The following is a 72,089-nucleotide window of genomic DNA, read 5'->3' on the forward strand; positions in this document are numbered from 1 at the left end:
AATTACCTGATTATCAGCAGGAACTAATGAGAAGCTATTAAAGGGGGGCTTTCATTAGGGTGAATGCAGAGATCAATGTAACCATGATAGCTATGCTAATGGCTCTTCCACTGAACAACACTTCATAGCATGAGACTCAGATTATTGAAGTCAGATCACGTCAACATGTCCCCCCTTTCTCCCTCCCTCCCTCCCTCCCTCCCTCCCTCCCTCCCTCCCTCCCTCCCTCCCTCCCTCCCTCCCTCCCTCCCTCCCTCCCTCCCTCCCTCCCTCCCTCCCTCCCTCCCTCCCTCCCTCCCTCTCTCCCTCCCTCCCTCCCTCCCTCCGTCCGTCTCTCTCTCTCTCTCTCTCTCTCTCTCTCTCTCTCTCTCTCTCTCTCTCTCTCTCTCTCTCTCTCACACACACACACACACACACACACACACGCACACAAAGACTCACACATTTATCTTCTATATAGAACATCATTGTTCCTTCAACTTTATCAGGCTTTGGCTTAGTTATTTAGCAGAGGAAGTGCATTGTTTCTCATATTTGTCAAGGAAAAACACGTCAAAAACACCCTAAAAACTGTATTATGGATAGATGATCAACAAATGTGGGAAATGTTTTGTCTGACCCATTTGGTCGAGATGGAACGTTGCAACGTCCCTTCGCACCAAAAAATGGAGGCCTTGATTGAATATTAAAACTGAAACATTTGTTCTGAGATTTGCTTCAATAAATGTTGTTCCTCTCTATAGGTTTAGGAAAAAAAGAATATGGTGTTTATTACGTAACACAATGGCAGCCTGTGAGTGGAACATCTGAACCCATACATTATTCATCTCACTATAAAAATTGTTATAATCATAGTAACTAAATATGTTTCTCAGTGTCATGTAGCTCAAGAATATTCCGTGTGTGTTGGAATGACTTGGTTGTGTGCTAATAGAGTTTCTCCTTAGTGTATCCTGCATCCTGTCTTAAGGTATTCTGCATGAATATGTGACCAGTTTGTTCCTTTGATACCACTTTTGCCTGATACGTGTCAGGGGCATGTCAGCATTAGACTGGACCTCTTGTTGTGACCGGTTATCTGCTGACCTTTAACATCATGGCACAGTAGGTAACATAAAAGGATGTGTGTGCAATGAGAACGACTGCAGTGGCTTCTTATCGGGGGAAACCTGCACCCTTTCCTCACACACTCTCTCTCTCTCTCTCTCTCTCACTCTCTCTCTCTCTCTCTCTCTCTCTCTCTCTCTCTCTCTCTCTCTCTCTCTCTCTCTCTCTCTCTCTCTCTCACACACACACTCAAACACACAATTATTTGCCATGTACACATGCATGTTGGGGAAATGATCCATCAGAGACTCAAACTGAGTCTCACGTGATCTATTTACATGAAAGATGAATGACATGTTAAATGGAGTAAGGTGATAAGTTGCTTGGTTTAACCCAGGGACGCACATTTGTAGCTTGATACAACCTCCGGCAACAAGGGGACTTGGAGAAGGTCCACAAAGTCCCACTATGTTGATCATCAGAATGCTCTATTGACGTAACAGTAGATGCTTTGAGCTTCGTTCAAGAACGACATCAGTGGTGGATACCTGCTGGACACTGCAAAGTTATGATAATTAGGTACTGATTTAGAGAGCTAACAGGGGGTTATCAACAATTGCAGTCCTCAAGGTCTTGAAAACGACACAGAATTGTGTTCTTTGTGTAACCGTAAAAGTCTTGTTAACACTAACCCACCACCTTCCGTCCTGGCAGAGCGATCGGTGCGTTGCACACGTGATCCAAAGCGAGTTTGCTAGGCATGGTTTTCTCATGCTGCTCACACAATGGCAAGTATGGGAGCTGCCTGGTGGCATTGCTTAATTAGGCGAAGAGTTGATTCATTTGCACTAATTGACAGCTAATTAAAGGGCTGAGGGCACATCAAATTGACGTTGGTCTGAGCTTCGAAGCCTTGACAGTAGGGGGTGGGGATGTTGTCGGGGTCGTAGAAGGGTGTGTGTGTATGTATTTTGGAAGTCTGTAGGGTTACCACCTGCCTTTGAAGAGTACCTCAAATATATGTAACAAGTCTGGTGGAAGACAAAACAAATCTGCCTTAGTGGCAATGGTGTGTGTGTCACGTGTGTGTGACTGCAAGAAATGTGCACACTTGTTGATATGGTCCACTTGTAGTGAAATGCAACCTGTAGAGCTGAACAACTTGCTATGCCAGTACTTGAGCTGCACACAATTGAATTGAGTCTGACTGCAACAAATAACAAAAACAACAATGATAATATTAATGTGTTCATGTAGGAGATGTTTTTTTTCCAAATTGATGCTCAAGTGGAGATTTGAACCTGCAACCTCAAGATCTGCAGGCAAATGTCTGATAAGAAGAAGGCTGGACCGTACACTATGAAATTAATCTCAAACCATCAACATGATTCTTTTTGTCCGCCTTTTTTAGCTACAGTATCAGTCAGTCAGGGCTGCTAGTGTTTTACTGTGGTCGGACGAGGAACATGGACGTTTTTCAGCTCAATATGTCTCGGAAACACTTCGGATAGGGACGCTATCACAGGATGTTTTCCTGAGACATCTGGAGTTGGGGGCTGAAAACAAAAAAAAGGTCTCGAACCAGTCAGCGCACATTTCTCCCTTTCTGCACGCAGAGGGCCCAGGTCACGGCAGGAGACCAGGAACGGGTCGTCTTAGCGTCTGCTGGCTCTGTCCATGTGAATCGAAAAAGACAATTAGGGGCTTATTAGGGCTCCGGGGAGCAGCGTACCTCACGGGTCGGCCGCTTGCCTAGCCAGCCCCCGGATTCAGTCACGGCCACAGCCGAGGAACAGTCAGGGGCATTGTCTCACCTAATTATGCTGAAACTAGGGGCCCCCTTTTTGTGTTGCCATCGCCATGCCTGTCCGATTCCCTTCCCCGGCCGAAGCGCAAGCCCCTGTCCACTCTGGAAGTGTGCTAATTAGACAAGAAATGGGCCCGAGTAATTATGTCAGCTCTCGTTACCAGCTATAACAATGAGGAATATGTTTTTTTTCTCTCTCAAATGTTTTGTGAGGGGTTCTAGGGGGGCCCTCCTGTGCTGCTTTTTCCACTTTCTCATTATGCACCAAACACATCTGCACATGCAATGGCGGAATGCAGCGAAGGCGGCGGGGTCCCACCAAACTTCCAGACCAATCGAGAGACGCTCACACACACACACAGAGAGAGAGAGACAGAGACAGAGAGACAGAGAGAGAGGGGAGTCTATGGAACGACACTAGCATGAAGTTATTGCCCTAATTAATGCTTTGTGCTTTCAGCACAAACTGTTGAATCACTACTGCCGCATTGTCAGACTATAGGCCTTTGTTTTTCCCCCCTGTAAGATGTTTTGATCAACAGTTGTTTCGTGACCCGTCTCCTTCGTTAGTTCAGCGTTGGGAAATAGCAATTAGCTAGATTAGAGAAGGTTTTTTTGTGACTGAATAGGACATAACCTCAAACAAACAAAAGACAGCCAGGACTGAGATGTGGCAGTTGAAAATTGTTTTTTTGGAACATCCTGTAAACAAATTGTATTTTGTGTGTTTTTGTTCCGGATGTCTTTTCCCAAACATTGTTTGTAGAAAGCTATCAGGACTCAACAAATCTTAGCCTAGTGTCAAAATGTTGATGAACATCTCTTTACCATTTTTTGAATATTCGTTTCTAGAGCATTTATGATCTGTAATATTTAATTTGCATGTTTATGACTAGTTTTACCAATATTGTTCACAGTTCTGCGTACTCAACAACGATCTTGGTAGTCGTTTTGTACTCGTCATCACAATAGCTTTCAAATGAACGTGTACTGAGAGGCTGGAGCTTAGTCTACATTCCCCTGTTGCCCACATGCACACAGTTGCATCAGCATACAAACTTAGACACACGTACACACACACATACACACACACACACACACACACACACACACACACACATGCACACACGTACACACACGCTCAAGCGGAAATACAAACAAGCGTTTCGATTATGCCTACGTTTCTAATCTTCTAAACTCCAAAAACATTGCATCTCTTTGTCTCTTCACTATGTCTTACTGTGGAATTTCCAACTTTATTTATCCAATGTCCTTTTTTGATCTGGCGAGGTCTTTAAACAGACACAGGCTGACAAGTGAAGCTGCTTTAGATATTTAAACCTATATTCCAACTGTAATTTTCCAGCTCATCATTTTCTAAACCTGATTTGATTAATCAGACAGTTGAGAATAGACAGGGTCAGAGGGGGTTATGAGTTTAATATGTATTTATTCAACGAAAAATAAAAAATCAACTTCTGACAGTCACTAACCCCTCCCTGTGCCATTTTCATCTCTAAAATCTCCATGTTCAGATGGAGATCTTCATTTCGACATTGGGTTTAAACTGTGGGCTTGACATCTAACCCTTAATTTAGTTTATGATCCTCTAGGATTAATAACCTGTGCCTCCTTTCATCCCCCGCCCCAGAACCTCCCACCTCCAATCCTGGTGTCAGGGAAGATTGTTTTCCAGAGCAATATCCCATAATTAATTTACAGGAAGAGACGGTAATTGATACAAACATCTGCTGATTTTTGACTTTCAAAGTAACATTCTGTAACATCCCTGCCAGACAAATACAGCATGATAATAGCTGAATTTCAGTCAAGTGAAGTTGTCTTATAGCCTTAATCTAGTCTTAATCTATTTCATCTAATCTATCTTAATCTTAAATTTACAATCCATTGTTTTGTGTGTTATGAATTTTTTAATAACATTGCATTTGTAATAGCCCCATTCAGTCTGCAAGTCACTTTTCCTCAAAATGGCCAGTTTAAAAATGATTTAAAGGACGTATAGGTCCACATGTTTCCCAAGGTCTTCACCTTGAGATGTCCATCAGATGGTTAAACATGATGCTAATCGAGACTGGGATTGATTCATTTGTTGCCATCCTGCTGTCTTGTCTCCTGGAGTGACGTCAAGGATCCAAAAGCATTTTCTTTCCTGTTACAAAAGAGTTTTAACTGGGAGTTTTCCTTACCAGTATACTCACACATTTGTGTGATCACATGCTTCTTCATAACTGGAGGTGTAGTATATTGGTGAAGGTGGTAGATTAGGGAGGATATTTGATGGACCTATTATAGCTTTGTGATATCCTATGCCATCCCTTCTTAGTTGTGTGAATATCAGTGTTGAGTGAACACACACACACACGCTCACAGCTATATATTGATTAATAGAGGTCAGAGATTTGTTTAGTTGATTAGATAGGTCAATTGGGCTACTAAAAACAGCACTTGTTCAATCAGTACCTTAATTGTACCAAGTGACGATGCATGCATCCCCTCTCCTTTCTAACTAAGTTCATAAATCTTTAACACTTCAAAATGTATTTAAAGATTATTTTGAGATCATGGTGGTTTGTGTGAACCAAACACATAGAAACTCATGGAAGGTTCCTCTAGTTATCTTGTACCTAGTAAATAAATGTTAACTAGATGTGAACAAGATTTAGAGGTGGTTTACTTTGTCAATTTTTCTGTCTAGGATACAGCGTGAACCCTCTACCCAGAGTCAGACAATTAGACAAAGCAGAACGTACTGTAAAAACATTACCTCCCTTCTTTGAACATCGCCACAGCACCATTACAGAGTGTAATTGTTATTTAATGGATTAAACATTTATCCTCCTGTCTTAAATCCCTGGAGAGAGAAGATGACAGCATCCGACTTATTTCCCCCCAGTGCCTTCCCACCAGTAAACATGGAAAAGAAAACAACCCCTACACCACACACACCCACACACACACCCACACACACACACCTCGTTGACTCTCACTTGACGCTTGTGTTTGTGCTCAAAATTCAATTACCTACTTATTGATACCTTACTGGGGTGCTAAAGATGCGGACATGAGGGGCTGATTTCCCAGGAGGCAGCAGACTCCCCCCGCACATCTCCAGCTGAATCTATCTCATCTCTCTGCTCAAAGCCCCATGGCGCGCAGGCGTCATGCAAGGGTTGGCCACACATAAACACATGCATACTAGGGTACTTTGTAAGATGTGCTGTCACCCCCCCAAAAAAGAGGAAATGTCAAAGATGAAAACGTTATGTTGGACAGACCTTTTTTTTCGTGGAGATTCGTGTATTTATTCATGTGCACAGCAACACTTGGTCCACACCATTGGTTCATACATATGCCGTAGTACAAGCACTAAACCTCCGGTGTATCAAGGTACCAAGCAGTTAAAAATACTACACTGTTCCTTCACTTCTTGGCCCGGTCATGTCATGGAATTTTGACAAGAGTGCTCAAGACAGGCCTATCGACCACTGTCAGCGTGTTGGAGATCGGTGTGGGGGTGGGAGGAATCACCGCGAGGATGCCGAGGACAGCCAGGCTTCATTGACACCACAGCCTCTGCCCTCGGATGACGAATCGACATCAAGCACCTCGTTGTGAGACGCTGTCAAAAAACACCATCCTGGAGCTGGTCTCCAGGAGGTCAGTATCGATCTGTTGGAAAAGGCTTTGCGGTACAACTTCAGTAAACGGTTACTCACTGTGAACTCTGTGATGACCCCCCCCACCCCCCCTGATATTACATGCGAAAGAATTGCTTATTTAGTAAAACAGCTGTAAATGTAATAGACATAAGGCAGGGGTCTCAAGACCACAAAATAGGTTTTGGGCTGGAATACCTTTTATATATTTTGTATACGATCCTGTTTGTATATTGTGGCTGACATTTCTACCCAGATATCAATATACCTCTACTCTACTCTATAATTTCCATTTGTGTTCCATTATCCACACTCCTGTATTCATAAGTGAGAGTACAGAAATCCTTCTGACAGGATGCCTGTGTCTCTAAATCTATGAGGAGGGGTGAACACGACAGTGAACAACAAACTGAATCTTAGAGTTATACCTCCCAGCCTTGCCCCGACGTTACTCATCTACCAATGACGAAGAAGAGTTGGTGCATGGATTAGGTTAGTGACACAGTGTAGCCCCACTGAGCATGAGATCACAGGGAATTCCAACATGGATGCCAAAGAGGTTGAGAACGCAGAACATGTCGCTAGGCCCCCACAGGTTACCCACGTGTCCCAGCTGCGGCGGCCACGCCCCCTCCCCCCCCAGCCCCCAACTGGTGGGCCCCAGAGGAGCACTTGCCTTGGCTTATTTGCCTCTAATTACAGCACTCATCTCTCTCTGTGCTCCCAGGGGGATGCCGGTCCGATGATAACAACCTGTACTGTAGCGTGGGGCTGTGCATCACCGGCCAGGCAGCAGCTGGGCCTGCCAAACCCTGCCACACGCCAATCCCCCATAGGGACCCAGGTACACACACACACACACCCTCATACACACACCCCCTACACACGCACCCTCTGCTGGGATTGATTTTTGACAAGAGGTGTTGATTTGACACCTTCTGTTTCTTGGTTTGGGTCATTCCTACAAGAGATGTGATAATACTGATACTGAGGTTTGATCTCAGGGCCGTAGAAGTATAGATGGACCAAACAAAGTCTAATGATCAAATGAGTTTCATTTGGAATCCAACAAACCTCAAGGTTGGTCTGATATGATATATTTTTTTTTATCCATATCGGTGCCATGGGTGTACTTTGACAAACTGATTTGTTAAATATTGATTATACTGCTCTTGATAAATCCGATAACATAAATGGAAAAAAGAAAATGCAGCATTGTCAATGTCACAATCTCCAAACGGTCCCCTAGATCCCATGCATAATTCTCATTTACACTTATGTCAAAGTTCAAAAGAAATGGGCGTCTGAAAGTAGCCGTGTCCTTTGACCTGACAGGGTCACGAGAGTGCAGCAGTCCCTCTAGATGACTTTGGGATGACAAGCTCCTCGGTGTGATTGCACTGTTCATTAGCAGGCCACCAAGCTTAATGGCGACAGTCTTCACGGCTGTAAATCTTCGATCCCCACCCAGATTTGCTGCCCTGTCTCATCAAAGGGTTATAAAGAATGCAGTCAGCGTAATGAAAAAGCAGACAGGGAAAAAAAGATTGATGTGCTTTCCCCTCTCAGGACAGCCAGTGAGGGAAGAAAAATGAAAAAGCACGCCTATTAAAGATACACCCATAAACCGACACACTGCGAGGGCCGGGTGACACAGTAATAGTCTCTCATGCCGCCAAACTGTCACTGTCATTCTCGAGTCTGGAAATAACCCATGAGCAGTTACTCGTGCTTTGTCTATTTTGCCAGCACAATATGACCATAGACTAAATTTTTTCGATTTTAGGTCATTGTTGCTGCACTCACTTGGTCTTGTCTCAACAGGAAACCTCATTTTGTCCTATCCCGTTTACTAAATGTCAGATTGGTGTTCTGGTCGGATATGAAGAGATAAGGGAGGAGAAGTGTTGCTCATTGGTTCCGTTCATTGGAGCCCTTTTGCTGTGGTTCCGGGTCAAGTCATTTGGGTCAGACTAACAAAGGCCTCTCTCAGTGGGCATAGTATGGTGCCAGAGACCTCCACATGGCCCTGAAACCCCTTCACCAGGACCCAGACCTCAACCCAGTCTCCTGACCAGACTATCACAGCAACCATCACCAGGTGTGCCAAGAACTCCCTCATCTTCACCTTCAGGCTGCAATGTCCTCTAGAAAGAGAGAGAGAGATCCACCCTGTGGTTGGAAGAAGGAATCACTCTCAAGAATATTCTATTTAACGAGTATTATTACATTATATTAACATTGCACCACACTGATAAACTGTATGATCATTAAATGAGACATTAGGAACTTAAAAGTTACTTACTTCAGTTTTTGTGTGTTAACGTCTCAGTACAGTAAAACAACAGAACATCCCTAATGTGTGTGTTTTACATTGAATCGTTGTTGCACAGACAAGATCAAATGTTCAAAACAAACCTGTTGAAACAGATTCGACGAACTAATTAGTTTAAAAAGGACATTCGTTAGGCTACCGTGAGATGGGCATTTGCGGATCTAGTGTTTTGTCGCGGTTATACCACTAGAGGCCTCTGCAGACACCAGATGACGTAACCATTAGAAGGTTTTTCATAACTAAAAACCCTCTCTGTTCTCGCCGGGTGCAGTGGCATGCGCCTGTAATCCAAGCTACTGGGAGGCTGAGGTTGGCGGATCGTTTGAGCTCAGGAGTTCTGAGCTGCAGTGGACTATGCCGATCGGGTGTCCGCACTAAGTTCGGTATCGATATGGTGCTCCTGGGGGAGCCCAGGACCACCAGGTCGTCTAAGGAGGGGTGCACCGGCCCAGGTCGGAAACGGAGCAGGCCAAAGCCCCCGTGCCGATCAGTAGTGGGATCGCGCCTGTGAATAGACGCTGTAGTGCAGCCTGAGTAATATAGCGAGACCCCATCTCTATTGCTTAGGGCTTTTGATACGTTTTATTTTTGTCCTGATAAATACATATGAACTCTTCCACATCAACTCCTTCTCCGCATGAAGAACGTATAGCCCTAGTCCCTGGATTTTAATCACGAGAATTACTGTTTAATTATCGTCTGGCCAATTATGACTTACATTATATATCATAGGCTATATTGGCCTATAACCACCGCAATCAAACTTCTGAAAAACGAATTGCGTGCTCTTTGGCTGTTATTTCTCACATAGAGGAGAGGCATAGTATTTTGAGCTCCATACCTTATTTGGCATCCTATATTGCCTCCTTCTGGAGTAAAGTGGTACTTACACTTGTTGTAAAATGCAACTTAAAAGTGTGGCCACCAGGTGTCGCAAATCGATCGTCAACAACTGCAACGCTTAGAACCATTTAAATTGTATAGGCTATTAATAAGGAACTTTTTCAGTGTTAAATGATCCAATGTTAACAATAACACGTTATTAGTGTTTGTATTGCCAAACAGTGATATTTAGGATTGTCTAATGTTCACAAAAGGTCAATTATCCTTGATATGGGCCAATGGGTCTACCCTTTTTTGGATAAAGGTTTGAAATAAAATTATAGGCTACAGTTGTTTATTTATTTAGATAGGATAGATTAACAGATTAAGATACATCGTTTTCGTCCGGCTGATGTCATTAGCTATATTCAGTGTGTCAGTTCACAATACCTCATACTCTTTGAGAAGCATTAATGACTACAGGCATAGGTAAATTAGGCTATTTTAGCAAAAACGGCGTACAAAAAGTACCATCAGCTGCACTGCATGAAAATGATATAATTTTATTTTCTTTTAATTATATGAAGTAAAAGAAAATTAAATCATTTTCATTCAATGCAGCTGATGGTCACATGGCTAAATGAATAAAATGTAAACATGTAGTATGTCGCTCTCACTGCATACAGTCCTCGTCCTTTGACCTTACAGAAAACAGCCTTTACCGTTTCTCTGGAATAAAAAGACAACAGATAATTCTATTGTGAAAGGGGCTTTCGTCCTACCTGCTGTGTCGGGCAAAGTTAAAGTGGGCCACGCTAGGTAAACCCACAAGTGCATGTTTATCTGCAATACGTCTGGAGTCACTTTGACCCGAATTAGGTTGATCAGCTTTTCTTTTTCTTTTCTTTCTTTTTTTTCGTTTTTGTTTTGCTGTTTTGGAGGCAGAAGTGCCAAGTACTAGAAAAAAAGCTGCCCTTGTCCAACGCGTTCCAAGCTCTTCAAAATTCCTGCGATGGCAGAACATGTTTTTGTGTGGGAGGACTGTTCTGCCAAGCAAATCTGTTTTGCTCCCATTTTTTTTCAGGCACTCAAGGAAATTTTGATTGCCTGCCATCGAATGCAAAATAGTGAAATTTAAAAGACAGACAACAACAGGACATGAATGTATGCTAACATACCTTACAAATACACTGTGTACGTTAAACTATTTTGTGCATTGTTAAAACAGGAATGCAATCTTCAGAAGGTGACAAAAACTCAAAAGTGTCTCTCTTCTCATTCATCGACCATATCCTACAAATCCACTCTTTATTTAGACCAAACAATCAACGACTTCGAACGTCACTCATTCAATCAACTGCCAGATGTGTCAGTCTGCCTAAAAATGCCCAGGCATTCACATTGTAAACTTCCACTTTTCTATCATACAGTCATGTTCAGTAAATCGCAATAGGAATTTCTCAGGGGTGTTGCCCCTCTTCTCTCCCCCAAACTAGAATAGTTAATTTAGTCTCACCTTCTTCAACATCTCAGCTGCAGGTGGTGATTCTTTAACCAGAGGGCTGTGGAAAGCACCCATTGTGTAACCATGTGCAAATATGCAGGAGTCATTTGCTCTTCTGGAGTTTCTTGGCAGGGCTTAGGCCCACCTAAACACTGCAGATGGTTTTTAACTGGGGGGCCCGGGGGTTGGGGGGGGGGGGTGGGAAGGAAGGGGGGGGGGGGGGGGGTCGGAAGGGGGGGGGGGGGGGGGTTGGGCGTGATCAGCATGCAATGTCGCAGGGTACCAGACTGGTGTTCCACGGATTCCACGGAATTTTGCATGGACTGAGAAGAAAAACGCCTTCTCCATGTTCAAGCCGTCAGCATGGATCGAGTGTGTTCACCAGCCAGTGATATCATCGTATGCTGTTTACAACACATGGCCATATTTACCATATTATGACTCAATGGATAAATTAGCAGCATTCCCACAGTTACTTACATTAAATGTCTTCATTGTTGACATTTTCACTCCTAATTCATGAAGCTGTGTGTAAAATTGGTGCCTGTAATATTTTGCCTTGCCAATTCATCTACTGAGAATTACTGTTAGAACGTCCTTGCACAATTTCAGAAATTGGCTTTTTCTGGGGTTAATTTCACACTTAATTCTCTCGTACTGTATGTTTGAATGCAAAGTTTCCATCAGACATGTGACTTCCAATTTGGTGTCACTTACCCCCTGTCTTTACCAGAAACCACATCACACACTGCTAATTAGGAAGGCGGGCTCAGTCTCACACTGTGTGCGTGCAATTTGAATGTGTGTTGGTGTGTGTGTGTGTGTGTGTGAGTAAGAGAGAGGGAGGTAAAAGAGGAGAGCAGAAGTGTGTGAGCGAGAGAAAGAGAGAGCCAGCAGAGGCGAAAGAGAGGGACAGAGGAGAGAGAGGGAAGAAAGGAGTCATTACTCATTAAGCCATTTGCCAAGTTCTGCTCAGCACTCGCTCTGTTTCACACGCGCACAAACACACACACGCGCACACACTCAGAGACACACAAAAACAGAAAGCAGAAGTGGAGAGCGCGCAAGGGGTTTCAGCTGTCGTGGTTGGCTATGGCACAGGGCTCTGACAGCAATGACACAAGTTACACTAAGTCTCCATCGCCCGGCAGCAAGCAGGTAAGAGATCTCTTTCACTCATCCTACACTTATGACTCAATTTATTTAGTTATGTGTTGTATATTGGGAGTTCATATAGTATATTTACATCATGACCAACTGCTCTAGATGGCTTAATCTGCAAGCGGATGTCAGTGTGTCAAAACAGTTTGCAATGCCATGTGGGTATAATGCCATTAGGTATTATACGTTGAGTCTGATATTTTCTATACACATCACCTTTATAACATATGGTGTATGTTTATGTGCTAAACAATGCGTTTGAAGTGTTGTCCATCACACCCTTTGAGGAGTCAGGAATTGTATCAATACAGCTTAAAGATCTATGGAGATTAGAACATATTTTACATATGTTACAGGAAAAGGCATGACATATTGTTTATCATGGTTTTGGAAGTAAAACAATTGTAAAGACGGTCAGCTATTTTAGTCAGTGGTATATTTTGTCATGGGTCGTTGTGGATTGTACTTGGTTGGTCTACAATACAACTTGTGAAAATGGGCTTTCTAATGCACAGTAGTGTGCCATGCAATATGGAACTGTGGCCATTTCAAACACAAATCATCTGAGTCGAAATGTTTGACTTTAATGCTTTAGTATGGTTCTGGGACAAACTGTCAGCAGAGTCTGCAGAATGGTTGAGTCACATGGAGTGATCTTTTAGCCCCTTACATACATATTGTTCAGGGTTGTGCATGTGAGCCCTGCTAGGGCCAGCTTAATCACTCCTCTTCTTTTACCATTCTGGTGTATTTTGAGATGCCATTGCATTCTGTATAAAGATTTAGTTCAGTAATGCACAGTGCTGTGAGTCAGCATGGCATCAGCACTTAGTTATTCTGATACTCCAATAACTGTCGCTTCCAGGACATGAAACCTTGTGTTCTCAATCCATTTACTGATCATTCAGACACACCCTGACCCAACCCCAGCCCTTCCCCTCAGATGACATTTCGAGCCTGTTCAGCTCATTCAGTTTCTGCTTTGTGAAAAGCCGCAGGATCAAACCACCTACCAAACAACTCGACTTTGACATCCACACCGTACCTTTTCATCAATGAATGCTTGCTTCCTCAGACCTGAATACAGCCAGCCATCCTCGAAACCCCAATAGTCTAATCCACAAATCCTTCTCAATATAGACCTCAGATGTTATGACTGAGCAAAATATAGCTGGCTTACATAGAGACAGCCAGGTCTGAAATAACTTAAGGCACCTTCCAACCCTCTACTCAATCCACTGGGTCTGTAATAAGATGTCATCGAAGGCAGTTTCGTTCCACACCAGATACAAAGTTTGCTGATGCGGAGATGTTTTCTGTTTAAGTAATAGGGGCCATCAAACTGCATCTTGGATTTGTCATAAATCTTGTCCCTCTCTCTCCTAGGGCTCTTCGGATGACGTGAAGAGAGTGATGAGGAGAGAAAAGAACCGGATTGCTGCTCAAAAGAGCAGGATGAGGCAGACTCAGAAAGCTGACAGTCTACACCTGGTAAGTACACTTCCCAACATTGGACTGCACTAAATCTGCACCAAGTGAATACCTCAGAACAGTGGTTCTTCAGCCATGGTCCTCAGGGACCCCCTACTCTGCATGTTTAGATGTTCCCCTCAGCACACCCAATTCAAATGAATGAGTTGTTATCAGGCCCATGAATGACCCATTCATTTGAATCAGGTGTGTTGGAGCAGGGAAACCTTTAGAACATGCAGGGCAGGGGGTCCCTAAAGACCAGGGCTGAAGACCACTGCCTCAGAATTTACACTTTCAGGGTGTTTCATTGGTTTCAAGGTAGAGGTGAAGATAGGTGATGCGCACCAACATTATTTGGCAGCATTTGCAGTTGCTTAACCCAATTTGGGATTCAATAACAGTTGTCAAACACTGTATTCCTTCAAATACCCTTATATTCACAAGGTATTGCACTCAAGAATAATTCTCTTTATTAGTAATTAGTAGCCATAATGCATTTGGAGATATATAGGTAGTTCACATTTAATGCCAACTAGTTCTTTTGTGTGTCCGAAAGGTGTCACATTCCAACCACTTTGAAGTATCATATTGTTTCAAATATTTGACCCATGTGGCAGATTTGGCAGGACAAATCATAAGCGGCTTTACCCCTTGAAAATCCCACCAGTCTTTTACAGCCTGGTCTCAATCACATGCCAAGATTACATATTTAGGTCTACTGATTTGTCTAAGGGAACTTTCCCAACCTTTACCCACCACCTAGCCTAAAATATCATGTTCTTACAGGCACCTAGGCTTTGAGAAACTGAGTCTGGGCTTGGGTTTGTATTATATTTACAAGGTGCTGGTTGACCATGTGGCGATGTGTCATGGCTTCTGTTGAGCTGCACACTTGGACGCTCTGCTGTGTGTGTTTGCAGAAGCCCATGGGCATTAATTATCGAGCGTGGGCGTTATTCCCTTTAGAGCAGAAATCAGCACTAGTGGTTATCGCACTGAATCTAAATATCTGAATTGTGTTGGTATCTGGGGGGTGTTTTTACTGGTTTTCTCTCATTACGGTAATCTTCTGTGGTGTTGGTCCACGTGATGGAGGGAGGGTCACAACAGAAGTACACGCTCATTCCAACTGCTTTTGGGGGTTAGTGACTAGACACAATGACAGGTTTTTAGTCACCAACTTTCACTATATTCCTTGTTGAGAGCAGCTATTTTCACTTGTAGCTTCCACAAATACACTGCAAACTGATTGTACGCGGTCAGGAGAGAGGCTAAACTGCTCAATTTGAAAACTTGTGGAGGATGGTCCGAGTATCTGAATGTTCCAGTTAATGCTTACACAATAATGTTCTTTCATTTCTACAAAGGGCCATTCCTGTCACACAAGGGCTGTCACACCTCGAGTGTGGAGGTAGCATGCCTTTGTTCACACGCTCTTCTAGAGCAGCCAATTCTTTTGAACTCCCTTGTGGGACCAGATTTCACTGTCATGTACCTTGGAAAAAACCCTATGGTGTGGGTGACAGCAGATTAAATCCATGTGAAAGGTTCCTATTGCACTGTTTTGTGAGGGTTGTCCATTGATTAAAGATTCAGAAGACATGCAGAGTGAGAGAGAGCGAGAGAGAGAGAGAGAGAGAGAGAGAGAGAGAGAGAGAGAGAGAGAGAGAGAGAGAGAGAGAGAGAGAGAGAGAGAGAGAGAGAGAAAAAGAATGAGCGAGAGGGACGGGGGACCACTCTAGCACTCAGCGTATTTTTGTGGTTTTGGTTTCATCGCGTAGCAGAATAAACAGGAAGCTGAATTTTCCCTCAGTGACACGTTTCCTGTTTCCTGAGTTGTAGTTGAAAGTTTTTTTTGTCTTCTCTCTCTCTTTCTGTCTCTCTCTCTCTGCAGGGTAAATGAGATTTAGTTGTAAGTCGTGGGCAGGGGAGATAGGCCATCATTTCTGGTAAGGGACGGATGGCAGTGGGCTGTGTTGGGCTTAGTGACGCGAGCAAAGGGATTTGCCCAGGGTTATCTCTGACAGTAAGGCCCCTCATCTGAGTTCTGTGTTATCTTCCCTGACTCTATGATGACCTTTAGAAGACCCAAGCGGAACTTTTTCTACCTTGTTATTCACACAGATCGGATAGAACAAGGCCATCACCCACAACTAGTAGCATCTTACACGCAATCATATGGCAACTGTGATGGAACTCAGGCTTTGCACGGATGTGACACATTTGCGTACATATTGGGACCAAAGACAAACAATTTAGCCCTTATAGAACACAGGACCTTCTCTGAACCAATCATTGTAGTACTTTAAGGTTGGTGTTTAGTTTAGATTGACTAGGAGACAAAGTTGTGTCTGATGGTCGTAGGAAAACAAACAAATGAAAATAAAATGAGGCCAACCAATCACAAGTTCCTCTTATTTCAAAAACACCACACAGGTCCAATCCAGCAAGATGTTCCCCTTTCTTTAGAAACAGAAGAATGAGAATAAATATGACACATACTGTAATTACTTGCTTCTTTACCATTTGTGTATCTGTTTGTTGTGTATTTTAACATATTGACAAGCGACAGTCAATAAAAGGGATGCTACCGCACATCTGTCGTTAACTTAGCTGTATGTGTGATTGTTTCAGGAGAGCGAAAATCTGGAGAAGGAGAATGCAGCCTTAAGGAAGGAGGTGAAGAGACTGACAGAGGAGGCCAAGTATCTGACCTCTGTGCTTAATAACCACGAGCCCCTGTGTACGGGACTGGCTACCCAAACCTCCGACCTACTTTATCCACCCCATGGCAGCTTTCACCATCAGCATATCGCAGTGCCGCACTACCAACACTGACCTTTAAGTGGTGCTATGAAGCCATGCAAAAGCTGAGATCCCCAGGTGAAAGTAATGTATGTTACTTGACAGAACGAGTGGATGCTAAATTGCCTCTAAATGCTCAATCTCTGATCAGTGATTTCATGTTATCCTTACCTTGGAGGAGATTTGGGGGAGATTAAACTGATCTTGGAGATACATCTAGGGACAAGGTATCCACAAGACACTGAATAAATGAAGCAGTCAGCATCTTGTTTATTTGTTTCTTTAGAAGTAAAAGGTGACATAATTGATAGACAGACTATATTTATTGGCACACTTGATCATATTATGATTTTACTTATTTTTTTAAATATGGCACAAGATTTGTAAAATGATTTAACTTAATGCGTCGAATAATGTCTTGAAATACCAAGTAGTCCATGTTTACACGACCGAAAACCAACATGAGGTGTTGATTGTTTTTTGTTGTTGTGCTTTCTGAAAGATTGTGCGTTATCTTGTTTATTCCTTTCGTTGTGTCATGCAGATCGATCATTGTATTTGTGTAGTTGTACAGTAAAATTGAAAAGCTCAGGAAAAAGAAGGAAAAGCTCATGCACATAATATCTGATAAGGCTGATTGTTCCTGAATAACTAGAAATAAACTGGTAAAAGTTGAGAATGAAACAGCCCGCGAGACTAAAAAGTGCTGTGGCGTCCGCAATTGTGCTGCTTATTGGTCCACGTGTATGCTTCCTTGAAGTCATTTTTTGGCCATTATTCTGTATTTGCATTGTGTGTGATTGATCTGAAGAGTCTCTAGGCGGCGCTGTATACATGCAAGAAAATGTAAGGTACAATGTACATCTGTTTAATACTGTATGTGTTAGCTCTAAGAGCTCACCAATGCGAATGTGAACTATTACAATGACTTATTGAATGTTTGATTGTATTAGATAGTTTTGAATAGAAATAAAGTCAAAACATAATTTTGAAATGTTAAATTAAGGTTCTGTTCAACGATTTGAATTATTGCAAATTCTAAATTAAGTGGCGAAGAGGGGCATTCTAAATATCAAGGTAGCTATTCTATTGCACCATGGTTTAACCATCGCTGGACTTTCAGTTAACGCTCAAGGATTTCAAATGATCACACTGGGTTATTTCTATGTTTGGCGTATTACATTTATGTCAAAGATGACTGGCACACGCACACTATAGTTTCATCCTTGTTTTTACAGTTACTCAACTGGGTTCAACTCCGCCCTCGAAAGCCGCGTGCCAGTGGGGCGGTTGTCTTCGCGTGATGACGTGCATTGCTGTAATTTTGCACCACTAAGACCATGCAGACCGTATAAACTGTATACTTTTTTGGGGTGACCATGCGGTGAAGAAGTAAACAGAGCAAAACTAGATAGCGTGTGGGAAGGGGCCTTCGTGGGGAAAATCGCTCAGATTTTATTCAAATGTTGTTTGTCTATAGTTGACTAAAAGTTGTTTCAAGACGGGAAACTAAAAATCTTCGTAAATTAGTTGACGAAGAACACAAACATTTTTTTCGGGCACATTTTCAGACTAATTAGACAACCAAGCGTCGTACACTTCAGTAAAAAATATTAGAACAGCGTGTTTTGCTGATATCGATTGTTGGTTTCTGATTCGTGAACTTTCAAGAGGAGTAGCTACAGTTGCTAGAATTCACTTTGAAGAACCAGTCACAGGCAACTGGCGAGTCGATTGTCAATGCTTGTTGTTTGTTGCAGTTTAACATGGGCGAAAAAAACAACATCGATGGTGAAATTAAAGACAGTCAAACTATTACGGACGTGGAAAAACTGAGAATGATGAACTGCCTCGACCCCACCGTACACACAGAACAAGGGATAAGCGTGAATGTCAACGAACCGTCTCAACCCACTCGTCTATATAAGCGGCGATGGTTTATTGTGTGCTTGTTTAGTTCATATTCTTTGTGCAACTCTTTCCAATGGATACAGTACGGAATAATCAACAATATCTTCATGCGGTTCTACAATGTCAACACTTTCACTATAGACTGGATGTCTATGATCTATATGTTAACTTACATTCCATTCATATTTCCCGTGACGTGGTTGTTGGATAAAAAGGGACTTCGGGTCATTGCGCTGGTTGCGACGGCTTTGAATTGCGCCGGGACATGGGTCAAGGTAGCCAGCGTCAGACCGGACCTGTTCCCAGTTACCATGCTTGGTCAGTTTTGCTGCTCCTTGGCGCAGGTATTTATCCTCGGGATGCCATCGAGGATCGCATCGGTGTGGTTTGGGTCAGAGGAGGTGTCAACTGCATGCTCCATTGGAGTCTTTGGAAATCAGGTATGTGTCAATTTTCAAGTTAAATATTGATAACATTAACTTGATCACTTATTCAGTAGTAGAATTCGTTAAACATCCCTTTTAACTGAATGCTATACTGACATCCCCATGTTTCCATTTGGCGAGTTGCGCAATTACGCACAAGTGTTGAGGACGTGATCGTCAGCCTCGACAATAAAGGTTGACACGTCATTGCTATGAAATGTAACCAGCACGTGCACATTGACTGGACGTTTAACGTAGAACATGCACAGATGGGTGTTTAAAACGTTTAGACCATATCAAACTTGAGTAGGCTATTTAATGCAACATATATCTCCATCTTCTTCAAATTGTGTCTATGATCTGAAATGTGCGGTGGCCGACAGGTGCAAACGGCCTGCACCCTAGGAAAACACATGCAAATAGACAAAACACAACAAAATTAAGAAAATATCTTCATTAATTTGACGACACATGGGCAGCATTCAGCAAACGCGCGGCAAATACAATACAACCAAACACACAAACGCGATGCAAATGCCCACAAACCCCTATAAACAAATGCAACAAAAAACAATGCATCCAGTTTTCACAACAGAAGTGTTAATTTGCTTGTGTTTTGTCTATTTGCATGTGTTTTCTTGAGTTGCAGGGCGTTTGCACCTGTCGGTCACCGTGGTAATGACCCAGATGAAACTACGCTCTGCTCTTGTAATAAACAATCGATGTTTAAAATGTATGTATTTCAAATAAACTAAAATAGGCTATATCGACCAGTAACTGCACTTGTGAGCACTTAGTCAGTTACACTCAGTTGACCTGCCTCTCTTAGATGTTTTTTCTTATTCAGTAGACTAATCAGTGTATAGGGCCAATGATGGGACAACATGAAGCTTTCATTCAAATCAAATCAAATCAAATTTATTTGTATAGCCCTTTTTACACGCAAGCATGTCACAGAGGGCTTCACATACGCCCATAGAACTGCCCCTCAACCATTGTTGGGAAAAGAGAAGCAGGACAGGCAACTATGGTATACTGTTGAGTAAGGTTCACTATTTAGCTTAACAGTTAGACATTGTATAGTATTAAACCAATATAAGCCTATAATTGTGACATTACAGCCATAGATAACTACTCCAAACAGACGTTATAATTACTCCATTAGACGCTGAAGTAATGATAAAAAAATTGTGTTTTGTGTCCCACTTCGGACAGGAAATAGAAATCCTATCCCCCTTGTGTTTAATACAATAGACAGGTTGTGTCATACATACGTTTTTCATTTCAATTAGAGTAGACAACATGTTTGGTTTTTTAACATAACATGGGGAATAGTTTTTTCTTCTTCTTTCTTTTTCGAGTGTCCAATGAACTCCTGACATCTCTTTGCTAAATGAGAGGTGAATATAAAGAGGAAAGACCAGAAGACAGCGTAGTGATACAATTCCAACCGTTTTTTCTGTCTCCAAAGGAAGCATTTGATTAGCATTGGGACAGGACTGCTTCGCCCTACTTCCTTACAGCTAAACCTTTAAAAAGGAAAATATGTTAAAAAAAAACATGTACAGTAGCCACCGAATACCTTAGAGCAGGGGTCCCCAAACTATGGCCCACAGCCCCAAACTACGGCCCGCCGCCGTAACACATTTGGACTGGACCTCTGAAGAATGCCAGAAACTTTAAAAAAAACTTAACACTGATTAATATGCATAAGTAAGTACATGTTTTGATTTCAATAGCAATGAATATGAAAAAAGTCATTACTATATTAATAATGCTCTTTCAATAGGCTATATATCCCTTCATATGTACGGATGTACGGTGCATAACAAAATAATGAACTAATGTAGCATAATAAATACATTTAAAATCATAATAACATCTCCACAATAATACTGGCAGTTTATCAAATGTTTCTTCAAGGCTTGAGATCTCCTGTTGACATGACTGTAATGGCTGATTGTGCTGTCTTAGAAACAGGGAAGTATTCAGGCTTTGGATGCTTTGAGTGCTTGAATGCTTTGAAACAGGATATCAGCTAACTGAGTTGTTGAACAGTTACGTTTGTCCCATTATCCTTTGAAACCTAGTGTTAGACATTCTAAGAAAAAACTGGAGAGAATGACTTGATTTCAATTGCTGTAATGTTAAGCTTATGTTTTGAAGATGCAGGTTTAAATCAGAAACCTGTTTAGGTTCAGACAGAACAACCTTTTGCAGTTTATGTTATGTTAATTCCTAATTAATTAAGAATTTCCATATTGTTTTCAAACAATATTTTGCCTGACATGCCAAACATTGCATTTGCTGAATGCTACAATGCTACAATGTGAAGAATAGTGGTGGTATCACATTCAGTGGGGATATCTCTCATCAGCAGGGACAGGGGCAGATGGATGAAGAATATAGTGGGGAAATCCAAATAAGGAATCATTCATGTTGAAAGGTAATGGTGGAAAAAGGTATTGGTGGAAAAAGCTAATTTGTTGTATTTTTATTTGTGACATAATAACATATGGAGGCACTTATAATCTGTCAATGGCTGAACAATGAGCACAATACTAAGAAACATCAACCATTAACTTTAAATGACTCATACCCACATTGTTTTTCTCAAAACCTGTCATGTTGAGGCACATTAGATACACGTGCATTTTCTGTTTTCAGTAATAAACTGCATGAAGAGATGTAACCTATTGACAATGTCATAAGGCCTCAGAAAGATGCAGCATCACATGACAAGGCTGGAGGGGATAAAAGGTGGAGCCGATGGCTAAACCTCAGAGCTAGTGCAAAGCAGCTAGCTGTAAAAAACTTCAGAGGGCAGAGAGTACTTCCCGAACGTCCCCCTCACACACACACGCAACGGAAACTGCATAGCTGCTTCAGCTACAGTGGGAATCTGGCTTCATTATTCTTCGGACATACACAACAGTGTTCAACTTAACGAAGTTTGAATTTAGAACGGCGGCCTGCAGACCGTCACCTGGTTGGAGAAGTGTGGAATAAGGACTGTCGGAGGGAGTGGGCAAAGGGGTTTCCATCTGCTTCTGAGTGTAACTTCCGATCTGCTAAGTAAAGCCTAAAGCAGTATGTTGGACAAAAGTGTAGAGGTCAACATCTCTGGGACAGACTCGGTATCAAGAGGCATGTGTCCACAATCCAAGACAGGAAAGAGTCTCCTTCCAGGTCTGGACTCCATCCAGTGGACTCCGGGACCGCTGGGCAAAGCCGTCCCGATAGTCTCTTGGAAGAGCCCGGAGATGTCATGTGGAGACAAAGCCAAACTGGTGCCCAAGATGGAGACCAAGATCTACCGGCGACGCTGGGTCATGCTGTTTCTCTTCAGCGGTTTGTCAGCCAGCAACGCCTTCATGTGGCTGCAGTACGGCATCATCAGCAACATCTTCATGCGCTTCTATGACATCGACATGCTGGCCATCGATTGGCTCTCCATGATATACTTCCTCAGCTACATTCCGCTCATTGTGCCCGTCCTGTGGCTCCTGGACACGCGGGGCGTGCGCGAGGTGGTTCTGGTCGGCGCCGCCTTCAACTGCATCGGCGCGTGGATCAAGATCGGCAGCGTCGGCCGAGAGCTCTTCGTCGTCACCTTCTTTGGCCAGTTTGTGTGCTCTGTCGCCACTGTGTTTGTCCTCGGCATTCCTTCTCATCTGGCCTCTGTGTGGTTTGGCCAGGGAGAGGTGTCCACAGCCTGCTCTATTGGAGTATCGGGGAACCAGGTTGGTTGACTGTTAACGTTTGACCCCTTTCCTTGGCATAGGTCAGCTTGAATTGTGTTCTGATGTCTTGATTGACTTGAATTATTCTCAATAGTCGTAGTCTGTAGTAATGTTGGCTGTGTGGATGAAGCAGAGCATGGTGACATGGTGTTACACCTAAACAACAGATTTGTAGCACACTTGTCAAATACCCAACACGATGAAGTTGCGCAATTAGCAAGCCATGTTCTGCCTCTGACTCAGATGGAAGGTCTTCGCTCGTTCCTATAAAGAGTTTTATTTATTCAAATCTCACTGCTGAGAATTGAGAAGATGTGTCTTGGGCTTAGGTTATGTTTCATACCCCATAGAAACCAAGTTAGGTCACATAGGAAATAGAGGCCTTCTGTGTGAGCTGTGCACAAGGGCGTGACCACCCATTCTTTTGGGGGGTCACTTGTGTGATTTCGTTTGAATCCACCTTGCGTTGTTCTGCGTTGTCATGGTTACCTAACACTTTTTCGTCAGTCAGTTGAGAGCAAAGAAAGTAATGTTAGTTAACTTGTTGTAGAGGAGGTAGAGTAATGGAGGATTTGAGGTTACCTAAAAAGCGGAGAAAACTGCACCAGCAGCCAAGTATACTCTGTTTCTTTCAGTAAGTAACTTCATACCGAGTTAAATATGTAAGCAGATAAAACAAGTAGCCTCAAAAAAGTATTAGTCGCTGTTTTTCTGATAAAATGTGGTCACAATGTAGGCACTGTCTCAGAGGAATTACACTATTCCTTTAGATGTGAATGTAGTCCTCGAACTATGTTCTAAATGTGTGAATTTTCATATATAAATATAGAATTGTAGGCAATGCACTTACTAACAAAAAAATTATGGGACAGGGTATTCATTTGGACCCCCCCAATGTCTAAACCATAGTTACGCCCTTGGCTGTGCATAATATGCTGTTCTGATGCTACAGTACTATACATTACAATACACAATTATCTTCATTTTGCTCAACTTTTTCCTACTTGATATAAAATTTCGAGCAGGCTAAAAGTTTCCAAGTTTTTTGGGTTACGTTTTAGAAACACCCTTTGAACAACATTGGACATACAAAGTCGAAAACCACCAATAGACATGACTCAATATTCCCATTTGCCCTGCTCCACCCTCTACAACAGGGGTCCCCAATCTTTTTTCTGCGAGGGACAGATAATTTTTTTTAATGTGGGGCCGGGTCGGTCTGTAACAGAAGATTACATGGCCCAGAGTGACTACCAGTATTATTGTGGATATTTTATTATGATTTTAAATGTATTAATTACGCTAGATGATTTATTATTTTGTTATACACCGTACATATCAAGGGATATATAGCCCATTAAAAGAGCATTATTACCACCGTAATGACGTTTTTTTCATATTCATTGCTATTGAAATCAAAACATTTACTTACTTATGCATATTAATCAGTGTGAAAGTTTTTTTTTTTTTTTTTTTTTTATAAAAATAAAAAGTCTGGCATAGTTCAGAGGGCCGGTCCAAATGTGTGGGCAGGCCATAATCGGCTGGCGGTCTGTAGTTTGCGGACCCCTGCTCTACAACACCCCCCCCTCCCTCCATCATCTATTTTTCTGTCAGCAGTGAGTGGCATATAGTTTGGGCCACATTGCTGTAATGTGTATTAACTTCAGATGCTCCCTCTTTGTTTCTACTCTCACAGCTGGGTATTGCCATTGGGTTCCTTGTGCCACCTATTCTTGTACCCAATGTTGAAGACATGGAGCAGCTTTCTTATCACATCAGGATCATGTTCTACATAACAGCCGGTGTGGCCACGCTACTCTTCATTCTCGTTGTTACTGGTAAGTACTCTTAGTTACTGGAGGTTAGCTGTGGTAAGTACTCTAGTCATAGTAGGTGTGGTAGGTACTGTTGTTACAGTGAGTTTGGTGTGCTCAGTGCTGGCCGTTATGGGAGGCTAGCAAAGTACCCACATTTTGGGGGGGGTTAGGTTTGTAAGTACTGTAGTTATGGGGGTTAGGTGCAGGGGCAAAGCCACGGGATACCCAAAAACCAAAATATCTCCGAAAAATTATGCACCGAGTGCACATCGCAAAGTTAATAAGAAAAAAACCTGAAAAGATGCCTATCCATATTTTCCTAGGCCTACCCAAAAATATTACTCTGGCTACGCCCCTGGTTAGGTGTGTAAGTACTCTAGTTTTGGGGGTTAGGTGTGGTAAGTACTCTAGTTATGGGGGGGTTAAGTGAGGTTAAGTACTCAAGTACTCTGACATTGCAAAATGGGAGAGTAGAAGTGAAAGTTGGAGTTTAAGCTATGTCAGCGTATGACCTTGAGCTTAGTTTACATTGCTTCATACCTGTGTTTCCTCTTTCCTACTTACCTCTCTCAAGTCTCTCAGTGCTTTGACTTGTGTGCTTTGCGCATTTGTTCGCTGTTTACAGTGAGTCCCAGGTGATGATGTATTTGAGAGTGCTTTAGCCTCCTGTCAATGGGCAACATTGAAAATGTAACATAGAGAGCAGACCTGGGGCCCGTTCTCCATACGTCGCTTATTACATCCGAGTTCAAAGGACACATCCAAGATGACATCATCTTGCTAATCATGATCTGGCTAATTCGGTTCTTCAAACACCCATGTTGTAATATACTAATTAGTATAGCTGGATTGAGTTATGCGTTGGTCTAAAAGGAGGTATGTATCGATAGTAGAAAACTTGATCAGTAACGCTGCCATTTTCTGCTCACATAAGTCTATGGCTGCTCACCATGGCCAAAAAGAGCCCCCCGTTTTTTCCGCAACAGAGCCAACAGAACAACAGCTTGCTTGAAGGTTACTCTGAATTTGAAGATTTAATCACAACTCCAGGGAACACCTCAAAGTCTGCAAAATCCAAGAAAGAGGCCTGGCAAAATGTTTTTTTTTTTTTTTTTACTTTCATATTTACATTTATCATCTGTAATGTCATATGATGTGGTTTCAACAAATTTATGATGTAAGTGACACCTTCACAAAAAAAAACAATTGGCGTTCCACTCAAAAAGTATAGGCCAGCATCTCGCACTTAGCTTTTAATTTGGTTTCATGTTAAATTCTGCTAATTATTCTTGCACCTTCTGCAACAGGTTCCTGTAGTAAAAACAGACAAGACATGACTGTGACAGACGTCCTGTATCACCTCTGCTTGTAAAGCCTCTATCTAATCATGTTTACATAAAATAAACCTGCTCCCTAGCAGTCCCAAGCCATTTTACTACCTCTTCCCTAATACAAAACAGAGGAACAGAGGAGTAAACATTTAGCCTTTTAAGCCCGATTTATACTTGTGCGTTTTTACGCACACAGGGAACGCCCTCTCCGTCAAGGAACTCCCTCTCCGTGTCCTCTCCGAACCCCTCGCAGAGCTCTACATGCACCTCCTGATTTTCCTGACTATCCGTCTGTCCGTCCGTCTTTTTAGCAATACCCCTTGGCTGTGATTGGTCCGTATTAAGAACCGCTTGCGTCGGGTGGGGGCGGGGTTGCCGTGACCAACAAGAGAACAGAATCCTTTGACCGCCATTGTTGTAAGTTTTTACAATTCATATTTCAGCTTAACAGTACATGTAAATCAGCATCTGAATTAAAATGTGACGAGAAATGGGCAGTGTAGTTGCTAAGAATGTGCTTATTTTATCGATGAAGCGGCTCATTTGTAAATTTGCTCCGACTTTTCGAAAACCTAGCGAGCATTGCAGTGCAGCGCCGTCTACTGTTCTGGCGGTGAATTGCTTTCAGCACGCAGAGCCGTCGGAGTAGTATAAATTCAACCAATCCGTCCGACTCCGTGCGTGCGTCTGTCCGTTAATGGAGACGCAGAAGTATAAATCGGCCGAGAGCCTAACCTAACTGGTGTATTCATCAGACCTGAATATCATGTATAGAATCAGATTACACATGACAAACAGGAAATGGGTTGGCGTATAGAATCCGGGTATAGAATCCTTTCTACGTGCTCTTTTTCGAACACACTCGCCTTTCTCCTTGCTGCTTATCTTGGCTTGTGTTTACACTGTACGCTCCGTGCCTCTCTAACATAACAACCTCCGTAGGAGTGTCCCAGGAGGTAGATAGGCTAAGAAACTTGTGGGTATGCAAATAAAAAAAAACATAGAGCCTGCATCGCTCCATGGTTAACTGTAAGACACGCCCACACAGAAGGCACTGAGCCAGGTCACGAGCAGGAAGGAAGAGAATGGATACAAACTCCCGTTGTTCTGTTGGGGGGGTGAAGTTGCATTCTGAAAGACAAAAGAACAGTTGTGTTCGTGAGCTTTCAGTTGTAGTACAATGCAAAGTGCCAGTCACTCGCACTCACTTGTAGTATGTTGTTAGTGCACATATCTGTATTCTGACTGCAATCGTGGATGATTCAAATGCATTTCTCTGACTGAGGTGGATAAGGTGGATAGGGTTAGAATTTATTCAGATATTTTACGTTTTATTCAATGAGAAATTTTTCAAAAGTTGTTGTTTTTTTACTTGGCTACTTGGCAATTTCTGCCCTTATGTTGTACTTGTTTGCTCTACTGAGTGACCTAATGATACCAACTGGTCAGCGAAGTCTGTCTGATGCCTCATGCGATGTCTGGTGTCCTACTGGGCCATCTGGGGTTCTGACTCATGCCCTGGAACTTGGAACTGTTCTCAGTTAGGGCTGACAAAGTTCTGCCGCTGACTCAGATGGAACTGTCAATACGAATGTGGTTGGTTGCTTCCACCAAAGCGGTTGATAGCAGAGCCTTAAGCAGCCTTAAGACAGTTGTCTGAGGGAACGTTTGTTCGCAGAAGAGGATTCAGCATGTATCCAAGCTTTCACTTGGTTAGTCTTTAAAGCAGTGTTTCTCAACCGGTTTGTTGCGACCCAAAAGTGGATCTCGAGCTGGTGAAGAATGGGTCGCGGATGTGTTCTTTGGCTCTAATGACCTAATGGCCGAGGAGAAGTGTGGGCTGTGAGGTTAGACCAGCTGAGAAACTCTGCTTTAAAGTCTATGCCGGCCTTGGCCCCTTCACATTACATAGTTTCAAATCATATAAATCACTCACTACAGTTCTTCAAAATTACCGAAGTGATGAGGGGAATGGATTGGGTTTCATAAGGGCCTTGCTTGTCCTGAGGACAGTTTACTTGTCAGATCACATGTTTGCTAGTCAGCCTCCCCAGGGGAGATTAGTTTGATGTGAAGAACCATAAATATACACATCTGCTGTCTTGTCCTGTAAGAGCTATGCAGGAACCCACAGACCCAGGGGTCCTGGAACTTGGCCAAAATACTAAAGGCTTAACTTGTACAACACTTATGGGAACGTGTTCATTTTCTATCATAAGAAGTGCTTAATGTGTGTGTCAACTTACTCTGCAGTCATACCGCAGTATGAGTATGAAGTCAGTTCTGGTTCCTCATTCCACCATTTGAAGACATGATGTCAAGGTCTTTTGTCATGTTGTTATATTCCAGTGTTCCAGGAGCGCCCTGAACTTCCACCTACCCAGGCCCAGGCCACGGCTCGGAGCATCCCCCCAGACCAGTACTCCTACACTGCCTCCATCCTCCGGCTGCTCCGCAACAAGCCCTTCATCCTCCTCATCATCAGCTATGGTTTGTCTACCAGCACCATCATAATCAACACCACCACCACCACCGTCATTCTTACTCGTCAATAATCGTCATCAAAACAAGAAGCAGAAGTTATCCTTTAAGAATATTTCTACTTATGTGTGACAGTTTGGTTGTATGTTATGACGATACTTGCTCAGGGAAATGAAGGCTTGTATGTTTAATTACGGAACTGGTCCAGAATTTTCAGGAACCGCCACCATCAGTGGTGAGGTGTTCTTCATAGACGAGCTGATTTATTGCTGCACAAGTGAACTCATAAGTTAGGAACATTGATAAGAATCAGGCACCAAGAACATCATGGAAAGAAACAGTAGAGGATGTGTGCGCTGTGTACACTTTGTCATTTCCTAACCCAACATTGTAGGTGCTTGTTTGACCTACAGTATCAGCTCATTATCTGAGTTTGCTATGTCAATGTAAGCAACTCATAAGCAGTAAACTGCTCTACCACTGAGTTATACCTATAAAACGTCTTATCCCACAATGTCATGAATTTAGGTAAAGGTGCTTCAACATAATCATGGAATGGTTAATGCTTTTATTTTGTAATTATTTGTACTTTTACACGTACAGATTTGTTTGCCTATGAGGTTCAGAGTTTGCTATGTCTTTGCAAATGATTAACAGGAAAGGATACAACCAATGGCAACCCCTAGAGATTAGATAACACGAGTGACCTATAGGTGAAAATGAATTGACTTTCACTTCATTCAACTTAAATCTTCTTTTTATATCCCCTTAATTAGCCTGTCGGGCTACTGTTTGGGCCTTCATGTCCCAACTGCTTTGCTGTATGCGTGCGTCTTATAAATGGCACTTCGATTTTTCTGATGAACTTAATGCTCTTTGTGCCTGATTCTTGCTCCCAGGATCTGCCCCCAGCCATACCTTAACCACAGACAACAGCAGTTCCTGACTGGGGGCCGTTGGCAACACTGAATTGAGTTGGGTGGTACATCTCACTCTCTAACTGTGTCTCTCTCACAGGACTGAATGTGGGTTGCTTCTACGCTGTGGGCACTCTGCTCAACCGCATGATCATTGAACACTACCCTGTAAGTCCTGGCTGAGTCGACCTGCGACCTGAGCACTGCCGCTTCCACCTGTTTCCAAACATTCCAAAGTCGAGTGTTGTCGGGGGGGTGGGGGTAGGGCTGGGGTGGTGTACCGTGAGAGAGGGCAAGAATCAGAATTGTTTTTTTATTGCCATGTAAGTTCAGACAAACACAGAATATACTGTGGCAGGAAGGTGCATACAAAAAAAAAATACGGATCTCGATTACATTTTTCTTTTTCAAGCAGAATGTATAAATACAATTTAAAAAGTCTAATACTAAAACTAAAGAGCTGAACATATTATAAACAGCTTAACAATATACTAAAGACCTTAACAATGTAGATATAAAATAGATATCATTAAAATACAAAATGTTACAAAGTTACAAGATATGAAATCGGGCAGCATAGTGCAAAATTAATTGCGCAAACAGCTGATGAATGGACTTATAAATATAGATAAAAGCCCTGACTCACCACCTTGGTGACTCCAAGGCCAACATTACTTGAATCAGGCAAACCTCAGCACAACCCTCAATAAAGTTTTATGCCCATAGTTGGAATCAGATTAGAATGCAGAAAGGCTTATGGCTATGTGCCACACTCTACCGACCCCCTCACCCTCCTCCCTCCTGACTCGCAGGGAGAAGAGGTGAACGCTGGGAGAATAGGCCTGACGATCGTCATCGCAGGCATGGTCGGCTCCCTGATCTGCGGCATCTGGCTCGACAGAACCAAGACCTACAAGTAAGAGAACCCTAACCCTAACCATACAAGTAGGAGAACCCTAACCCTACAAGTAAGAGAACCCTAACCCCAACCATACTAGTAGGAGAACCCTAACCCTACAAGTAAGAGAACCCTAACCCTACAAGTAAGAGAACCCTAACCCTACAAGTAAGAGAACCCTAAACCTCCTTCCCCGTTGTCTTGTTTCCATTCCTCCCGCCCCCTCCTGTATTAGTATCTGAACGCTGTTGTGTCTCCTGCGTCTTGTGTGATGTTGCAGCTTTGTTGACCCAGCTGCAGCTTTGGGGATAGCGCCCCGGCGAACTCACTGATCTCTGAGCCGCAGTGTGGCGGGGTCACCGGCCATGTGCTCACAGAGATCCTTCCTGGGGAACAGCAAACCCCCCTGAATTGTGCCTGTTGTTCCTCGTGACTGTTCCTAAAAGTGTTTTGAGAAATGTCAGAAATGTGTCACGTGCTCCCAGAGTACACGATGGAATGTGAGTGTCTTCCTGTCAGCTCTGCCAGTCAACATTAAGGACATCTGAGCGGTCAACATGCGTTGACTTTGAAAACAGACTGGCATTTATCCTATTGTGGAAGTGGTTGGTTCGAGGGAAATCACTTTTCGTAGGGAAAAAAAGACTTTAAAACTTAGCGGCTTCTCTGAAAGTTTGATTCTACTAAGTGTTTCTTTTCTACTACGTTTTTTGTATCCATGTTTTTGCATCTGTGTTTCCTAGACAGACCACACTGGCTGTGTACCTCATGTCACTGGTGGGGATGGTGGTCTATGCCTTCACTCTCAGTCTAGGCCACTTGTGGGTGGTCTTCATCACTGCTGGAGCTCTCGGGTAATACCACACTCTACATGACACTGTACAATAGAACAAGCGGCCGGTGGTGCTGTTCAAAGGCTTTACACTTTGGAACGAGATTTGCCCTCCTTTTTACATACGTCAACGGTAGTAACAGACACACAACAGTGAAATAGGAAGCTGAAACAGGAACTAGCGTCAGGGTAGAAGGATCTAGATAAATGTTGTTAGCATGTTATAACGGTAGCCCACGCACTTCACTGTATTTGTGCGTTGCTGTGTTTCTTTGAATACAGTTTCTTTTGCTATGGAAAATAATTGGTGAATAACTGTGGACTGTAGTCTGTAGTCTGATTATAATGACTGTAGTCATTATAGTCAGTGTGCCAGAAACGCTAATGCTTGGAAACTATAATTTAAAGACTCCAAACATCTGCGGCAATGATTTACTGAAGTGGTCTACTGGTCACCTTTGGTTTGTTTTCTGTTCTGATACATGCTTGTCTACTGTCTGTGAGAGCTGACTTTTATACAGACTGACCTTGTAGTCTTACTAGTTTGCCAAAATAACCCTAATCTGTGCCTAGAACCCACTTATAGATGGTATGTTGAGTCATTTAACTGTAGATAAGTATACTTTGTAGGTAAGGACCTTTTTCACACATTTAACTTCTCAATTTTACTTTCAACTGCTCGATTATCTTTTTTGATTTTAAGTACTTGGCCACAGTGTTAGATGACAACATGACTACCAACATGGTTGTTGACAGGTTTGTCAGCTCAATGTGCAGGGATTCATTTATTGTTAAATTCAAAGTACAATCATCACCAGTAAGGTATAGTGCCCTTTGTAAGCAAAAATGTAAACATCAATGTCAACAGCACAACATTCTGATGTCATAAATGTTAATTCAGGGGGGCATTCCAGAAAGCAGGTTATGTGACATACAGTAAGACATACCAGCTGATTCACAATGTTGCAGAAACCTACTGGCAATGTTGCTACAACGCTGGGTGTCAGCTGGGGAGTTAACTTACCCGGGTATATCACATAACCTGCTTTCTGGAATGCCTCACAGGATAATTTGGCCCGTGTTTTGGTCCTCTCTCTCTACCTACATTTAGTCATTTAGCAGGAGTGCTTATCCAGAGCGACTTACAGTAAGTACAGGGACATTCCCCCGAGGCAAGTAGGGTGAAGTGCCTTGCCCAAGGACACAACGTCACGGCCGGGAATCGAACAAGCAACCTTCAGATTACTAGCCCGATTCCCTAACCGCTCAGCCACCTGACACCTAGCAACAAACATTTCCATTCTTGATATGAAATGTTTCATCACGCCCTATGAGGAGAAGCCATCAGGGCCACTGGGCCCGATTTGCAGTATTATCATAACCGTTTCGTAAACGGACTCTCAAATGATTTGCTGACTGATGTATTGATGTGGTTTCTCTCTCCGTCTAGGTTCTTCATGACAGGTTACCTGCCCCTGGGGTTTGAGTTTGCTGTGGAGCTCACCTACCCAGAGTCAGAGGGGACCTCGTCAGGTCTTCTCAATTGCTCAGCGCAGGTGAACACACGCAGGTCCCAACATGTATCGAATGTGTTCACAAGTCAAATAACTACTGTCGAATCGCTCACACATGCATACTTTGTACACCTATTAATGCTCATACGTTTTGACACTTCGTTTGACTCACCTACTGTGTATATCAGAATCAAAAGGACTACAGTCTCATGCAAACACATCTGATCTGCTTGCATATAAATGACTGAACACTGTAAATGTGTTACCCACACACAGTTAAAACTGAATGATGTCTGTGCATGCATTTGACATACATTTTATGCCTCAGTGTGCATGTAAGTGTAAATGTCACGCGCACGTGCTTTTGAGTCTAAATGCCTGTACATCCATACGTCTACCGCAGGTGTTTGGGATCATCTTTACCATCTGCCAGGGGAAGATCATCGATGCATATGGCACGTTGGCAGGCAACATTTTCCTCTGCGTCTTTCTCCTCATTGGAACTATAATGACAGGTAGACATTTCCTTTTTTCCTCTCGCCACATGTGAAGACACATATTCATGAGGTGGCGTGTTCCCAGAGGTGCACATCCAGTGGTTCTACAGTGAGCAAGTTCTTTGGTTCAGAGAAAGCGTTTGTAATGGTTACTGTGTAACTTTTTCCAGTTTAACTACTTCAAGGTTAAGCGTTATTACTCAAATACGAGAACAGTGTTGTGTGTGTGTATCGAAGTTATAGTGTGTGTGTGTGTGTGCGTGTGTGTGTGTGTGTGTGTGTGTGCGTGTGTGTGTGTGTGTCCGTGTGTGTGTGTGTGTGTGTGTGCGTGTGTGTGTGTGTTACATACTGTGTTTTTCCATGCCATCCATAAAACAGAAGGTGGTCAGGGTTCACACCATGACGGGTAGAAAACACCCCAGTTTTACAGTATTTGCACTGTACCTTTTTGTCATAATATTTTCTTTTGCAAAGAACAAATTCTTCTAAACTAAAGGTTATAGCTCAAGTTATGAATATATATGGAGCACATCATTAAATATAGTCTCTCACTGCACACATTGTCTCCTAATTTGTAAAGGAAGGTAATGAGTTTAGTACGTTGATCATCATCATTACATTGAGCATTATTGAAAAGAATAAATATATCATTATTTTTTTAAGATACAATGATTTTATTATTTTGTAGTATTTGGTGTAAAAACCAACATACACAACAAGTAACACAATCGTATCCATTGTACTGCACTCTCTTATGCATGCAGTATACACACAAATCCATGTGCATGTGTCGTGTGCCCTATCTTTTTCAAATGTCATGTTGTGAACTTTGGGGCCTAACTGAAAACCACGTCACAGGGCTGCCCCCTAGTGGATGCCCTTCAAACATACCTTGCTAATGCCTGAGAAATTCCTTACAGTGCATAGGTGCATAGTCGTTTGAACTTTAAAGTGTGTCCTGATGCAAATATACCTCATGCTACATACTACACATTTCTCAAATGCTACACAACACAGTAATAGGCGCAAGCTGTTATTTGTGTTATATTTTCAAGAAATTGAAAATTACCCTTACCTAGCTATTCACTGTATTCCTCTATTTACTTTAGGTTTTATCAAGTCTGACCTTAGGAGACAGAAAGCCAACCAGCTGGCCAGAGCAGCGGTATGTATCAGTGTATAACTATTTGGGATGGGTCATGGGGTATCAGAGATTTCATTTGGAGAAACTGAAATAGCTATTTCAAGGGGTCGCAGTAGTGGAATTTATACCACTGCAAAGGTTACCCTACAGGTACCTATAATCAGCATCTCACTGAATCCTTTCTTTTAAAGAGGCCGTACCGCTTCAAATCTAATGTTCTATCCATAACACAACGCTAAAGGGCTTGAATAAAGTGAGAAGCTTTAATGCATGGTGACATACAAATAGTTATTGATACCATATTACTCAGTGTTAGGACTTTTTGTTTGAATTGTTTGACTGACTACTATTTGGCATTTCGAGAGAGACTCGTTTGAGTGACGTACTCTCAGCAACGACATTGTGAACTTGGAATGTGCAGGGCGAGTACACAATGCTTCCAACGTCACTCAAATGTATTTTGTAACTCCAAGAATAGCCTGTCTCGTGCCATGTCTCTCCCCTGCCTGTCTTGTTCTTCCCAGCTGCTTGTCTGTTCCTGGTTATGAGTTGTTGTGGTGCAGTTCAGTAGTAACCGACAGCACCACTTTATTTATATACTGCATGTAGTCACGATAGGGGCTGATAACATGCCCACGGATACGTGATCATGTTTTCGAGGATCTGTCTAGATCTTGAAAAGTATGCCGAAGGTGGTATTAAAGCGTAGTTTTATGAGGCACTGGCCTAACTTGATGACCAACATGCTTGGTAATGTGACTAAATCACTAATCACTTTTTTTCAACAAACCAAACTTAAGTCAGGATGTTAAGGGGAAATTATTGGTCATGCAAGACAGAAAAACAATGGAACCTTGAAAATGCTAACGCTATAAAAGTTTTGTGTCACTCTTATTATCCAAACTCATTATTCACATTGCTATTGATACTAATCTGAAATTACGAGCATAAGACAGTCTTTTACTTTTAATGAAATTGATTGAAATTACGCAGTTTAATCATACATTTTTACATTGATCTTTCTTCAATCAACATGACCTTGAAATAATGTCAATTCCAGCATTGAACGCTTGTCCCTGGCTAATATTTCATCGTAATAAATTGGAAGGGAAGAAAGAATACGTAAATCTGGTAGTAATTGAATGACTTTGTACTATACAAAAGTTGAAGTTTCTGGTATAGTATGAGGTTCACCGTCACAGCCATGTTTCACAGTGTGGCCGATTTCTTTTCAAGAGCTGGCAAGTAAAAGCTCAACACAAACGACAATTCTAGCCATGCTTAAACAAGCTAATTGCTAAAGTAACACGTAAACTATTATGGTAATTATGGGTTTGGACTTTCACGGTTAATTACGTACGTCAATTTTAGGATATACCTTGGTATGTAACCCCATAAACAGAAAATATAGGAAGCTAAAGCTGGTATTGCAGACAGGACTCATGGGAGAGACGCGGAGAGACGTGCTTGCTCCACCCAGTGGACTGAAACTGCAACTCCAGACATTCTGTGACCCTTAGCTGTCGTTCCAGGCGGATGGACAGATTGCGGGGCAGGACTACGGGGCCACAGCTCTAATCAACCCAGCACCGCCTCCTCAGGCTTGATCATTAATCCCACCCATCTACTACCCCCACCCCCCCACCCCCCTCCACCCCCCCAAATCTTTTTTCTTCTTCTATGCTCTACAAACAGATGGTCTAAGGTAGGGGCATATCCAAGCACCCACAATCACCACACCCTATCCTGTGATTTTATCACATCTGTCCACCCTTACCTGACCTCTCACTTTTCCCTTTCCTGTGATCTTACACACGTTAAAGATCCTCAATCAGTCAGGCACAGCACCTTAGAGCTCTTCACTTCTCACGCGTTAGACAGAAGGACATTTCACAGAGGATTCCCACAGAAGTTGCGATTGCTGACTGGCTCAGTTTGTCGTGTTGAATTGTTACTAGTTAAGGATTGTTTTTACAGCAAGTGTACATCTGTGGGCTAATGTATTGAGCCTGCTCTGTAAAATGCCCCTCATTCTGAGGACATTTTTACGTGGGTTGGATTGCACGTAACTTAAATGAAAACCACTTGATTGGGCAGTAAATGAGCAGTCGGGGCGGATCTGTTGGCTCTAAAAGGCTAGAATAGAATAGCAGCCATGTACAGTTGGGTGTCTGTGTGCTCTTTTCATTAATCCCATGCCCTTAAACATGTGTTATGTGTATGCTGTGCTGCAAATAGTTGACTACAGGTTTACCACCTTTAATGTTTACTACCTTTAGCAACCCACTAACATTAAATGTTGTATGTGTAGGTTGGCGATTTGCTGTTCATCAGTACTAGACAAAGTTACAATTACTTATCGCTAGATTGATTATAGGAATTCAATAGCTACATAAAGTCATACTAACTTGGTTTTGTTGATTCTTTTTGTTACCAGGAACCGACTGAAAATCATGATGGAAGCGTACCTATGCCTGCAGTTCTAAATGAAGAAAAGCTTTAGAATATGTGTTGGAAATTACCAGCATATTACAAAAATAATATTGTATTTTGGATAATATCTGGGGAGGAATATATATAGTGCAATAAGGAAGTATGTAAAACAACTTCTAAATAATTTTATAGAGCTTCTATATTGTACTTCAACTTTACTTCAGTGTTTATTACATTGTTGATTGACAATATGGACGATTTTACATTTAATTTTCCCTTAAAGTTTTCTAATTAACAGTAGTTTGTGTAAGCATTTGTGCTGCATCTACCTAACATTTTTAACAATAACACCACAGATACAAAAATACAGGATTTTTACTATGACAACAAAGCTTTAACTTTGGAGTATTTTACAATACTGATCAAATTATGATATTAATTGGTATTTATCAAAGTGAATTGTTATTACATCTCATTTTCAAGGTGTAGCATTTTGTAAGATATTTTTTACTACCTGTAAAATAAATGTTTTATTTAGTTTGTTATAGTTACAATGCACCAAGATTTACTGTAACTGCACTTTGGGTGGTGTATGTCGGTTCTTCAAAAGAGATGTAATAAAAAAATACTTGAATCTTATACTTAAATGTCATGGGTTACTGTGTTAAAGCAATACTGTCCTATGCAAATACTTCTTGGACCTAAGGAAACTAAACTTTTGCTAAATCTCTTTGGAACTTTTCTTTTCTGAAGTTGTGCATTTGTTTCACTGTTTGCTTTCATAATATGCCACTAGAGTGCGATATTGCCATATAAATGAGGATACATTTGCATTTTGTCCAAACATGGGGTAATTAGGAAATCACATCACTTTAAAACAGTACAGAATGTGAGAGTTAGTGAAAGGTGTGAAATATCTGATCAAGTGAAGCACCTAATGTAATTACATGAAAGTTGTAATACTTATCCTTAATCTGGAACCTCATTTGATGTAAATGTCATATTGTTAATCTTTCTCTCAAACTTGGTTTGACAACAAGGTTGTCTTATGTTGGGTACACACCACAAGATAATCGGGCTGATTTTGGGCCGTTTCCCTCCTTCCGACAAACCTACCTAAACCATGTACCGACAATCATAGGTACTGTCTCGATTATACACAGATTATTTTATCAGATTTTCCCTTGGTGTGAGGTGGGTTAAGAGTGACCGAACTTGCTCGGAAGAGCATCGGACCCGCCCCAATCAGAAATCCTGATGTGTGGGGGGAACCCCAAGGAAAAACACCACACACTATAGGAGCAAAACGGTTAAATCTAGGATTGTTTTTGTCCTCATGTTAGTGGTCTCTCACATTTTGAAAATCTGTAGAACTTCTGCAGAAGCCTGATAACGATCATTCATTTAAGTCTGGTGTGTTGAAGCAGGAAAAACTCTAAATTCTACAACGTCATACAAGACAGTGGGCCCTGTGTGAAGACCACTGGGTTATACTGAGTCCCCACGCAGAGTTGACTAACACAAGCCAGAGCCCCATGGTAGAGCTGCCTGTGTGGGTGTAGAGGACCAGGGCCTTGACGGAGGCTGGCTGTGTGGGTGTAGAGGACCAGGGCCTTGACGGAGGCTGCCTGTGTGGGTGTAGAGGACCAGGGCCTTGACGGAGGCTGCCTGTGTGGGTGTAGAGGACCAGGGCCTTGACGGAGGCTGCCTGTGTGGGTGTAGAGGACCAGGGCCTTGACGGAGGCTGCCTGTGTGGGTGTAGAGGACCAGGGCCTTGACGGAGGCTGCCTGTGTGGGTGTAGAGGACCAAGGCCTTGACGGAGGCTGCCTGTGTGGGTGTAGAGGACCAGGGCCTTGACGGAGGCTGCCTGTGTGGGTGTAGAGGACCAGGGCCTTGACGGAGGCTGCCTGTGTGGGTGTAGAGGACCAGGGCCTTGACGGAGGCTGGCTGTGCAAAAAGTCACAGTGGAGCTGTAAGTGTGTGTGCATGTAATAGACAGCTGAGTCTCATGGCTCATCTTGTTGCTGTATATTAGCCCTGGTCCAGTTCACATGGCAAATGGAGTAAGGATTCTTTCATCCTCTCATTTGTCCTGTTTCACATGTTAGTTTTCTCAACGCTCAATCCTCCAATACTTCCTTGATTTATCAGCTTTTCTACCAATACCAGCTACCTATGTGGCGCTCAAACAAATACCTGTGGATAGATTGCATTCGTTTTGGCAATAAAAAAAATTATTAAAAAAACATTGTTCTAAAGGGAGATATTTTTATTGGAAGCAGTTGTGTATGTACAGGGCTCTCAGCCCTTCTCAACATTTCTGTGAGGTAAATAGTCTAGTGAAGAGCAAGAGGAGAGACTGGTGCTTTCCTTAAAATGTGTCAACTGTACATTTGTAAAGTTATGTAGAACCCATGTCACACACATTCGCTTATTTATCCTCCTGACTGCGAACAGACAGGCCATGGGCTAGAATTAAAGTGTTCTCTTGAAGAAAGATGCTGTCTGAGGATGTGTAAGTCCAGTGTTGTTCAAGGCAGGTCTCATTCTGTCTTTATGCTGGTGCTCTCCAGATATTACCACCCCCTCCTAATCCACGTCTCCAAACCTACTAGGTATGCAGACAAAACAATGACCAGTCAAAGGCTTATAATCTCAGTAGGAGATTGTAAAAGCAATGTATGTTTGGGTAAAGGGACACGCCATGAAATTAAATGTTTAGAGACTGTCTCATTCCAGGCACCTTGCAGTGGACAAATAGGCCATTACCCTGCCTGGTTACACAGTAATGAAAGTTATCAGACTATCCGACTACTAACATATTGTTTTAAGACGCTGCTTTAGATTTCAACAAGTTCAATATTGACCATCAAGGTCATTTCATTAGTGTAACAAAACAATCTGAATGTGTTTTTGGGGTTGCTTAGGATAATGTTCTTTGTTCTACCATAGGCGTACTTTACACTAGCAAGGAGGCTAATGCTAACAGCAGCCACATAGGTTCTTTGAAGTTCCTAGAATTTAGTGAAATAATCTGTGTCCTTCTACTATCCTCTCAGTAAGTGTAAAAACCATTTCCATTTTCACTTATAAGACTACAACAAGTGGCCAGATAAAATCTTACCCAGTGGATTTATACAATTATCTAATTTCAATAAATGGTAGCTAACTTCCAGCACTGGACATGATCTCAGTACAAATCTGTTTTAAAATGTCCTGTACAGATGGTCCTCCAACATAGTGAGTGAGTGAGTAAAACAAATGGTATGTCAATCGATCTACATTGAACGCAACCCTCTGAACTTAAGATATTGCATCTGGAAGAGAGAGAGGGGGGGGGGGGTACAAAAATATTAGAAGACACCCTGGGAGAGAGGCACTGCGTTGGGGGAAGTAAGGTGGAGGAACTGGGCTGAACTCGGTGTAGCATGGAGCCCCCTATTTGTGTTGCCTGTTTAAACAGCGGCAAAGATTGATAGTGCTGGCTGTGCACAACGTACGGTAGTAAAGGAGGAGCTGTTTGCACTGTGGGCTGACTGTGCTGGCACTGGACTGAGCACACATGACAGGCAAAGGGAGAGAGGGGCAGAGGAAGAGAGGAGGAGGGAACGCAACGACGGACAGGATGGGAAGAAAGGATGTGAAAGAGAAGGTGGTTCATATGGGATTGTGAGAAAATATCTCGGGAGAATGAGTGGAGAGAGTGAGAGAGAAAAAGGAGACACTGAAGCGACACAGTCAGGAGTTTTCAGAGACAAACTCCCTGAGCTCCCTGTTTCCAGCTTGTAAAATGTGATATCATTAAATGGATGCCTCCAGTAAGGACTTCAAATCATCAAATCAAGCTCAAAGCGAATGATTAATTTCAGATTTATCATTCGGGAACTGGTTCGATATGATATAAGGGGACAATCTTAAATTCTGCATAGAGATTGTAATGCGTTGCAAATGAACTGCTTAGCACGCAGGTCCACTTCAGATACTCCACACTGTAACTGGCATGTTGCTCCATACAGTAAAAGTGTGAAACGGTTACTGATGGCTCAGGCCCAAACAGCTCTGGTTGGTACCAGTGTGTACTGGTTGAGTTCTTACTCAAACCAGTTCCCTCGTGTAACGCAAGAGATATGTTCTCAGTCTCTCACCTATAGCATGCGTGTGTGTGTGGGTGAGAGACAGAGCAAGAGAGTGTGAAAACAGCATGTATGAAATGCACTGTGTGTGTGTGTGTGTGTGTGTTCAGTTAGTGCGAGAGAAACACAGCTGGTTGGACTTAGTGAGTCAACTTTCAATGAGGTGATGTTTTTTTATTTGCCAATTGCCGGTTGTCAGTGTTGCATCATTACTGGAAATAGTTGTTTATTACATTTTTATGATTTATCTCGTTACAAACATTTGTTTGTCTTTGTGAACCGTTTCCTCTTCTCTAGAGTGTATACCTGTAATCTAGTGAAGGATTCATGAGGAATAAACAGGAACCTTGCAGTGTCATAAATCCCATGCCCAGTTTTATTTTTTTACGTGAGAGTATTATGGGTTTTTTTTTGGGGGGGGGGGGTTCAATTTGATTCTTTCATGTAAAGTATTGTGTTTAGATACTTTTGTTTTTTTTAAATGTGGTTTTGATTTTCTAAGCTCGATGAATCTACCACCAGTAAAATCTCTTAGGGAATACAGTGTACATTACAGTTTCACTACTGTATCTTTTGGTTGGTTTCATGTGGTCTGAATATGACAGCACTAAGTTGCTTTGCACCGTGTTTGGTTGTCTCTTGACAATCCTTGGGACAACATCGTCTCAAAGTTTCTCATACGCACGAGTAGGGACGTCTTCTGTTGTTTCACTGCTTCATGTTGTGGTCTTGTTGGTTTGCATACTGCACTTTTGGGCCTAACTTCTTCCAGCCTTCTGCAAAGACTTGCGTGTTGTTTTCATATTTCAAGGAGGGGTGGGGGGGGGGGGATGAGGAAAGTCAGGCTAAGCCGTAAAAGGGGGAAAAATCACTTTTTTAATGTTCCGCAGCAAGCTACTGTTTGGCTTTTAGAGTGCAAAACCCGCCCATCGAGAGACTCAGTCCCTCCATTAAACCATTTGTGGATTCTGTGCAGGCCTTATGGAAACATGCTGTGTTGTATAATAACAGACATGTACTGTACCGTCTTTCATCTCCGTGACCCCTATGTAATTGTCTTGTTGATATGGCGACAGAGACAACACATTGTCTGGACCAGATCAAGGTTAAATGACGTATCAAAGGCATCAAACACAGTTCATGGCACATTGGACAGAATGGTGGAGCTTCCTTTGTCACAGCTTGTGCTTGTTCACGGCACACACTGTATGACGAGGGAGGTAGGCTATTTATGAAAGGAGTATGAAAAAGGTTTTCGATTTTTCCGACCGCCTCCCATTTCTTGTGAAAGTAAGAAGCGTCAATACCTTTTTGGAGTGGATTTCTGGGGTCCGCTTCAGGTTTCAAAGCTGCCCTCGGGCCATCATTGCAGCGAGCCTTGGCACGGGCACACAGCCTCAGACTGAAGGACCCTTTGAGGACCCAGATTAACCTGCACGGTAGTTAAGTAAACACGCCAATGCTCTGCCGCATGAATGGACGTTTCATCCTGCCCCGCCGCTTTTCTGTGTTCGTGTTTGATTCACGCACGTCGTTCCACATGATGCAATTTAAAGAAAACACTGCTCAGAAAAACTGGTGTGGATTAAAGACTTGCGGACAGCTCTCATGTTTGCGAGTTCAGAAAAAGCCCCTTGCCCACTCACTTTACCTTTGTAGGTGGCTGGCTGGCCTACCGTTCCTCCACTTGGCTCTTTTGATGTTTCAGCATGTGCCAACACTCCCGCCAAATTCCTTTTCAAAGATGAGTAGATGTTTTTTCTCCTTTTGCTTCTGTTGTGGAAGATGGTGACCCTGTGTCTTTGTATTCTGAGCCCCCCCCCAGCTACGAAAATGATACTTCAACCTCAATGCCTAATTGGGTTGTCCTCTTCTTGCGTTTGTGGTTGGGGGTGGGTGGGGGCAAGGAAATAAGCTGGGGAGCATTGCAGAGTGTGAGGTAAGTCCCCATAGCGACAGACTCTTAACTTTTTTTTGGGGGGGGGGGGGGGGGCAGAGGTTGTGTTTGTACACAGGGAACTCCAGGCAGCTCCAGTAAAAAGGGCTTTATTATTTAGGCTTCTGCCAAGCAAGGCTCGGGGTGGAAAATACACAGGATCCACGGCGCCAGGTCCCTCGTGCTCGGAAAATCCTCCCCAGAAGCGTCCAAGCATAGGGCCTGGATTCAATCACCCACTGTGGCATTTGTCCTCGTTTTTTTTTTTAAAGATATCTACAACCAAAGTACACCGACGTGACCTCCTCTTGCACAAGCCCCTTTTAAAAAGGCAGATTTTTCACATTTGTCATTGTTATGCGAACAATTTGAAGAATAATGGAGGATGTCACTGGGGTATTTCCAAGCCTCAATATTGTAGATGACTGATGACTGTTAATAGTAACTGTCTTGCTACTTTAGCAGCATAGTTGTGCCTTACTGTTCTTGCCAACAAAGCACAAGTGAATTTGAACATGATTCCTCCCTTGACTTAAGGGATATTGTATGAAGACACAAAGTGGATACCACGATAGTATGTATTAGGTGGGGATTATAAAACACGAAAAGTACGTGAATTTATATTCAACCTAAACCATATGCAGATGAACATAGTTTTAGTCCTCTGCTCTCTACAAAACTCTGCTGAAGGCTGCACTCAACGAACCAGAAGAAAGTGAGATGCTGGAAATGGCCCCTGAATAAGCTCTCTGTCACTCTGAATCCATCACTGTTCCATTTGTTTCCAAAGAAATCCAATAAGATAGCACTCGGGGCCCACCAAAGTGCTCATCTCATCGATGAATAGAGGCCATGAACACACCTCAGGCTGTGAGAATGTTTAATGGAATGTAGCAAGTGGACAAATACTTTTAGTGTTACATAACATTCCATACATTTCCATGCTAGTATTCCACTCCATAGTTCAGGTGAAAGAAGTTAATCAGAGGTCGCTTGATCCTCGTTTTTGCCATTTTGTGTATGTCCCATGTTCATTGGGGCTGGATGTACAATAATCATGGTTATCACACAACAGCGACAACAAGACGTTGTTACATTTTAAAGGGTCTCCCTATCCAGTTTATGTTGTCTGCTGAGACTAGTTAAGGATACACACTAATAGGATAATGTGTTTGGTTAAACCACAAGTACTATTAACTTTTATTAGAGGGAATACAGGCATGGAACCTTTGACAGAATGGCAATTCCATTTCAGCTCATTCACATAGGGCAGGGGGATGTTTAACTCCTGTTGGTTCTAGTCACTGTGATTGGGGGTAGAATGTTTAATGTCCTAGACTGTTATTACTTTTAATATAGGCTTCTTTGTCAATAAACATGACAATAGCTAAAGAACCATTATACTATGGGGAGTTCTGATTCCGAAGAATAATTGGTTGACAGCTGTGCTTTATTTATGATGAATCAAAGTCTTTGTACAGAACAATTTAAATTATCAGTACACATGCATTCAATTTAGTATTTCTACTCAACTGATGCTAATCTCCTTTTCAGTAAAAAAAGAATAGAAAAATCCCCTATGAACATTTTGTGAAGCTAACAAGGTCCTCTGAGAGTTGTTTAGCAACACAGACGGCACAGTGCCAGAGGAATGTTCATCTCAAATTTTGGAGTGGCCCGCTACTTTCCAGCCATTTATATTCCAGCAATCCTGTTCCAGCCAATCACCTTTGGCCAGGCAGGCTTTTCTTTTGCTTCAATTTGTGAAACCACTGTCAATCAAACTCGAGCTGGAGGAAGCGTAGAAGTTCAGACAAGAACTGGGGGAGTTGTTTCAAATATTTTATAATGTTGCCTACCGCAGCTTTAAGGAATGACTGTAGTGAATACTAACAAAAAAACATGTGTCACAATATAATTAGCAGATGGTCACTTTCACTGTCAGACAGTGAGTCAGTAAAGGTATATTTACTGTAGCATGACACCTCATTTTAGTCATGATTAAGTCCCCGATGAGGATACAGTTGAAAGTGAGAGCATTGTCTCACTAAGCAAGTCTTTCTTAGTCACACAATTGAGTATTTTAAAGACCTGTTGTTGAGTCACTATCTGGACTCTTTAAACTGTGCTGTGTCCAGTCTAATCCAACAATTTTTGGGACTGCCTTCTATTTTGCCTTTGGACAAAAACAGGCGTCTGAGTCACAGTGGATATCCCTGATTTGCTGCAGTGGTTGTCCATCTCGACATTGGCCCTGGCTTGGTCCACTGTAAACGCCTCATGTTTTGATTTTAGTGAGCCGAATCGTCTCCCCTGGAAAAGGTATCTTGGCAAGAAAAGAGCAACTGTGAATGCAATCAGTCCGAGAGGGGAAGTGACATCACCCTGCGAATAGTCAGCTCTGTGAATTATTATCAATCATCGGACTAATGCTTTTGCTAAGCTCAACGATTGTGCAGCAGCTCTAACAGGCTTTGGCTCGGTTAAGTCAACTACTGAACCCACCTCCTCTAAGCCTTGGATTTACTGTGGGAGTTTATTGGATGGGACATTTTCCTGCTCCGCCCCACAGTTAGCTAGCTAGCTCGAGAGCTAGAATGCATGCATGGCGGGATTTGTGGTATTCTGCCATACAGTCCATATATTAGGCATTTAGAGTGAGGATTTGCTTGGGTGTACAATCATCTTTGTGTGTGTGTACTGTAATTGAGCTCTTTTCCATCTTTCTTGCCTCTACCTCAAAAGGCAACGTAACCTCAGAGAAAATGCAATGATGCAATACCCATCATCATTGGAGAAAAACAGTCCATATTGCAAGTTGTCAGACCCTTTGCCTTTTAATAGTCTTCCTGTATCAAAGTTGAGTTGAAAGTACCGGTAATGTCATGTACACAGTATCTTTTTAATATCAGCGGTCTACACTTGCTAGGTTTTATAATGTGAACACCATGCATCTGACTTGCGCAGGGATAGTTGCAGTTCTCCAAGTTGGCCATAACTTGATATCTCCTGGGAATTTACATAACACATTTACGTGTGGACAAAAATTGATTATTTGACTCGGGTAGCAAACGGGTCAACTGACATGGTTATCCCTCGACAGCTTGTCCCAGACCTCTTAAGCAGCGATACCATAACCACACACTGGAAAAAGCAGATATCACACACTACTGTACCACCATTAAGATTTTTTCTTCATGAATGCACGTGTTTTTCCTCTGTTCCCTCTCCTTTTTACTCTCTCTCTCTCTTCCATTTTTCCTCAAAACAAAGACTGTTCCAAAGTCCAAACAATATCATAAAAACACCTCACTTCAGTATTTGATCCTTCTTACTACTTGGCTGTTGGACTCTTGTTTTCTACACATTGTTCCTCGTTCATCTCTGCATGTTCGCAGAGCCAACTTCCCCAGCCGGCCAAAAGGCTACGTCATCACTGGCCTGCGGCGCTGTGCTGCCCGTAGTACTTGCAATTGGAATGACTCGTGAAGTCATCACTTGTACAAACAGCCCAAGTCATTTTTGCCAAAAGAAGCCAAAACAATCTCTGATGAATTTGTCATGAAGTGGCACATTTCTGCGAAGTACATAGTACGGTACTCTGAGTTGGAGGCCTTAACACAGGGGCCCGGGTTCGAACATCCCTGGGCCCTTTGCTGCATGTTTTCCCTTCTTTCTCCCCTATCAAGTAAATACTACACTGAGTCCTCCTGCCTGAACCATAAAATATAGTCTGCTTTTGACTCAGGTCCAGTAGTACGGATGACATAATGTGCTATGCCGGTGTAAAACTAATATTATTAAATGGGATTTGCGAGGAAATTAAGGTTTTGCTTGAAGCGTTGTAGGTATTTTCAGTGGGCTGTTCCCAGTGAAAGTGATCCCAAGGAGGTCCTGACCTCCTTCACACCCAGTTATTGAACTGCTCTTTGCTTTTAACTCAGACAGCAGAGGAGAGAGCCTGACAGTTGGCAGAGATGGTCCTAGATCATCTGGTTTACTACAAATTTGAACACATAAGCAAGTCTGGGACAGAGTCAGGTAATGTCCCTCGTTTCAAACTCTTCAATGTTTCCCAAACCTGCTACAGTAGCTACGTAAGCTATTTTGGAAGATTTAACTTAAAATGTTAAACTCAATGAAGACTACAACAGAATTTCCACATAATGCAGGAAAAGGTTTACTAGTACTTTTGCTTCTGTAAATTTTAGTTTGTAGAGTTCAGCGTCACTGTTAAATACTGCATCAGCCTCTCATTATCCCCAAATGATGACTGGATGGCTACCACAGGTGTTGTTTGTCAATGTCAGTTTAGTACTAAATTTGCACTTTACTGTTGCCATGGTCTCCCCAAACCATACTTCAGAGCAGAACCCAGAGATAGCTTGGCTATTGCCTTGGTTAGTCCTCTGAATTGTAAGACTTTAGTTTTGAAAACACGTCATTTGCATTTTCAAGCATGAACGCCTTTCACTGTGTCTTTAGTTGTGATCCACCTATCTCCACCCGTTGAATAGGGAATTCCCGACCAACCTTTCTGCTTGATTGTCATTTGTTTTGGGGATGTTGAGTGATGCAACCAAGTCGATGCCAAGAAAGCCACGGTTGACACCTTATCACCCATTCGCGCCACACCATGTGTGGAAGGGTTAGGTTTGTTTGGCTCGAGTTCAATCGAGAGATTTTCACAGGCCAGTGACCGGGTTCGACTGACAAACCCTTCACAGCCTGGATGAGTTGTTTGCGTCTGCGTCGTCTGCTGCTCATGCTATCGGCGCTAAACCGAATTACCCAGTTGTTTTGAACCCATGTACCGTTTTGGGAGCTGCTGGAGGAGCTGGTGGGAGAGGGCCTCTGGATAAGGTGTCCTTGCACTGTCAACACTTGGAGAAATCAAAGCCTCTTTCCCTGCACAAAAACGCCCTCATGTTTTCAATTTCCCGGCGAGCGGTGGACTTTTGACTCCTTGAAGCGTTTCCCATTTTATATGGTCGGCGTAGGAGTCTTTTGCGACGTGTACAAGGCTCTTAGAGTTGCTGAAGATACCTCGAGGCTAGCCATCTATCTTCATCCCCCACCGCTCATTTTTGAGCAGGAGAGTGCAAGAACAGTGTGGTCAAGGCTTACCTCCCTCAGTGATTTGGCTTTCTGCCTGTGGTTTAGTGGTTAAAGTTCATGTCTATTGCCATCCAGCTGCTTGTGTGAATAGAACATGCAGGTACTATGATGAGTTTGCAAAGTCACTCGCCCTCATTTCACTCACTGAATGAGTCGCGCAAGATTCATTGAATTGGTGGAGGAACGCGTATGTAATTATGTGCATAAGAGCAAATCTTTACAACTGTTAAAGGCTGTAAAGGGCTAATTTCCTGTAATAAAACGTAACAAATAAACAGTTTTTGCATGCTTACTCCTGTGGAGGAACTGCCACAGATGTTAATGAAAGTTCAACACCAGACTTGGACTTTCATCCATAGTTTCAGGTGAAAAGCACAGGGTTTTTTCCCTAAAAATGCTCCTCAGGATTGAATCCCAAGAAAAAAATGGTGTTGTTCCAACTTCTCTCTTGAACGTGAGATCCAGGTGAAGTGTTCTGTGTGCCTTTGTCCGAGTTTCTTAGCCGTCATACAGGCTACACAGTGGGAGTGTGGTATGTATTAAATGTTGATGGCTGGCTATGAGCAGATACTCCCAGATCTGTACCAGATGGGAGCTTATGGAAGCTATGGAAGATTTTATGCCTGTCACCTCTGCTGACGTACAGTTTGCCTGAATGGCATTTGTGAGCAAAGTTGATGGATGTGTTTTTTCCGGTGATACTGAATTTAGTCAGTGTAGTTCATGTCAGGTTAAAACACAATATCAAGATGTGCAATGTGAACTGAACATGAAAAAGGACATCTCTTTTCAAATATGAACAGAAATGTTAATCTAATTTGCTTTGTCTTTCCTCTTAAGAGAATACATATATAACCATATATAGTGTATATATATACGGTATTACCACTATCCTTTGTGTTTTTTTTCCAAGCCATGGCTGAGTGTGTCAAAATGGTGGTAGCTCAAGGCTCCAGGCCATGTCAGATGCTTGTCTAACTTGGTAGAAGTAAGTTCTCTGAAGAAATGATAGGAGAAAAGAAAAAAAAAGAGAAGCATGTGGATAAAGAAGACAAGAAGCCAGTGAAGGGAGAAGGATGATGCTGAAAGGTGACTCCATGTGTGTGGTCCTCCCTTTCGGGTGCCTTATGGGGGAGGCGTGTGTGCTCCATGTTGATATTCAAAAGCCTGGGAGGTTTGTTTGGAGTGGGTAATTGATACTTGCCAATGGAAGAATTCCCTACTTTTGGCACCGAGTGTGAGAAGAAGAAGATGAAGAAATGGAAGCCTGTTTGCCATGTCTGCCCACTGTCGGCGAGTGTTATGCTACGGGAAATAAGCTGGCCCGATTCCGTCCTGTTCCCTCTGGCTTTTTTGGAGTTAAACGCAACGGTAGCACCAGACCACACATACTGCCTCTTTTATGATTTCCCTTGAGCTGTGCTGAGGATTCCTACTGTCTGTGCCAAATTGCCTATTATTGAAACATTCAATAAACAAGCACAGAAATGTAAGGCCTTTGTTTGGTTTGGAAGAAGAAAAAAAAATGTAAGACTTAAAACCAGTTTTTAGGACACCCAAAGAAAGGAGCTATTTAAAGCGAGTGCAAACTTCCCAATTTGAAAATGGGAGCTCCACTGGAACCCTGGAAGATTAAACACATTCCCTTGACGTTATTACCCAAACTGAATCTCTTAATATTTTTTAAGAGAGGGAGGGGGGTGGGCTGCAGCTTTATGCCTCTATGGTGAGGGGAAACTCAATTGAGAATTTGCTGATCTTTGCTCGAATCGAAGAAAGCTTGATGTCACCGTGCCTCCTTTTGATCTCAGCCTATTTGACACCTCAGAACATGACATGAAAAAGAGCACTAAAGAGGCTGAGGCACAACAGGATTCCCCCCGCCTCTTGTTATCTTTGCCAGCAGGGCGGCGCCCCCTCTCAAGGGGATCTTTACACATTGTTTTGATTGTCGCCATTTACACCGCCAGCATCTCCTCTCATGCGTGAAATGGTGCTTGAAGATCATCGGATCCTTTCATTCTTCTCTCTCCACCGCCCTCATTTTTGCGTCAGTACAAAGTGTGGGTCTTAATCCTTTAATGAATGTCTCCATCCCAGTGTTTCGCATGGCAGCACATTCCAAACCTCTGCAAAGTGAACAGCTGGCTGGTGTGTGTGTGTGTGTGTGTGTGTGTGCGTTTGGAAGGGGGGGAGGGGTTAAGGGGTGCTGTTTTCAGTTCATCCCACATCAGGTGTGTGAGGCATTCAACCCGTACTTTGTCCTCGTACAATTCAGTCTTCTTTGATTAATGAGATGGATGAATTGGGGAAACAAGCTGAAGGCCCACACATGGGATTGAACCCTTTAGAGACTGGGAGGAACCAGGAGAAATGATTAGGTCATTTCAGTTGACAGAGCAACAAAACGCCAGCCATTCGATTTTGGCTTTGCTTTTGTTATCCTGGTCAACTAGTCCACGACTCCTCACTAATTTGGTCATCATTTAAGATGCTGACTGGAGTATGTGCAAGAGGGCATACACATTTGGGAACAAAAACAAACAAAAACAAAGAACTTTTTCGACACTACCCAATAGATTGATGCCACGTCACACTCACCTTCCACTAAGCTTTTGAATTTCCCTTCACAAAAGGGTACAAAAACAGAAGTTTCCTACAAACATAGGAAAGGCAGTGGCCCATACCTTTTTCTAGTGTATTTTTTTGCTGTAAGTTAAAGGGAGAACCCTGAAAGAATCATTCTTGAGAACAAGCTAGAAACTCATCCACCAGCTCTTTCTCCACCTCATTCATAGGCCTCTCTCTTCGAGTCTTTCATCCGTGTTCCAAATGGCTGTCTTTGATGCTGAAGGCTTCTACGGGACTGGACACAAGAGTACGACAATTACTGCTAATTGCGTCCTCCTCCGCAGCAGAAGAGGCTAGATAATTATTCTTTTCCACTGAATTCCAGGCCAGTAATGGCTCCCAAGGCAGTATTAGCACAGCCAAGAGGCACAAGCAGAAACCCACACAGTCCAAAGATGCACATTTCCCCCCCTCTATTCCTTGGTCCACATTGCTGTAGCAAGGACGGATGTTAGTCGATAAGTGCCAGATCGGGATTATAAACAGATTTGACCAGTGAGTAATTATTGGGGTCATCCCAGTGGGTAGGACCACCAGACTGAATAGCCTCTTCTAGTCAGCACTCCATGGTCACGCCGCGACTTAGAGGATAATACCCATGTGGATGTCAGGCATCTGTGAGAATCGAGAGGCCAAGGACATGTGTGGTTGTAATCAAGGAAGAAACCCAAACCTATTCTCAAGTAATTATCCTTGTAGATAAGTTAAACACTGATAACTGTAGATGTTTTAACAGCTTTTCGTTTATGTGGGAAGTGAGGGAAGCTTTCGTGATTTATAGGCCTGAACCCTTGCTTGACTCTCTTCAGTCAACCTTTGGGGTGTTGGCAGCAAAGATGTGGGTTCAGACCATTTACTTTTCATCGTGACCTCAAAAAGACCTTTGCTGTTAGTCCAAAGGAGCCAAAGCAAGCACCAGCATGGGACACTAACATCTCAGATGGGATCTACCCAACATTAACTTCTCAACATCAGGAAGGGACTGCTGGCTTCACTCAGAGCATTCCATCCTTCTGATGTCTCACAGTTGACTGCTTGCACCTGTAAGACACTCACAGCTTCTGCACTTATACCAAGGGCATAATGTGCATGCGTTTTACAATGGCGACAGTCTGTTGTGAATACCTACAGTAGACGGTAAATACAACCTGTGTCAGCACATTAAAATAACAGCTGGTGCCTAGTTATTTGAGAGAGAAACAGATGAATGTAGCCTCTCTACCCACGCAAGAGTGAATTGTTGTTTTTTCATTTCGCCGATTTATGAGTTATTCCAAAGACTGTCACTGTATATCATGATTTGTTAACATTGCCATAATACTGTTTCCACAATAATACCTCTACAAATTATGCATTTGACTACATGGCCCACCTGAAATGTTGGCCTTATAATGTTGCCTTAAACAACTGAATGAAGATGTTTTGGAGCAAGACATCCCTGTATGTGAAACAATTTCCTGCGGTATACAGTATACTGTATTTGCGATGGATGCAAACTACATGAAGTCAATAGTGGCTGAGAAATGCCCATTGAAACACATCAATCTAGTTCGAAAGGGTTCAGTCGTAGCCAACTGTGGAATCCCACGACAGCATCACGTTTGTTCTAATGTACAGAACAGAAGGGTAAATGTTCAGTCTCTTCTCTTATGAATCTGTCAACCACTCCTCATTGTCCTCCAACCCACCCATATCTTCAGCGGTTGAACATCCAGTCACCTCCCTTTCTTTTCACCATGAATTATTACTTTTCATTTAATGGTGCTGCGTCTGCCCTCCTAAAGGGCCTTGAGTGTGAGTAAAGCATTGCAATCTCATGAGAGCTGCCAAAGCAAACAACCGCCTCCTGGTTGGAGGAGGAAAAAGACCAAATGACAGACAGTGAGAAGAACAAGACCGAAGGTATGGACTCATGTCCCGTCTCCCTGTCCTACAAAATAAATTGAATAATGGCTTTTGGTAACAGCGTCCATTTTGGTGAACCACCCCATTCTTCTCTACCTGCATCCTTAATTCTCCACCGTTCTGAAACACCAGCCCCCCCTTCCCCCCCCCCCCCCTTACTGTTATATATATCCTGTGGATCAGCAAATAAGATACGCTGAGATGTGTTAAGCCTGTCGGGCAGCTGTGTAAGAGGTTGATGTGGTTTCAGCGGGATACAAAAGCAACTAGCTCGAATGTTCTATTTTTGTTCGCTTCACTGATAGTGTCAGCAGTGGATTGTGTTCAAGTGGACTGTGGTGTAGCCACCCAACCCTGTGGTATTAGTTTTACGATGTTCTGAAAGAAAGGCATCTTCGGGCGCGCACACACATTGAGAAAATATGATTCAGTATATGGGCTCGTGTACAATACGTTGATTGATGTCATGTTACTGTAAATACATCTCCTCTGGTCTTTAAGCCAGATCATCTCTGGGGCCAATGTTCTCTTTGCTTTTCAGGAGGGCGGCCAATGAAATTCAGTCCCATGCCAGTATGTTGCTAGGGAAGCATCTTAAGGACCTCATCAACAGTGTGTATTCTTGTAGGCCTATTTAGCATTTAGGGCTCAACTTTAAACCAAGTCTTTACCGTCATTTGCAAGGATGAACTTGGCCCTGGCTTTTGTGCTGATGGAATTATCATTACAACATATCACAGAAGCTTTTGGAAGGAAATCCCATCTTCATTAACCCAGGTCTTTCTGCTCTGCCACAGAAATAACCTTTACCAGTGGGGGACGAAGGTTGGAGTAACTTAAAATTCCTTTGTATGGCTGAGTTTTTAGGGCTACATTTAATCGGCAAATTGACAATGGGAAGATCAACTTTTCCTGTAATCAATTTCATTGGCATTTTTATGGGTGCTTGGTTTGGGGTTTTGGGTCACAGTCAGTAAAACTTAAGGGCAAATGTAATGGTCTCAGGAGGATATTTAGAGTGAAAAAAAAAAAAAAAAAAAACATATATATTCTTTGGAAATGGATGGGGTTTAAATCTTTGGTTGGTTTTAGGTTACATCACAGTTTTCCTTTGAGATTATTTTTTTTTGTGCAAAAAGACAAGGTATGTAGTTTGTCACTGGGAAAATAGAAGTCAGTTTGGGACATTGTGTAGGTAAGTTTAGGATGCACTTGGTCTGCCTACATATACTGTACATCCTATACATGAACAGAGTCCTGCAGTGAACAAAACACATCCCATTGTAAGTCTCAACAGAATGCTTCACTCACTTTTTATGTAATAAAGGAAACACTGCAACAGAAGTGGAGAGGGATGAGTCACTGATGCAGGTCAGTGACGTTTTGTTTTACAATGATACTTGATTGACAATTCTTGATGCAGTTTGCCCCTGGGACTCTGTATCCAGTGCTCTCTTATGAATGAAACTGACAGGGAATTCTTGGAATGCCTGTATTGAATGTGTGATACATTTTAATTATGTTTTTACCTACATAATATTAGACAGTACTCTGCCAAAATGGAAATGAATTTAGACTAGGTGGACCAGGAACTTTAACTTCTCTGTGTGGGCGTAATACTAAAATAAATGACTAGTAATGCATACAAGAGCATTCTGTTATATTTTACATTCCAGTTCAAGCACAGTTAATTATTTAACGTGAAGCACATCATGAAAACATTAAATATTATCTGGGAAAAAGGACTGAGGTTAAAGTGTGAATAAAATGGATGTACCATACAGTCTGTATTTTATGTGAGAAATAATCTGGAAAATTACATTGGATCCCACCAATGCACCAAATCTTAACAGGCCTTATAAGACTAGTGTGGTTGTAGAAATACTAGTACAAATGAAATCCTCCAGAATACAGTATTTAACCTGTACTATGTATGTGTAAAATATCTTGAGTAGCAGGTCTAAAAAATAAAGCAACACCCATGCTTTTGCATTTGTTTCAATACACAGTCCTTAAAGCCAACATTTCATTGCAATCCTTGAAAATCCGATTTTTTAGTTTACCAAATATATATTATTCAGCCATATCCTCTACATGCAGCAAATGATTCCAGTTGAATAGATGCCATTGTTTTACTGTACCATAACCTCTGCTGACTTATTATGCTATTGTTTGACTATTTTAGCTGTAACTCTTGCCGGATGCATTTTGGCAAAAACAAGAAGACATTGTTCCGGAAATTTTTCAGGATAAGATCTGGGTTTGGAATTATAAGCCATGTTTTGAAAAATTGAATCTGGGAAAAGGAAATCTCTGACTGGTTAGACTTGGCTTGAGCATCTAAATCATTTTCGTTACATCCTAACATTTGAAATCCTTCTCCTAACAGAACTATGATGATCTACGGTATAACTTTAATAGAATGCATATTGCTGAAGAGGTAAAGATGAACTGAACAAAGAGTGATATTGATTGATAGTTTAATCACCAGAGTTCTTTGGTATATATTTTTTATGTCGCTAACGGAGACATACTCAACACAGGATAGGCATATTCCTCTCAAAACTGTGTGCATATCAAAGCAATTACATGTGTCTTGTGTAATGTCAGTCCAATAACTATGGCAGTGCATTGACACTTTTATAAACAGCAATATGTCCATTGGTGGAGATGAAAGCTTGATCGTGAATATCCTTTTTTTTCAGCTTTGTTTTCAATTCTTGGCAAACATCTGTAATTAAATTGGCAATTGCATGGCTGAGCTCATGTAACCCCTTTTGACTAAAAGCAACCACGGGGCTGAAGATCCAAGGACCCCTTGAAAAACGGAAAGGAGAGGAATGCCAAAAAGGTTTATGCCCTCCTTTTAATAATACAGAAAAAAAAAACGTTTGTATTTGCCTAAATCAGAACCAGATGAAGGCACATGCACCTGGTGATCCCCGGAGGTAAGCCTTCGGCTCACAGTGAGCAGCTATGTGCTAATGAGAGTGCAGGGACACAGTTAAGGACGCTTCCAGGGGCCCTGGCTCTGGACAGACTTAACCCCTCGCTTGCCAGGTTCGCTGTCAATCAAGTTCCTCTGAGTAGTCTTCCCTCTGACTTTGTGCTGCTTCTTCGACAATGCTTTAAATTCATTCCTGCAAGGTCGCATAATCTTTTTTTGCGAGACATTTGTGTTTCCTAGCTGATGAGAATTCAGTCTGAGTAATAATTGAGACCATGAAGTTTCAAAAATACGTTTGGTCCACCCACACAGCTGTAGCACTGGATTGAGTCTCAGTTTCTGAACATGAGGAGAATGACATGCGTGTAAACCTTTGACTCTGTGTAAGGCACAACTCTTTATGGAGGTCCTCCCTTTTAGCACCAACAACTAAAGCAATCCCTGGGCTCTCCCGGTATCATTACAGAATCTTGTTAGAATAAGCAAAAATACGACGTCTCCTCCCTCAAGTTATTATTCTGAGTGAAATCTGATAAATGTACACTTAATGCTGAAGCTAAAGAAATCAGCCCCCACAAAACTCCCACGCACCCTGAAGCCGCACCGGTGCTGGGAAATTAATCTGTTTGCTTTCTGACTCATGTTATTTATCGTGTGGGAATCGCATGGCCAACAGCTTAGGGAGCAGTGGGCTTTCTGTGCCCGCTGGCTGCTACTCCCATGGTGCCTAGGCATTTGAAGATAAAACCGTTGATATGTAGAGTGCACCTTGACTGTCTGTTTAGCGGCCTTATCCATTTCCCGTTCTTTTATTTATGACTAAGTTCATAAGCAAACCTTCGACGAGTTGGAGGCAGTGAGGAAAGAGGAAAACATGTTTTCACTGGACATTAGCCAGCTTGCATTGGCCAGCTGTCTTAATTAGGGCTCACAAACCATTGATCCAATCGACTTGAAATGTGTTATATATTTGTAGAATACATGTCTTTCTATAGGGTGATATGGAATACGAAATGCAATGCAAAATGGCTGAAAGGGGTGTATTTATGTAAATGTCCACAATGCCTCAATATCTTTGTGTCAATAAACCAAATATAATTCAGACTAATTTTCAAATGTTTTCAAACCTTATTGGCTTCAAGATGACATCCTTTCTGAAGTACCATGCGCAATTTCACCTTGATATGTCAAAATATCACTGAATTACAGCTGTTTAGACTTTGGCCGAATCTAACAATGCGTTTTTTACACAGTAACTGACCACAATATTTCCAAACGCAGAGAACAGGTCAATGGGCTGGGATGGTGTTCTGCGAAGTAGAAGGTCATAGGTTCGAATCCGGCCTCAGACCTAGTGCCTGTCATGATACTGATTGTCTATTTAGATCAACAAGAATGTAGGTACACCACAGTGTCTGTCTAGCTGCACATTCATAATTATCGCGCTGTTTCATTCTGTCTGATTTTTCCAACCTTAAAGGCTTCCAGATTACATCATTTTGAAGTAGCATGCACAATTTCACCTTGATATCTCCAAAGATGACTGAATTACAGCTGTTTAATCTTTGGCTGAATCAAACAATGCTTGCCACAGGGGAAACAGCGTACTTCTTGACACCTTGACACTACAAAGCCATAGCTAGGCATTTCCATGTCAATTTCGGGCCCACCAGGATTTTTGATCCGAGTAGTTTGTGAGTGATGCCTGATGCCAGTGATTTTCACAGCTCATTGCTCATATATTTATTTACCTGCTCTGGGAGAGCCACAGTTCTGCTGAGGTCAGTAGTGCAGATGAGGTTGGGCCTCATTAATGTGAGTGAGGTGACTGTTTTCTTTGGCTGGGATCAGGACGATTACAGTGTTTCTGTGGAAGGTGATCTCTGTAATCCTTATTTCCTCTCCCCTCCCATATCACTCACAACTGAGGGGGAGGAAAGGTTTTAATTGGAGTAACACAACGATACACACACACACACACACACACACACACACTACATACAATACGTAAACAAATGACATAAACATCCAACACAAACATGCTTATAAAATGTTATACCACAGACTTTGGAAAGATGATTCATCTAGAGCTTCAAAATGAACGGCTCTTATTGAACTCTTAACTACCCTTGCAGGAGGTCAGTTCATCATGTACATTGTGAAATGGAGCATGGTTACAATATCAGTACTGGGAGCGCATCTCAGTGCACCAACTGTAGCCTCTCCCTCCCCCCCCTAGTCACTTAACTTGGTTCTGGATGGTCTTCTGGCCTTCCTTGACTTGACTTGATTCGAAATGACCCTTTAATTGGTTTATGATGGTGTGTGACTCAGCAGGGAGGAAGTACAGTGCTCCTGGGGGGTCAAGGACAAGGCAGATTTTCCAGATTGATGCACCCACAAACCAAATGTTTACAGATGTCCCTGTGGTTGATGTAGAGATTGAATTAGATACCACTGAGGGCAGGATGTGTCCGGTCTTTGTCTCCTGTGCTGGCGGTGGAGAGACAGAATGAGAGAGAAAGTATCAAGGATGAGATCAGGGTGGGGTGGCATACTTGTTAACATGGGAGAATACAGTCTTTGTGACCCAAAAGATAGTGTTTGGGGATGTGTGTTTGTGTGGGTTTGCGTGTTTGTTGGTATGTATGCCCGCAAGTGTGAGTTTGTATTTATGGGAGAGATATCAGCAGTGCGCTGTTCTTTCAACAGTAGGATCTACTGAAGGCTGACCAAAGACTAGGGGAATTCATCTGGAAATTCCCCGATAAACAGTCCTGATAACCCAATGTTGAGGGTCCCAGGAGTTCTTCATTTCCTCGGGAAAGGGGTTTGCCTTATATCTCCCCACTCAACCTTGTATTCCTGACCTCTCATTACACTCGAACCGGCAGAGTGAAACCTGAGTTGAGATCGTTCATGGGACAGTGAAACCATGTCCCCCAGGTATATCTCCAACATGAAGGTGATGTAGAGATATGCTGAGTGCATATCTCTACAACGAGCAGGAATTCACTCAGTTTGATATCAAACTGATTATGTGGGATAGACTTGGTCCTAATTGCTGAGCTCAGGTTAAGTTAGTGACACAATAATGTAGCATATATGATGTAATGCTATAGGATAGACCTGACAAAGGCAAAGGTTACCTTTGCATTTACATTGCATGTATTCATTGAGCATAATCATTTACCCAAAACGACAAACAAATAGTACATACGCTATGGTAACTGCAGTAGATAATCAAGGATTTAAAGATTGAGTCGTGGTGATTGTAATGAGGCCAAAACAGGGATTCAGCCAGCTCAATGATGAAGCCAGGGTACTTGGTGCCACAGTAATGAGGAATAAAACATATCTCACTGCTACAGGAAAAAAGATGCGATGATAAACTTGGGTCTAGTGGCTGTGCTAAGGATAACTTTAATTCACAGATTCAAGTTGGGAATTTGAAGAAGGTAAACCCCACACAATGAAACCAATGTCAATTGTTGCTCCTTGGCTTTTACAGTCTTTGGACCACTGAAGGCGGCCACAACCCGACCGCAGGGATGTTTGCAGTTAGCCAGTGGTGTAAACAAAACACGGTTCAAATGGATGGTGCTGTTTACAGGCGTGGCTGAGCGGTTGTTTTGTTTGGAGGCGAACAAAAAGCACAAATTGGGCCAGTTCAGGGAGAAGATTGCAGCAAGAGAGAGAGAGAGAGAGAGAGACAATTGGTTTCCCACGCTTTAGAGTTATGACTTTAAAAGTCAACATCTGGCCGAATGACATAATATTCACCTAAGATCACTGTCAGTGACAGACATTTGTTTGTTTAAAGCACATGGTTTTAGTGAAAGAGGCTCCATCATACTCCTCCTGTCTTAAGAGAGAAACAGAGACGAGACAGAGAGAGAGAGAGAGAGAGAGAGAGAGAGAGAGAGAGAGAGAGAGAGAGAGAGAGAGAGAGAGAGAGAGAGTGAGAGAGTAAGATAGGGAGGGACAGAGAGAGGAGGGGGGGAGGAAGAGAGAGCCTACAGTGACAGTGCTCACAACCACGGCCAAACCATTCCCATTGCTGTCAGTGAGCGAGGACGCAGCCTCCCTGCTCCCAAATCCGTCCCATATTTGTGGTTGTGTATGATCATGTAGTGGGAATTCGAGAGGGGGGCCGCCCATGTTTTAGCCTATTTGTTTACAGTGAAGGCGGGATTGCAGCATGACAGCCACAGTGTGCAAGGTATTAAATCTTTGTACGAGTGTGCGTGTGTGTGTGTGCAAAAGCACTGTGAGTGTCTGTTTGCATGTCGGTTAACAGGGAGTCTCTCTCTGTGTGAGGGAGTAATACAAAAAAGAGAGAGCGAGAGAGGCAGAGTGTTTCTCTTTGTGTGCGTATAAAGTCTGTTCTAGGCTTTTTAGCAAATGTTTGTGAGAGATAGTGTCTATTAGAACATGTTATATCCTGACGACAGTCTTCCGATGGTCAGAGATGGTAAGGGGGAGAGGGTCAGTAGTCGTTGACAAACTAACTGCTCCATAGACGCTGCGCAGTACAATCTTCTTTGTGTCTGTTTTCCACCACAGAGGTAGACTCAGAAGGTCTAATCCGTCGATCGAGCTCAATAGAACACGGAGAGGATTTGATGGTGTTTTGGGTTCAGTGTGTACGTGCAGTGTCCCACACACCATGACATTCACAACACCCGCTAGGTTTTTTCTATCCACTCATTCATCTTTGGGAAAGGAGAAGGAAACAAAAGGTAAGTTCAAACCCCTAATCTGAGGTTTCACACATCATCTCCTCTCCCTTCATCCCCTTTCAGCGGGGCTCAGTCTTCCCAAATGATCCTTCATTTCAACAGAGACAGTCTGGCCTCCTCTCGTACTGTATAAACGGGGATGAAAGAAGAGATGACTTTTTCTGCGAGAGGCACTCCTGATCGCCGTCCAAGTCATTCGAGAATCACGGTGGAGAAAAAGGCAAAGGAATGTACACCTCAGAAACATAAATCCCTTCCAACAAGTCTTTAACCTCAACAGAATCAAACAGAATTATCAGTGTTCGCAAAAAGTTTGTTCATTAACTGTTTGTTTGTTTTAGAATAATTGGGCAACATTTACATGTCGACAAGACCCACACTTTTTAAACAAAACTGTCCATGTATTTGGCTTGAAAATTAGAATTAGCTTTGGGAATAAAATACTATGAAAACAAAATACATGGTAATTTCTCACTGCCCTCGAGACATTATTGTGCGTACATATTGTGTGGAATCTTCAGTCATCAGTGGCCCTAGACAGCTGCCAGCCGTAAGAGTCACATAATCTCACTTTACTTCCACATGTACTCATCTATTCTTGTACAAAGCTTCATCCAAAGCGATTTACAGAAGGGGCCAAGAATCTCGTCTTGCGTCTGCACACACCTCAATCACAGATCAAGGGGGAGGCCTGAACAAAACCTGTTTCTCATTGACTTTTGGAGGGCCTTAGAATCTCTGCTTATGCTCGTCACTTGCTTAGCAGTGGGTCTGAAATATCGCATTACTAAAAGCATGGTAATTACTGCAGCATTACAAATCCACGAATTTCACCACTTTCTCATCAGTGGAAATCAACTGTACAATGCAAACATCACCCGGTTGCGTGTTTGGCATACATACAAACCTGACCCTTAATATCTCTACAGCTTACATGATGGCCTGCTCACCAGGGTAAACAACAATTTCTCGACCGCCGTTAGAATAATACCAAGCTTAAACAGCCTGTTGTTTGATTGATATGAACATCTTTCATTATTCACAATAGAGAAACACATAAGATGACCAAAAATAACAGCAAAGAGGAGGGCAGTTTATGCACTGCCCCCCCTTCCCTCTCCACCATCCACACACACACACTGTTCCGGATTGATTCTAACGAGTATGAGCCAATTTAGATGTGGCATCAGTTCTGGTCAACTTTTTCACCCAGCCTTTTCCTTAGAAATGCTACTTAGATAGCACTAGTACAACACCAATGAATCTTTTTACTTCCAGCCCAAAATGGGGGCGTCCACATGATTTAGGGGTTATTGCTCTCCAAATGAAACTTGTATCAGGGCACAAGGACAAACTGACATTTATGTCCAGCCTGGAATTGCTATGAAGTCAACTCCCTGCTGATGCCGTCTTAACTGCTTGTTAGAATAGAGACATTTTGTATAAAAGCCCGTTTAAAATGACTTAATGCCCTCATCAATCCACTTCATGGCTTTTGAGGGGAGCAACCAGCGTTATCATTACCCAGAGTATAATTTACCTAGGATTAATGTTCAGGCGTTCATATGATTTAAGTGAGTCTCCCTGTCTTTGATACACGACACGCACACACCTACACACACATATACACGCACACATACACAAACGCACCGTACATACACACAATACTTAAGCTTCACTTAGTTTGAGGTCTTCCTTCAGCCATGGGCCCTGCTGTTTCTCTAGGTCTTATGCATGAGAGGCAGACAATCATTGTCTATAAGCTGTAGTCAGTGGACTGCTACTTTTTATCACTAAACAGAGACAAAATGGAGGAGCAAAGAAATCTAAAACCAACCGTTAGTAGGCCTTAGTCGTGGGCCTGGTTGGACAATGGAGCCTATTCTATCATTTTATTGAAGTTTATGCCCTGTGTGCATGCGATGATATATTGTCTTCTGTGTGTCTGCTGTGTTGGGGGAGAACTTGCTAGTATTGTATTTCTGCAAGAGGAGAAGGAGAAATAATGGACCTGTGAGCGTCTGATCCCATTGTATGAGCCTGCTAAAAAATGTTTCGTTTGGAGCTGAAAAGTTCAAACCTCACACTGACTTTGTCAATCGATGACCAAATGTGTTTTTGCTTACAGCTTTTACAAAACTCCTAATGGGTGAATGCATCTTGAAACAGAAGCTGTCATTTTCAATACACAGTAGAAGTAACAACAATATAATGTTCCACTGTTGCAGTCAGATTGAATCAAGAGAAAGAATTTGGATTTGCATTTAGGCATGCTAAAATTGTTAGCATAGTTTCTGCTTCGCCATTGCTGCCCCCGGATGAGCAGATGAGCCAAACCAGCCATCCTCAGGGATTTCACCAAGGCCGATGGTTTGGAAAGAGGCCTTTGACTGAGAATGTTAAGAGAAGCAGGTGTGCCTAAAAACAGCTGTTGTCAACTAGCCGGCCTACGTAAATGGTATCATTCTGTGGAAGTGTTTCCACCAAGTCAAGGTCAGTCAAATTAAAGAAGGGGATGAGATTACAGCAACGGGGCACTCGGGGGGTACACACAGGTGTGTCAGCCTTCTGAAACAGTGTTTGTTTTGTTTGTGTTGTTGTAGTGACCCTTTGCACACTCCTTATGTTGTGCAATGTTCCGCTTGGGGATGTACGGCAACAAACAGTCTTACCAGACCTATCAGAGTATGCAAAAAGAATTATGAGACTACTTTTGGATCTTTTGGAGTTCATTTTTACTGACTGACTGTGAGCCAAGTCGCTTTTATAGGATAGCATCAACAATTTGATTTCCACTCCCAAGTACCAAATCTCTGCTTTCCTTTAAACTCAAATTAAGGGATGGGGTTGTCATCCTCAGGCCTTTAGCGGCACGAGGATCCTGCTGCAGGGACACTGTGTCCTGAAATAACACCTCGGTTTGATCCAGACCTCCCATCCATTTGTTTAGCCATTAAGGCCTGTGACATAGATGTGTTTACATATTTGTTCACCCCGTCTCCTTTCCAGTGACTACTATCACTGGCCGTGCATGTGTGTGTGTGTGTGTGTGTGTTTGTGTGTGTGCTCTTCTCATTGTCACGTTACACAACTCTTTCCACCCTGGGGCCTGAGAACTGGGCTGTAGTGACCTGATGATTTTATTGCAGCAAAGTCATATTGAGCAGATTTTCTTTTTTTCTTGCTCGCTCGCTCTCTCTCTCTCTCTTTCCCTCTTTCTCTCTCTCCCTTCTCTCTTACACATCTGTTAATCTGCTCAGGGAATTGCTGCAGACTGAGTTTTCCAAACCTGTGTGCATTTTACGTGTCACGTAATTCATCATCACTGAGTTTCTGGAGGAGCATGGGGTGCTTCAAAACTCCTACTCTGACCCGGGTTTGGACCTGAGTACTCCTACTCTGACCCGGGTTTGGACCTGAGTACTCCTACTCTGACCCGGGTTTGGACCTGAGTACTCCTACTCTGACCCGGGTTTGGACCTGAGTACTCTTGCCTCCCACTGTGGGGCTTCTCATTCAGTAGCTCGATGTAGGAAGACATTTGAGGTAGGGGCTAAGGGGTTCAGCTTGTCACCCACAAGAGCGAAAGGAGCCTCCATTCCTGCAGGACTTTGTCTGAAGCTGCAAGAAGAGAGAGGTTTCCTTCCTCCTTCCCCCCCCTCCTTTTCCTCCCCAGGAAAGTGTGCACTAACAAAGGCCCCATACAGGGCACTCATCAATGGCTGCAACCCGATCTCGTAGTGCAACTTCTGAATGTCATAAATTTGCGTTCTGGTCCTAGAAAAAAAGCAGGGTTAACATTCATGGAAGGCCAGACAGGGGCAGAGGGGTGATTTTTGGAGACCTGGGAATGGTAGATAATGGAGCTCAACTTTCAGTTAGTGATGTTCAGAGTCAACCATGCATGGCGCATGGCTGCTCTTTTACCATGGGTGTTTGTCAGCAGCACTGGACAGGAGCACTGGAAAACACACACTCACACACAAACACAACACACACACACACTTTCAGTGCTTATGAAACCCGGCCAGCCTTTGTGGCTCCATCATGACGCATCTCTCATTGACTCTGACAAGAGCAATAGTGAACCCATGAACAGGACATTCTCTCTGACCACTTGTCAGAACACATTAGCCCGGTTCAGAGAAAGCAGCATCAGTGCTAATTCTGCTGTTTGTCAATGCTAGCTTCTTGTTGTCATTAAAAGGTTGTTAGAATGTTTCTGTGGAGGAATGGAGGGAACAAAAACATTAAACGTTTTTCACACTTTGTGTACTAAAGAACTACTGTACTATGTCACTATTATCTGTAGTCTCAATTGCCAGGTTTGGAAAAGCAGTCAGGGAGCACGACTCGAGAACGGAGCCAAAGGTATATTTATTACTGTGTGAAAGAAATGGCTGCTGCATGTGTGTTGTTAAGATGGAACTCAGGTGGGACGAGGTAGACTCCAAGAAAGACGAGGCCGCTAGCTTGTGACACAAATTCATATTTTTGTGGACTTCACAAAGTTTATAGCTGTAAAAACGTATGTTACACTATCATGGACTTCATTTCACTGATCCCCCACGCCTTCCCCAGACTGTACTGGTTGTGACCCCCCCCCCCCCCCCACACAAGTATAGAGGGGGGTGTGTACACACACCCCCCTCTATACCTCTTCCAGTTTCATCCGGCCAAGCACTGTAAAAGAAAACTGTGACAAAAAGATGAAGAGGAGAGCAAATGAAAGAGTGTTCTGTTTGGCAGCACAGGCACTGGCGTGGGACCCCACGTGGGATCCCCCCTTCAGCTGTCACAAGCATGGACCGACTGGTGAGGCGGTGAGGAGAGCCTATGGATCTAGATCCTGTGCCTGTGGAATTGTGGGAGACGAACCAAGTGGTCAACGTGTTGTATCAATGATTGCAGAACTTAGTAGTCCAATGATGTTTTGATGACTGTTTGGTCTTGTTGTTGACACAAAATGAACCCAAAAGGGGATATCTAAATGCAGTCTTTCGTCACTTGTTGATGGAGCTTATGTCCATTTGAGCATTCTTTTTTTGTCACTTTTTGTCAGAACGGAATCATCTACGTTTCCCCAATGAAATGGAAAATGTCTGATAAACTGAATTTAAAACCTTGAGCTTGAACACACAGTATCTTCCAAAACTCATAAGGAAATCAATGACCACAGTTTAATATAAAAGAGTTTCCAGGGATAATAATGAAACACATACTGCATTCATGTTCTCTCAGGTAGTGAAACAATCATCACTTGACATCCGTTGCATAACAAAGCACATCAGCCATTAACGTCAAAGAAATGTCACCAAAAATGAGTTGCACAATGAGTTATTTCCAGCATATTGTATGGTGTCCCAAAAGATCATTTGAAGCCGTCAGGGATGAAATCTTCCAGTGAACGTTGGTGTTGAGGTGTGCTAATGGCTGGCACGTTGAATCCTCTCCATTATGCAGAAATGTTCTCTCTGTTGACCGTTCTGATTGTCAAACATTTTCAAGGCTGCCATGGCCACAAAAACAGTTTGGCCTCAACCTTTTTTGCTCACTCACTTTCCATTGCAAATCCGACAGGCGTTCTCTCAGTCCTCGCTTTCCCGACCACAGCTATGTCTTTGGACACGGCAGCAAATCGGTCCTTCCTGCTTTGTATTCGCTGATAATGCCCACCAATGTCTATAAAAAGGAGAACCAAAGACAGTCCAACAAAATGTACAGCAATACTACCTGGCATATTTAACTGACCAAACATAAACAAGGAAAACACAGATCCCCCACGGTCAAACACTGCAAGATTAACTCACACAAGGATGGGGGTTTTGGAAGTGGTGTTTTGACCTTGGCCAACGAGGCCCCCAATGTCCATTGAAGTATAGAAATGAACCGGCATGTAGAGATAGCCTCTCAAGAGGGGGGACTATTAGGCCAAAGGGACTACCTGGCGTCTTCGGGCCTTCTCAGCTGCACTTGCAAGACTTGACGATCATGTTGGAGAGTTGCTCCACCTTGGGGGTGCGACCAGAGTAGTAGAGGATGGTGAGGGGCTCGAGGTCTTGAGGGACACAGCATGGGGAGGCGGAGGCCTCGGGGTTCAGAGTGTTGTATAGGCTCAGCAGCTACAGGGAGACAGGGAAGCAGGAGCACATGAGCTCTGATCAGAACAGAGTACTTTAGCATTACTGTATGGAGTACTAACAATATTAAAGGGACTTATCATCGTACATTTACTTTGCACAAACACCGAGGCTAAATCCCCCAGTAACATGTCAGATTGGTAGATCAGTGAAAAAATAATATACATATACTGTTTGAGTACTCAAGTGGAAAGCTTGTTCCAGAAGTTTCTCTGGAGGAGTAGCTCTAGTACCCACCAAATCAGGCTACCAGTTAGCTAGCCAGAGGACGTTTTCTCACCGTGCTGTGTGTAGTATCAGAGCTCCTCAGGTAAGGGCATGGCCCGGAGCAGTAGTTGGCATAGTAACCCTTAGGCTCGTGGATCCACTTCCAGTCCAGGTCGTGGCGGAAATCAATGTAGAGTCTACGAACGCAGCAGTTCTCCTCAACGTTGCTGCGAGAACAGTATGAAGAACTAGGTCAAGAACTTTGCAGTCACCTCCTGACGGTATTAGAGAAGATTCATCGAACTTTGAGCTGTCAAATACTGGGCGCCGGTTCCCACAGCTTAAAACATTCTCATTGACTGCATCGAGAACACATTTATCTATAGATGAGCCACAACTGAGCCTTCCACTACTTTGAAATTCGAGCCTTACGAGAAGCAGTAGTTGGTGTCGAGCGCTCGTTTGCGTCGGCGTGTGGAATGGTTGTCCAGGCGATGAGGGGGTATCATCATGAGGATGAGGTGCGGGATGTACTGCTCCTTCTGCTTCTTCAGACGGCCCATGTCCAAGCGGCTCTGGTCCTCGTACTCCCCCTCCACCCCTGCAACGTGAGGTCAAGGGTCAGACACGCCTACTCCTGAAGAGTCGGGAAATAAGCTCCAGACCGGAGCTGCACCCTAGCACACAGCGACCGGGCTGTCCCAAATGACACTCCACCGACCTAACGACCTTGTCAAGGAATACTCCTCATTAAATGTTTTCAGCTTCATTTCAAGACATTTCCTAAATCCTTAAAGTACCCCCCCCCGCCCTCCCCCCTCCCAAAAAAAAGAGGACAGGTTGGTAAAAACAATCAAATAAGGTGTTGTCCTCTCACCTTTAAACTTGACCTCCAGCACCTCGTTCACATTGTCGATGATGTCACCGTTAGGGCTGAAGGTGTGACAGGGACAGTGCACGCTGATCTCCAGTCCCAAGTTTGTTCCTGAAATTGGGTTGTTATAGACAATCTCAAAATGGGGCGAAGGGTGTTGCTCAGTGGTACAGCCTTTGGCTGCATATCAAGAGGTCCCATGCGTAACCCCCCCCCCCCCCCCCCCCAATGAATACATTTGTTTATACATCTTAAGTATCTTGCTACTTTACTACTCGTATATGAGGTTGGGAAAAGGGCCTGATCAGATCAGATGACCTCACCTCTGTACATCAGCCACTCCCTCACGGTCTCTGTCACGTCGAAGGAGACCCATTCTGGAGTGCCTTTGGTCAGGACATTCTTGGCTCCGATGTAGCGTTGCTTAGCAATGTGCTCATTAGGCTTCAAAATCTGTAAGATCACCATGGGGTGAGTCATATGTGGAAGCAACACAGCTGACAGAGCAGCACTTAGAGGCTTCTGGAACAGGCCTTTGGAGAAATGTTGAGCTATCAAAATTGGAGTTACATTCCTGATAAATGAGCCACTATACTCACAATATTTCTAAAATGACATAGCATTCCATAATATTACACAATAGTAAAATAAGACATCGTTGTATGGTAGCCCCAAAAGATAATTACAGAATCAAGAGCAGATTCTTAGAGTCTGTAGAAAATGATCGGGTGTTCTTATGTGGTGTCATTTGTAAATTCCAAAAAAATGAAATAAAATCCTACATTCAGGCACGACAATAGAGGAAAAGTAGCTCTAATTGTGGTCTAATGAGAAACTCTGCATAGACTGGGCAAACGTGTCACTCATCCACCATTTTAAAACCAAAAGAATGTCATCGTTCAACCTAACCCACATTTAGAACCACCTTATGAACCCAGGTTGAGTGTGATTTGATAGAGAGGTCTAGTAGGACTGGACCAGACTACCAAGATTTGTCCATGTTTAATTTGGTCCCTCATGGGATGCCAGAGTTGTACTCTACCCTCACTACTGCTGACACTAACATTACCCTGTCGGGGTCCCAAAAACATTCTCCGGGACTGACGACCTGGAGTTTGGGTCTGGCTGTGGCCCACCGTGAGACCACAAGCTGGATTTTGTTGGCTTCCTCTCTGAGTTAGAGGTTGAATAAATAGGGTTGTGGAACGCAAGCGCCTAGATTTCTGGTCAATGTCATTATGGTAAAACAAACTACAGTTAATTTCTGGTTCGGCTCTTTAAGAAGTAGCATCCAGAATCAAACTCCCAGCCTGCCTAAAAGCGTTTGTCAGCGAGGGGCCAGATGTTGATTTAAAGAATTATTAATGAGTTGGCTTTCGAAAAGGAATCATTTGGGGGATTGAGGGTGTGTGTGTGAAGCACATTCTTTTGAGTTGGTAGAAGGACATGGAAACGGTACCTTTACACACCTGGTAGAGCTCAACCCTCTGTTCGTTCCTCTTGGCGCTGGCGTTGGGTACTCTCAGAACACGGAACTCAGCCCGGAACAGATTGGTGGAGTTTCTTTCCATGGCAGAGACGTTGAAGCGGAACACTTTGGAAGTGATACCTTTCGGACAATAGTGCAGCTCATCTGTTATAGGAAGAGAGGAGATCAAGCTTGAGGTAGGTTTCAAACAAATACTTTTCGGACAAATACAGGATGCAATGTTTCCTCCTTAGGATGGTCAAGTAGTCACCGTTTTTGTATATAGTTTCACTCTATTTGGAGAGGGGGTTGTAGTGATGGTAAAAAGCAAAATGGAGCCCCTAAAACCTGACTCTAAATAGACATAACAACAATCAAAAGGCAGTGGCTTTTTTTGTCCAAGAGTCTAGTGTAATTTCCCCTTAATGCAATACAGCAAGGCTCCAAATTACTACACAGTGGAATGGTCATTTCTGTTGCAAACCAATTGAACTTTACTCCAATTAACGTGTGAAAATGTGTCTGACCGTTCAACAATCAGATATTGTGTTAAATATCTACGGAGTTCAAGAATCCCTAGCCTGGGCTCGAGGAGGTTCTAGAACTACATACCTCATTTAGAAACCTTTACTGACCTAACCTAGCAACCCAGCTTCCACTTCCAGTAACTACTTGCACCAGGAGCTTTTCTATGAATGGACATCACTTATCTCCTGTGGCACCACATTGTGTGCTTCGAAGTGAATCGTTAACATTGAACTACTGTACCCTGGGGCAACTTTCCTCAATGGACCTCCTATGCAATACATGGTGGCTGGCATGGAATGTGGTAATGTGATTATCCGTAGATGTCGAGAGCTACTGAATTATTCCCTTTTATGACTTAAGTGGGAACAATTTCTAGGCAAATGAATGTCCCTGTTTGTCTTAGAATGACTTCACCTCCCGGGTATTCCTGTATATCAAACGGCCTAGCCTCCGCAGGTCTAGTGACCACTATCCAGAGCCAGCCAGCAAGCCCCTCTGACCATGATGACTTCTCCACACGCGCTGAACTCCATGGCAAATGCCAGACACATGTACAATTCTATAAAAGGAAACTTTTCAGGTTTCCAAAAGTCCGATCTCCCAATACAGCAATTTACCTTTCCTCTCAGCTTTCTGCTTCATTTGCACCTGTCAGGATTTTGAGCTGGTTTCTGGGACTGCCTCAGATCCGCCAAAGGTCAATACTTTACCTAACGCTTTTCAGCAACACTGTCAAAGCTAATGTGTTTGCCCACACCATGATGTCACCGGCTCCAAGGAAAGCTGATGCTACTTTGCCAGACTTCTGAACCTTTCACCTCGAGCTGCATCACCTACAGGTGGCCATGCCCTTGTCAGCCAATGGTATCTAATGGACTATGTCCATCCAAATGGATCTTCTGCTATACAAAAACAGGATGCTGGTTTAGTCCATTTCTCACTGTCTTTCCCAAACTCCCCTAATAGTGCTTTGGCGAACCGCCAAATGCTTTGAATAGAGTGGGTCAAGGAGAAAGCACAGAGGATGAGGAAAATATATTTCCTTGTAATGTACACAATCCAGGAACCTTGGTCCTATGGTTGTTCTACGCCTTCGACATAGAGACACCTTGTTTCTGTTAAATAGGATATTATTTTAACTTTTTCCTTCCTCTAAAATTACAGCAGAAATATATTTGGCACCATTCTGTGAAACCTGTGTATTTTATAGTCTGCGCCATGCCATTATAGCTCTCAGGTTTAAAGACAAAACCATACTTGAGTGCCAGTCCTCTTGGAAGTCACTTGAAGAGTTTTGCTTTTCCTCAGAGGTAAATGTTCAATCTGTATGCCGGCCAGCCAGAGGAAAGGGGAACCAGCAGAGCGAACGAAATTATTTGCGATGCTCACTGCTTCCAAAAAGCAGTGTATGCAAAACTCATTAGCCTCATAGTCTCAATGGGTTGGATATGCATAAGGATATTGACAATTCAAATGCATGTCCACCATGCCAAGTCTGAGAGTATGAAAGTATTCAAAGAGAGCTCTTTAAAGAAAACCGCATGTTAAAAAACATAACATTTGAATTGCAAGATCTTTATGAGAAACTCTGTTTATTGTGAGGGATCAAGATTAAGTAAACCAGTGACAGGATCATTTGACTATAGTGTGACCTTTTTCCCTTAATGGGTACTATTCCTCAAGCTAATCTAGTATACTTAGTGTTACTTTTGTTAGGAGCACTTGATATGACCCAAAACCGAACTGGGGAGGGGAAACGAGTGTCTTTTGTGAAACACCTGTTAATGTCAAAGGGACAATGATGCAATGTTCCCGGCTTAGTCCAGGGCCTCTACCCATTCTTACACACACCAAGAGTGGATCCGCAGAAAATGTGACTCATACTACATCATGCATTCCCCTGAAAGTACTGACATGTGTCTATAGCAGACAGCCTTCCACATATTTCATAACATGTTAAGGTGTATTTATCAAGTATTTTAACGGTAGTTTTAGGACCATTCCAGGGTAGGACTGTTAATGGCCATTTCAATTCAATTCACAGTGTTTTTATGGTGCATATTTGAGGTTTGGCTTTGACAGTAAAGCAGTGAGTGCCATTTAAAGGGTGCCAACACAAATGTCAAAAGCATAAGCACACTCATTATAAAGATCCTGAGTAAAGGTGATTTTGTTTTTTTAAACATGTTCTGTAGTTGTGACCATAAATGTGAACCACCTTGTAAGACGATCATGGTGATGGCTAATCAGCACTGATCATTGACCTATAATGGGGAAGCATGATGGAAGTCCATATTGTCGGAAAAAGTCGGTCTTTCTACTGTGTCTGGGAATGAATGCTTAACCTAAGCTCTAATGTAATACCTCTGTCTTTCCAGAAGGGAGTGGAGGGGGACAGCCTCTCCTGAGACAGGCAGAAGGGGAGGGGGGATATCTCTAGCCAACCTAAGGGAAGGTCCTTCATCTGATAACTTTCCCTGTCCACTTATCAACTTTTGCTTTTCCTCTATTTGAAGTCTTCCCAATCAGCCTGAGAAGGCGTTCCTCTTCTTTGGATCTGACTGCAATTTTATTATTTTTTATACTGTATCAAGGCAAAAAGACAATGATGGAGGAGGAGTTTGAGTGAGTTTCCACAAAACACTGGTCCTGGATTGCAACAGGTTGGTTATGAGCAGCCTCTGAGGTCTGAATGTGTAGACATTCCCTCTTTTCTGAAATGAACACCTTTCTGCTGAATTCATTTCTGCTGTCACACCCAGTCTCTCGCCATTCCTTGAGGTCTATTGATAGCACTCTCTTTATGATAGAGATCCATGTGTCCTCACTCAGCAGTAAACCTTGCCTGTAGCTACAATAGAAATATATAACTAAAATGTGAG

General features: G+C 42.8%; 3 protein-coding genes and 1 non-coding gene across 8 annotated transcripts in view; 3 read left to right on the forward strand and 1 right to left on the reverse strand.

Moving 5' to 3' along the window:
• The first annotated feature begins 9,126 nt into the window (after positions 1-9,126).
• On the forward strand, positions 9,127-9,425 carry LOC146286790 (signal recognition particle RNA). Its single transcript, XR_014762301.1, has one exon.
• A 2,859-nt stretch (positions 9,426-12,284) lies between these two features.
• batf (basic leucine zipper transcription factor, ATF-like) lies at positions 12,285-17,554 on the forward strand. The gene is made up of 3 exons (XM_084700538.1): positions 12,285-12,350; positions 13,740-13,844; positions 16,461-17,554. Exons 1-3 carry the CDS (start codon positions 12,285-12,287, stop codon positions 16,662-16,664), a joined length of 375 nt encoding a protein of 124 aa, XP_084556664.1. The 3' UTR covers positions 16,665-17,554.
• A 415-nt stretch (positions 17,555-17,969) lies between these two features.
• Positions 17,970-37,216, forward strand: flvcr2b (FLVCR choline and putative heme transporter 2b). 4 transcript variants are annotated; one of them, XM_084700399.1, is made up of 10 exons: positions 17,970-18,982; positions 24,410-24,551; positions 28,211-28,351; positions 29,360-29,427; positions 30,072-30,175; positions 30,901-31,011; positions 32,440-32,545; positions 32,907-33,018; positions 34,110-34,165; positions 35,677-35,797. In XM_084700399.1, exons 1-10 carry the CDS (start codon positions 18,398-18,400, stop codon positions 35,749-35,751), a joined length of 1,500 nt encoding a protein of 499 aa, XP_084556525.1. In that variant the 5' UTR covers positions 17,970-18,397; the 3' UTR covers positions 35,752-35,797. The 4 variants fall into 4 exon arrangements, with proteins under 4 accessions (XP_084556525.1, XP_084556524.1, XP_084556522.1 ...); XM_084700398.1 differs by having other exon boundaries at positions 35,665-35,783; XM_084700396.1 differs by lacking the exon at positions 17,970-18,982 and adding an exon at positions 21,553-22,710.
• A 27,929-nt stretch (positions 37,217-65,145) lies between these two features.
• LOC146286793 (transforming growth factor beta-3 proprotein-like) overlaps positions 65,146-72,089 on the reverse strand; it is a 7,972-nt gene continuing 1,028 nt past the window's right edge. Inside the window, exons 2-8 of one of the 2 annotated variants that reach the window (XM_084700569.1) lie at positions 68,681-68,844; positions 67,535-67,664; positions 67,215-67,322; positions 66,770-66,938; positions 66,411-66,564; positions 65,935-66,112; positions 65,146-65,672 (exon numbers count right to left, since the gene is read on the reverse strand). In XM_084700569.1, coding sequence (XP_084556695.1) covers positions 65,954-66,112; positions 66,411-66,564; positions 66,770-66,938; positions 67,215-67,322; positions 67,535-67,664; positions 68,681-68,844 — 884 coding nt within the window. In that variant the 3' untranslated portion in view covers positions 65,146-65,672; positions 65,935-65,953. Of the gene's footprint in view, positions 66,113-66,410; positions 66,565-66,769; positions 66,939-67,214; positions 67,323-67,534; positions 67,665-68,680; positions 68,845-72,089 lie in introns of both variants that reach the window. The other variant, XM_084700568.1, reaches the window with a different exon arrangement.

Source organism: Hypomesus nipponensis, chromosome 6, assembly GCF_054491055.1.
Source record: "Hypomesus nipponensis isolate SF chromosome 6, ASM5449105v1, whole genome shotgun sequence".
Lineage (NCBI taxonomy): Eukaryota > Metazoa > Chordata > Actinopteri > Osmeriformes > Osmeridae > Hypomesus > Hypomesus nipponensis.

Bases quoted from the DNA above. Each gene is read 5' to 3' on its own strand.
- batf (XM_084700538.1), top strand. From the start codon at position 12,285: ATGGCACAGGGCTCTGACAGCAATGACACAAGTTACACTAAGTCTCCA. The intron at 12,351-13,739 runs GTAAGAGATCTC...TCTCTCTCCTAG, and splicing joins CATCGCCCGGCAGCAAGCAG to GGCTCTTCGGATGACGTGAA. The intron at 13,845-16,460 runs GTAAGTACACTT...TGATTGTTTCAG, and splicing joins AAGCTGACAGTCTACACCTG to GAGAGCGAAAATCTGGAGAA.
- flvcr2b (XM_084700396.1), top strand. From the start codon at position 22,060: ATGTTGGACAAAAGTGTAGAGGTCAACATCTCTGGGACAGACTCGGTA. The intron at 30,176-30,900 runs GTAAGAGAACCC...TGTGTTTCCTAG, and splicing joins GACAGAACCAAGACCTACAA to ACAGACCACACTGGCTGTGT. The intron at 32,546-32,906 runs GTGAACACACGC...CGTCTACCGCAG, and splicing joins TTCTCAATTGCTCAGCGCAG to GTGTTTGGGATCATCTTTAC.